This window comes from Pinus tabuliformis, chromosome 3_2 (assembly GCF_031772625.1).
Source record: "Pinus tabuliformis cultivar Carrire ecotype Pingquan chromosome 3_2, CPIR1, whole genome shotgun sequence".
Lineage (NCBI taxonomy): Eukaryota > Viridiplantae > Streptophyta > Pinopsida > Pinales > Pinaceae > Pinus > Pinus tabuliformis.
The window spans coordinates 752,747,503-752,819,591 of NC_142302.1; positions in this window are offsets into that span (position 1 = coordinate 752,747,503).

Consider the following 72,089-nt stretch of genomic DNA (forward strand, 5'->3'; position numbering starts at 1 on the left):
TGGGACAAAATATGCTTCAGTCAGCCTAACAAGACAAAACATTATGACTTTGAGGTTTGAGGAAAGACCAACTCAGCAACATCCACTTGATACTTCTCGATCATGTACTAATGACAAGCTTGGTACTGTGCTATGATGTCCCCAAATTGCTTAATGTTGCCTTGCTGAAAGTGAACTCTTGCCTCCATGGCTCTAGGCATGTGGTCTTGGAACCTGCGTTTGTCTCATCCTGAAAACTGCACAACATTCTCCTGAGTGTGGATGGACCACCAACGTACTACTGCATGTTGTATGCGCTCAGTTGTAAGTCATCATTAGTGGCCTCATGAATCACTTGCTCCATGTACCTGTCGACTTCCAACCAGACTTGGTTCTTATGATTAGCTTTGGTGAGGGAACCTGCATCTATTCACTCTCTTCTTTAGCTATTGGTTGTTCTGACTCATCGAACTGTATTAGCATTGTTTCTCTATCATTGTGCCTTGTCTTTGTTCTTATTCCTATTTATTCTTCTTAGCTCCTGTTCTTCCTTTGACTGTCATTCTTCTTCCTATAATCTCAGTTCTGCTACCTTCAAGCTCTACTCTTTTTTCTTCCTCTACTATTTTGTCTGTGTCTTGTGCTTCCTTTTTCTTTTGATGTCAAAGTTGCATGCATGAAGAATAAATTCCCTTTATCTCTAAAACTCCCCCCCCCCCCCCCCCCCCCCCCATTATGTCAATGATTTCCTTTTTCCCTGATTTTGTATTGGCTTTCTCCTTCTGCCAATGTTGTTGGTTTTAATGCCATGTTAGTGTTGATTCCTTTTCTATAAATAGTTGGGAATCTGCATGTATTGGAACATAAACTTTCGCTTTCTCAAATTCTTCCCCGGTACTACTTTCAGTGGTCACTCTTGAAGCATCTCTCTTTGGTGCCATGGTACAATGAATACTAGAGAGAAGCACTTCATGGGTGTGGTACCTATGGGACAGAATGGAAACTCATGGCAAGAAAACATTAGCTCTTACAAATATAAATTTACATCATGATCAAGTTGTAGCCAGGCGTATGATGAGAGGAAATGTGCATTTTTACTTAAAAGAGGTGACTGACTAACTATGGGAACTACACACTACGTAGTCATGGCAGTTAGTGTGGAAGCATGTTGACTGGAACTGTGCAATGCCTAATTTAGTCTGGGACATGGCCTGGGAGATACTACAGTGACCAAGCTGGGAGTATGGCTCCCGGAACTGCTTAGTGTATAATTGGAGCCAGCCCAGGACAACCTTTGCGCAATTCTAGAAGCTAAGGCAGAGGCCTTGAGCTGCAAAATTGCGCAGTGAATGCAAGTGAATGTGAGACCCTGGCAGGGGGATCCCAGATATGTCTATGGGTAGCATGCAAACAAGAAGATATGAAGGATGGTATGATTTTGAGTGTAGATGTGACTAAGTGTATATATGTACATCTGAAACAAGTGCAAAAATGGATGAAATTGAAGGAACACGAAGCATGCGAAGGGAGTCGTCGTAGCAGTGACCGTTGGTGCAAAAATAGGAAAAATCATGTGACGCTTGGGGAAGGAAATGTATACATTGGAAAAAAACTTCTACAAGCTAAATAAGTTAAAATTCCAGCAGTCATTCAACAAAATGAGCAAAACAACACTCTCACAAGCTAAACAAACAAAAGCCACAAAAAAGCAGCAAAATGCAATAAAAGAAAAACTCACCTTGAAAAGTGATGACAATGCTCTGAAGGATCCTTGATATCTTAGGGAAGCTATAGCTTGATGATCGAATGCATAAGTGAGATCTAGAGGCATTCATTACAGAGGTTTGAGGAAATGGAGTTCATGACACGTATGCTTGAGATCAAGGAAAACAACGACACTTAGCAGAAACTTCTAAAGATGGAAATGTGTCACCTTCGAGAACATAATAATATATTTCCTACTTCCCAGCAATGATTTTCCTCTTAGATTCTTGCTTTTCGAGAACAATACCATGCAATTCAAGGAAATATTGTGTATCTTTGGGAAGGATCGAGCAACTCTCTGGTTCATGCACTGACAGTCTCTAAGGACAGTATGGTTTTGCACAATTTGTGGGCTGAGTGACTCTAGGATGCCTCTCAAGCTCTACATAATTTCTTATCTGAAGGGAGGTTTACAGCTGGCTCTGCACGATTCTGGACTTGAGTGCTCACTATGGGTTTGGATAGTGTAATTCCTAGGCTGAAGGCTAGCTATCAGCTGGCTCGGCGCAATTCTGGAGCTGAAGGATCACTTGCTGGCTTTGATTGCTCTAGGTAGTTTCCCAACTGAAGGCAAGATTCTAGTTGGGTCTTCCCAATTCTGGAGCCTAAGCTCACTACTGGGTTTCACTGCGCATTTCCTGAGATAAAACATTGTTTCCCTTAAGGATTGCACTGATCATCATGGCAGTGAAAGAACAGGATGGAAACCAAGTCACGAGGTCATCTTGTGGTTATATGGAAAATAAAGTAATAAAAAAAAAGTTGTAAAGTGAAAGATAAATTCAAATGAAAACATAAGTACCTGAGAAGTGCAAGACAAGATGCTAATGTTTTAGTAGCAAGGCTCCACAATGAAGCTTAGCAAAAAATTTGGAGGGTGGTTGTAGCCGCTTGTTTCAAAGAAAACTAGTGTCGAATCGAATTGCTAGTCCCACTAAGATGGGTAGCTATCTTAGAAACAAACAATGAAAGCTTTTCAAGATTTCCTTTAAGTGTGACAGATGGAAGAGAAGAGAAGAGGACCAACCTGGATCTTCCACTTTGATCCTAACTTGAATTCCCCTTTCCTTGATAGAATTTTCCACTCCTCTCCTACTTGTCCCGCTTCAGAGTACTTGTAGAGTCAAAGTAACAATAAAATATCAAAGAATCTCTATCTAAAACATCATAAACAATGCAGAATCATAAACACATTGACCATACAAGTGCATTCAAACAATAAGATTCACAAATACAAGATCATATGGAGGAAAACTCAAAGAACTTTATTAGTAGTAATGTAAGAGAGGATTAACACCCAGCTGTCTGATCCAGCATCATCCTCCCAGTTGTAGAAGCCCTCTTCACCTCATGAACAAGCAAATCACCCAACAATGAAATGTATCTTCTCAGCAAACCAACAACACTTCCTTACAAAATACAAAATTCTAGCCTCCAGATATCTCAGATGAGGGATCCATTTATACATGTCTTGGAAGGGTGTGAGTCAGCTATGGGTTTTTGATTAGTGTCATTCCACTGATAATTCTTGGTTCCACTTGGAGATTTCATGATCTCTTACTCATCCCTGGGAAAATTCAGAGAGGAACGTGTCACAAGAGAAGTTTCTGGAACATTCCATGATCATCCACCTTGCAAACTGTCTCTACCATTTGTCTATTCTCACTCATCGCACCCCACAAAAGGCCATTTGAGTATGCATCACACCTGGCCAGTTAGGCAGTCTGTATGTATCACACCTTGTCCATGGAGCAGTCTGTATGGTCCAGTTTTGGCTAGTTTTGAGTAGTTTTTCAGGTGGAACTTCTAGGAAATGATGTAATCAGTTGACCATGATCCTTTATGGTATGAAACAACACTTTTAGGGACTTAAGGAGCCCTTTGTTTATGGACATATGAGTTTGGGGTTGTAGTGCCCAAATATGTCTATAACAGCTTCCCCCTAAAGAATGAGGTTGTAAATCTTCTGATGTCAGGTGAAATTCTTCATTCATGAGGATCCGAAGTATTCGAACTGGAAGGTGACCTATATAATATACAATACAATACATCATCATCATATTATTTTCATGATCTAGCTAAGGTGGGCATTCCCATTCTCAACTTTATAAATTCATTTTCATGTACATAGGATAGAAAATCGTCTGCTGTTGCAGACTGGTGATTCTTCGCATGAAGAGTCATCTTCCCTGGCTTAGATGACTATCTGTGTAGCTTTTGTGTACAATTGATGTCTTTATTTTCCTGAATATATTGCAGCTCGGATGGATGAAACTAGATCCAGGGTCTTCAAAACTTTTCCAATCTTCGCCCGATGTACAAGTCGATCCATGTGAAACGATGTTCTGAAGTCGAACATGGAAAGACATTGTTTGATTACCAGCCAATGATAAAATTTGTTAACAGATGCGAGAGGAATCACCGATAATGATGATGACCCTAAAGGTACTACAGTACAATTCACGTGGTGTGAATATATGAGCCGATGTTGAACACCATGCAAAGTCTTTTGGTCGAAGGTCATTGATGTAAACCCGTCGTCGGAAGTGAGAAACTTTCCATTGAGGCATGCAAGCTTCAAAGTACTGAAAGGGTTGTTTCTAAGTCAACTTCTTGGATAATGAGTTGATGTCGACAAGAAGTGACTTGTCATAGGAGGGCCTTGATGTATCCCACATCTACGACGTGAAACGGAGCAAATGATTTTTGTGGAGGTGAAAACGATCTGATGATATAAGGTTCAGAATGGCGGTCATGAGAAATGAAGCGTGGATGAAATTTAGTGGATGAGGCGTTTGTTGGATGGTGAATTCTCTGAATGAATTCTCTTGAACATATTGGCGACACTGATATGGATTAGTAGTGTTAAACCCATGGATGGCACAGTGGACCAATGGTGACGGTGAACGAGAAAACCCAACCCAACTCAATCACAGTGATGGAGTGAAAGTGTCATGTTCAAGAGAAACTTGCTACCAATAAAGTTCTTCAAGTTTTCTTCCCATTTTTCCCCAGTCATTGATTACCAGTACCTATTTATTTTTGACAAGCTTGAGGAGGATAACATATGCTTGGTCTATAATTTTCCCTTCGGGAAAACCTATCTCTTTGTGTTTAGCGAGCCTAGCGTCAGGGAGACTCGTTCTTGTCTAGGTGGACAAGTTTGTCGCTATTGTTTTAACGAGTTTAACGAAAAAGATAACTTAGTCCTTTTCATGTTTAGAGAGTTTGAAAAGGGATGAAAAGGAGACTCCAATAGTCATTTTTCGTGGCATAATCCCTTAAGTCCAAAAAAGTGTAAAATAATACAAAAGGGATGACTTTTCGATAGTTTTAATGAGCCGAAAAAGATAAGCACTCGATATTTTTGTTAATAATCCCTCAGGTCCAAAAAGATTAAAAAATATGAGAGGGATGGCGTTCCCCTTACTTTAACGAGCTAGGAAGGCCAATAGCTCGACAATCATTATATATTTAACGAGTCTAAACAGAGTTTAAAAGAGGTTCATTTTTTAGGAACGAGTGGTATTTCTAGGTAGCAGTTGGTTCCAAGTAAGTTTGGAATTTCTCAAAACATGGCAGTGTGAAGAGGGTTGCAATCAGAATCACTCATCGCAAATGTTCCTCAAAAGGGTAAAAAATCAAGTGGAAGCGTGTGGTCAGCCAAATGAAATGGAGGTGACAGAAGGAACACAACCAAAGTTCAAAAGGGCAGATAGCAAAGCGATCACCAAGGCTATTTACCAAAGGCGGGTTTATTTTTTAATGAGCTTGAACCTTGTGCCAACATGTGCTCAGTGTAGGTTGATTTTTTAATGAGATTGAACCTTGAACATTGCTCTTACCAGTCTTTTGATAATGTCTCTTGGTAGATTTATTTTTTAATGAGCTTTAACACTACTATAACATGTGCTCATTACCTTTTTATGCAAGCTAGAAACGACCGAGCTACGAGGTTAAAGGGTTGAGAACCTACAAACTAAGAAAATCAAAGGTCGATTTTCACTTGCATGAAAAGGTTTGCATGCCCCCAGGTCTTTCAGTAAAAGGAGAGTTTTCAGGTTATCAAATGGAAGTCCTTGCGATTAGGTAGGATCGTTTTTGTTGGGAGACAAAAACTCTTCCTTTGCGATGACCATCGAAATAGACAAAGGTGATTGTTGTGAGCTTCCAATCACATAACGTACGAATGTGAATGTTGTGAGCTTCCACTCACAATCATACAAAGCAAATAATCAGGACAGACTGATCACATAACCTATACAGGAATGTTATTCGCTCCAAGTATTATAACCTTTCAGGAAAATCTCTCTTTTCCTCTGGGTTCGCCTACCGAAGCAGACTAGGGTGCATGCCCCCTAACCTTCATCACACTCACCGAACTACTCACGGTAATTAGGTGGATGGGATGAAGGTTGAAGAGAAATTGTTGATGCAAAGAGACCATTTAGGGATGATGGTTGATTCATAGCTGTGTTTGAACCAGGAAATGAAAGCTGGTCGACAAGCTGCACCAGTCTGCCTTCATGTGGAAAACACATCACTCGGAAGAATGTGGAAACAATGGCTTCCATGCTATATATATAATCATGTCCAAGGAGTAGATTGTAATCTAGTGGACCTTGGACTACCATCATGTTCAAATGAATGGTTTTCTTTCTCAAAGTTATCGGAAACTTTGTAAGGATCCCTAATGGTTGACTGGTTCCTTTGTTGAAACTCGAAAAATTTTGTTTTTCAGGCAAAAGCGAAGGTGAACCAAGCACTTTCCAAGAAGTTGAGGAAATGATACTCACCGAAGCCCCTTCATCTATGATTGTGCCAGACACGATCATTTTGTAAACTTGTACTATGATTCAGAATGTTACATTAGATGGAAGGCAAGTTTCGCTAGTTGATTCCAATCAAAGAAAATGACTAGACTGCTCGGAGGAGGTACTGGATAAATGTCTGGATAAGTTTCATGAAATGGGGGGCTATCTTCCTCTTGTGAAGGAATGGTCGGATTGCCCCCAAATTCATTAGACTCGATATTGACAAAAATAATTTGAATGGTGTCTTTATCATTCTCTTTGGAAACTATATCATCTGAAGGTGGATTTTCTGAAGGCAAGACTGGGTCAACTGCCATCTCGACCAGTTGAATTTGATCCGGTATGGACTCAGAAGGTTCACTTTCAACGATAGGCGATTCGATCTACAATTGAGTTATGTTAATCGGGTTTTCAACTAGCGAAGGACTTGGCAAGAGTTTCTTGTATCCAGGTGGAACCTGCTGTGGTGAAGCAAGACGGTTATCCAAAATTCTTTTGGCTTCGTCCAGAAAAGGACAACGGTGAAGAGTATGATCACCTTCACATAACCTACATGGAACTATAACTTTTCCTTTCTGTCGATTGACTTCGTTTTCACTAGTTGATGGTGCGCTCTCAACCTGACTGTCAGGGGTTGATGACACCGAATGGTGCAAACAGGGAGACCATTCTCTCAAGATCCGCGGGATGCAAGGGCAATCTCGATGGTAATGTCTCTCCTTGCAAATTACGCATGGAGTTTTTGGTTTGGAATTTTTAGTGTGCAGATTTTCGCCAGATGATGTCTAGTTGTTCCCTTGTTTAGTTGGCTTCTTCTTCTTCTCCTTCCCTTTCTTTTTCTTCTCAGTTACTTGGTTTTTAGTGTCACTAGTTTCACCAAGTGAAGAGGAAGAAGGGGAAGGAGAAACAAATGAAGTAGAAGGCGAAGGGGTAACTTCAGTATCATCTGGTTGCTGATTAGATTGTTGAGGAATTACAGTGTTTTGAATGACAGAGGTCGAGAAAAGCCATACTGGCAGGCCAATTATGATTCTTGGAAGGGACAATGTAGCCATATATGGAGAACCAATATCTCCCCAAGAGGAGAAAGGACTAGGATTCCCTCCAAGGGGGATTCCTTGATTGGTAGACTCCATTATCTCAACCTCAGATCAACGAAGGAATAGGGATGTTATTCCGCTTAAAATAATTTTAAGACACTTTGACGCAACTTGCTTTTTCAATTTTTAAGAGTCGAGAAAAAGATAAAGGTGACTCTAGTCGCCTTCAATTTTTAATGAGCTTGAAGTGACAAGCACTCAGATGGGCCTTTTCTTTTAAGGAGTCGAAAAGGAATGAAAGTGATTGCTCTGGAAGTCTAGACAGAGGTGTTGGTCACTTTAATTGTTTATTAATAAAACAGTCGAGTGCCACATAAATTATCAACCCGGGAAAGTATGATTATTCCAAAGGTGACTACTTACTGTATGTACTCAATCTTAATGGTATTAAAAGTTGTAGTATAAACAGTCTACTATCTATTAAATCCCTACTCTATTACAGCAGTTACAGTAGTTACAGCCTATTGCAGAAATGAAGTAAGAACAAATGACTTAAAGGAAACAAATCTACAAAAGGAAGTGATGGCTGTCCTGCAACAAAGGATCAGGACCCTATCCTCAGAGTAAGGACTTTTAGCACCTGCCTCTGTTGTCCAGTTCACCAATACACTCTGTAAATCCTAATCACTGGTGAGGCACTCATATACAACATCAATCAGTTAAAAAGGAAAACAGAGTTTCAACAAAAGTAAATATCATTAGAAGCAGTAGTCGTGATATAAACAAAAATCACGCACACACCACACAACAGAAAGAAGATGGGTGAATCTTGTGATGAAGGTGGGCCCTTTCCTTCTCACAAGATTCCCCAGAACACAGGAAATAAGATAAAATAATCAGAACAGAATTGTATTCATCTGCCAATAAACCATATTACAAAAAGAGATCCAGTCTCATCCCTTCACTACAGTTTTTGTGTTACGGCTTGTTCCCTCCTTTTCTGTCTATCCCTCTAATGTAGATGTCTCGTCTTTATAGAGGAGACATCTATTACAAAAGATTTTCATACATTCTGATTCAACCCTTTTGTACCAAAAATAGGAAAGTCAGTTCTTGATAACAAAATATTGTTACAGTCATGTGGATCATGATCATTACGACCAATATAGTAATCAGTCAGACTCCTTTGCCGATGCAGATTTGTTACGCAAATCTCAACTGTTCCTCAAAGTGCGCATGTTGTTCGTGTTGTTTCAGCTTCGAGGTTCATGCTGTTCTTGTTGTTTCAGCTTCACGGTTTTCACTGTTTCAGCAACTGCAAAATGTGATCCTGCCAGTTAGGCAGTTTCAACAATTGGTCAGCACTTAATCAACTTCAGGGAACAATTATAAAGATAGCATGATTCATGTTGAATAATTAAACATATAGCAATGAGGAGAGTTACTCTATACCTTTGGAGTGATTAAGCCAAAACACTAGCAAAGGCTTTCAACTAAGGGTTGAAGAGGGTAATATAATGGAAAAATATTCGGTCAAAAAATAGACAATATGGGAACCTAACATCCCCCCCAAATGAAAATGTTGCATGTCCGCGTGCAACATCTACTCTGAATCGGAATCAGAATACTGGGCTGAACAGTGTAAATTGCTTATGTAGTAAGTGTAGAAGGTGCTGTCAACCATGTCTCTGAACCCTTGGACATTCTGAAGTCTCTTCCATGCTGCCAACTCTTTCTTTTTAGTCAATGTAAATTGAGCCTTGTATTGTTCTCCAGGAAGCCATAAGAGAGGGAAATGAAAATGGTAACCAATCCACCGTTCAGCACATTGTCTCATGCATTTTACATAATCAGGTATCTGTGAGATTGCCACCTGAAGATTGAGGGGATTGTAGGGATGATATTCCCGTCTTTATTTGGGATGGTGTTCCCAGAATAATTTATTTGCTTTTATGGCCAGAGGTCCTTTAGTTTTGACATAATGTTGGCAGTCTTCCAAGGATGCTGCTTGCAGATTCCTAATATGATCGGTCATCCCTAGTTCTCGTAGATTCCGTTGATGTTCCATAAGGAAGATGGCTGCATTCTACGGTTCCGGACAAATCCAGAGAAGACAGTTCTCCTCATTGTGTTTTGCAAACATAAAAGTGTTCTGCCAAGTAAGCTGGTTGGCCAAAATGGAAATAAAAGCTCTTATTTGAATATCACCACAAATAGGAAGTAAATTAATCTTTCTATCTTCAGACATAGCCTCATTGTGAAGATAGAGTTCACACAACAAGTTCTGGTCATTGTTTGGTGCTTCTGCAAAAGTCTCAATGAATTGCTGTGGTGTAGAGACTTGGTGTGGTCTTCCATCCTTAATTGCTTTTAATTGGAGGAACGCTAAGCGTTCTCTCAAGAATACAGAATAATTAAAATAAGGCTTTCTTGTAGCAAGTAAGCGCTAGACCAAATCGAAGATAAGGGACAGTCTGGCTTTTAATTGCTTATTTTCCTTGTTTTGTGCATGAGACTGTTCCATTGCTTCCCAATTTCTATAGGCATAGTTAAGCCATAATGACTTATGTTGTTGAAATTCCTTTCCTTGGGAGAGCTCGTATTCTGCCTTCCATGTGTTGCTTAGTTCTTGAAAACTGGAAGTCTGTGCATGAGAATTGCTGACACAAGGAGGTTCAGTTTGTATATGCACAATTGTAAAAGATTTTGATTCTGGTTTCTGCTCATCAATAACTTGGGTAGGCTGGGGTGGTTCTGTTTCTTCTTCTGAAATTCTTGAAGATCATGCTGGTTCTTGTGTAACAGCAGGGTGTTCCTTTTTGAATATAATAGAGCTGGCTCCAGTCAATGGGACTGCAATTATCTTATATCCTGCTTGAGTATAGATATCCCCACATTCACTGCACATGTATTCACTGTATTGCTCTTTCTCTACACTCTTTTCAGCTTGAGATGCTACCTGAGCTAACATGTACAAATTGAGTTCCTTTTTATAGGCTTCCCTAGCCATTGCTAACTCTTTCTGATAGGCCTTAATTTCTGATTTGTAGATTCCAAAGGAGAAGAGAATTGTTGTTCAACATTAACTTCATCATTTGCGTCCCCAACAGGTGGTTCTTGTGTATCACCTATTGGGTCAGTTTGTGTATCAGTCTCACCTAGGGCATCTTCTTCTTGCTCCCCAACAGGTGGTTCTTGTGTGGCATCTATTGGGTCAGTGGCTGGTTCTTGTGTAACAACCACATGCAGGTCGTCTTCTTTTTGCTCCCCAACAGGTGGTTCTTGTGTGGCACCTGTTGGGTCAGTGGCTGGTTCTTGTGTAACAACCACATGTCCTATATTGTCTTGGATGTCTAGTTTGAATGTGTCGGCAGCTGGTTCTTGTGGAGCAGCTGCCTTTGTTGAGAAAAATGATGTCACAAAATCGTGAACACTCTGTATTTCGGCATCTGAGGGTGAAGGAGGTGAAGGTTCAGGGCTATGCGGAATACGGGGATTTAAAATGATAGGAGGGACATTTGGGATAACGGCCTCAGTTGCTGCAGACAACCTTGTTTGTTGCTGAGGTAGGGAACCAGGAGAGACAGTAGTTTTCCTCTTGCAAGGACTTTTACTCAGGGTAAGGGAATCATCAGAAATAGTAGCTCCCTTAACTGAGGCCCTGGTTCTTCTTTTTAGTGGGGTTGCAGCTTTCTATTGCTTTTTCTTCTTAAGGAAAGTGATGAGGGTATCCTCGTCTGAATCATCGGTAGGGATATGAACTATGGGGGTGGATGGTTCGACTTCTTCAGGGGGTGAGGACTGCTGCAGATTTTCAATGCTCAATTGGGGTGTTCCTGCTGCTGGTTGCCGAGTTTCAGCATTTTGCCAGGAATTTTCTTCATTTTGCTGAGGATTTTCCTCAGCTTGCTGGGGAGGGTTATTGAGGGGAGGTGGATTGTGCAGGGCGAAGCCTCTATTTATCAGGATTTGGACCAAACGATGGTGCGTGAGGCAGAGGAGTTGGTGCCTTGCGTTCACAGTATAGTGTGCCATATTTTTTAGACATCCAAGGAGATAATATGGCATATTTACTAGACGACCATGCCGCAAATGATTTAATAAAACAAAGTAGTGTTGGTAGACTACCTGATAATGGCCCTCGCAAGTGAAGTAATGCTTGACGAATTCTGCAACCTTTGGCCAAGGTGGTGGTAGTGATCGAAGCGCAACACCCTTGCCTTTGGCTTCCACCTGCTCCCCAGGTAACAGGAAATCTTGCTGTGCATTGAGGATAAGATGCTTCCTGCTGAACCAGTGAATACCGTTGGTTGGAAGCCCCGAAACTTGCACTATGTCTTCTTCTGTTACTGGGATTCTCACCCCTTGGATAGTAGAGTACCCCTCCCTCAAATTGCATGCAAATTCCAGAACCTGCTGCAAATCAAAATCCGAAAGCCTTCTAAAATAGTCCACCCATCCTACTTGTAGGAAGATTTGGTATGCGTTTGGGTAAAGTTCCAGTAATGCCGTTGAGCCCAGTTCATGTCTAACAGCATCTCCCCCCATAGTTACTGTTTTGAAGAATACAAAGTGCAGAGCCGAGTTTCCGAGGTTGAAACAGAGCAGAACGTTGCAAAATGAAATTATGACGTGATAAGGTATAAACGAGGTGGATTAGACACAACCACGAGGAATAGGGATGGTGGTGATCAGTGTGTTATGTAATGATTACAATATTTCGGTAATCCTCCCCAACTGCGGCTGAATGATATGGTTGGTAGTACGATGCTTTTAGCGGTCATGTCAACTATCTCCTCATTAACTACAATTTAATATTCACACTTAACATGCATACCTTTACAATTACCTTTGGTTTTTGCGCCGAAAAGTGTTATCTTGTCCTTAATAGGTCAATGATCATTATAGAAAGGGTTTGTAAGGTGTGAGGGTTTTTATACACGAGGTTTTTATTATTCACGAGAGGCAGTAGTGAAGGGATATTATTAACATGATAAATGGTTGATTCCTTTGAATAAAGAATGATATGTTTCTATTGAAGTAATAGTTCATTCTCGGGAGTAAAAATGGGGACATTTAGGAAAATGGAAAATATTGGTGTTTAAGCAGTGGGATTTGGTGTTTCGACACTGGAAAGTGGTGTTTGAGCAATGGGAAATGGTGTTTCAGCAACGAGGAATGATGTTTCAGCAACGGGAAATGGTGTATCGGCAACGGGAAATGGTGTTTCAGTAACGGGAAATGGTAGAGAGAATGAATTATGATCTGGAATGACATGGCAATGCTTTCCAATCTGCAGATTAATTCTTCCTATATTGGAATTTTTCTTTTCAGCCACCATCCAAAGCTAATATATGCAAAATAATTAATTGTAACATGGCAACCCTTGACAGGGATTATTAGTTAAGAAATCTAATCTAAAAATAAATACATAAACAGGAAATTAAGTGCATTGAGGGATAGTCGGTTCCCCCAAAAAGGCATAGTGTATGTCTTTCATTCAAGTAGCTTTGAAATCCTCTTTAGAAATAGGTTGTTTATACAAACGAAGTCGATACCCATTTACTAATAATGGTGTTATAGAATCATCAATCTTTAGAAGTCTGACTGTTCCATTTGGGAAAACAGTATCTACTTCATAAGGTCCTAGCCACCTTGTTCTTAGTTTACCCTGAAAATTTTCAAAACGGGAGTCATACAGTAAGGCCCAATTACCTTTTTGGAACTGCTTGTGCTTAATAGTTTTGTCATGCCACCTAGTTCTTTGTTGTTGTATCATGGTTGTTTGATGGATGGCATCCAACCTCTTTTCATCCAATTCCTGAAGCTGCTGCAACCTAGCTGTCTGTGCATCAGTCAAGTCAAGGTTAACAACTAAAGCAGTCCTTAAGGTTTTGATTTCAAATTCCACAGGAAAAACATCACTTTCACCATAAACTAATTCATAAGGTGAAAAACCCGTAGTGTTCCTCCAAGTAGTTCTATAAGCCCATAATGCTTCAGGCAACCTTTGAAACCAGTCCCTTCTATTCTCCTTGACTGTCTTTGTTAAAATGGCTTCTATGACTTTATTTGTACTTTCCACTTGCCCATTTGCCTGGGGGTGATAAGGTGTAGTCATTTTATGCTTAATGTGATATTTCTGGAGTGTATCTTTGAAGCCATGAGAATTAAAAGGAGGTCCTCCATCTGTAACTAGATCTCTAGGCAAAACAAACCTAACAAAGATTTCTTCAAATAGAAAAGTTAACAATGATTCTTCATTAGCTTTGATGAGTGCCTTAGCTTCTACCCACTTAGTTATATAATCTGTGCAAACCAGTATATAAACTCTTTGATTGGATGGAGGATTGATGGGACCTATAAAATCTAGTGCCCATCTTTCAAAAGGTTCAAGTATTACCTGGGGGTTAAGTGGCATTTCATCCCTGTGATTAGGCTAGCCCATTCTCTGACAGCTATCGTAGGCCCTAACATATTTATTTGCGTCCTTGAAAAGTGAGGGCCAATAGTAACCCATTCTAAGAACTTTGTGTGCTATTCTTTTGTCCGAAAAATTCCCTCCACAAGGGCCATCGTGGCAAGCCTTCAATATATCATAAACTTCATCTTCTCTGATGCATCTTCGAATTTCGTGATCGAGTCCTGTGTGAAAGAGACACCCACTTATCCAGTTGTACCTAGCACTTTGCTGAACGATCTTTCTTTTCTCTTTGTGCGATAGGTGTGATGGTAGTTTCCCTGCAACTAAGTAATTGGCAATGTCTGCATACCAAGGTGAGTGAGCAGATACTGCAAATAAATATTCATCAGGAAAAGAATCATTCACTAGAATATTTTCATCAGTTTTAAACCGAGAAAGAAAATCAGCAACTACATTTCTTTACCTGGTCGATCTACAATTTTGATATCAAATTATTGTAATAATAATAACCATCTGGTAACTCGGGCATTTGTAACTGATTTGTTCATTAAATATTTAATGGCCGAGTGATCAGTATGCACAAAAGTAGTGTAACCAGTAATATAATGTCGAAACTTATTAATAGCATAAATAACTGCTAAGAATTCTTTCTCGGTGACTGCATAATTAAGTTCAGTAGGAGTCATATTTTTACTAATAAAATAGATAGCATAGGAAAGATTGTTTTCTTCTTGACCCAAGACAGCTCCAATTGCAGTATCTGAAGCATCAGAAGATATATGAAAGGGGAGTGCCCAGTCAGGTCCTCTTAAAATGGGAGCTGTAGACAATCGATGTTTAAGTTCTTAAATGATTTTTGACAACCATCAGTCCACTTAAATTCAACATTTTTCATAAGTAACGCAAACAAAGGAGAAGCTGTTTTAGAAAAATCCTTGATAAATCTTCTATAATATCCAGCATGTCCTAAAAAACTTCTTACATCAGTTTGTGTTTTAGGGATAGGCAGAGTCTGAATTACTTGTACTTTAGCTGGATAAACTTGAATCCCTAGGAATGAGATGAAGTATCCCAAAACAATACCTTGATTCATCATCATATGGCATTTTTCAGTACTTAAGGCAATATGTGCTTCTATACATCGTTTAAGTACTTTTTCAAGGTTTTGTAAAGCATCTTCAAAAGTCACACCATAAGGAGTAAAGTAATCCATAAATATTTCTAAGGAATCATTAAGCATATCAGGAAAAATTCCTATCATCGCTCTTTGAAATGTTGCTGGGGCATTACATAGTCCAAATGGAAGAACTCTATAGGCAAAAGTCCCCCATGGACTAGTAAAAGTGGTCTTGTCCTGATCTTGGGGTGCAACCTTGATCTGATTATATCCACTAAATCCATCCAAAAAGGAAAAGAATCTCTTACCTGCCAAATTATCTAGTACCTGATCAATAAATGGTAAGGGAAAATGATCTTTCTGAGTAGCCTTATTTAGAGCTCTGTAATCCACACACACTCTCCATTTCCCATTTTTCTTAGGTACTATTACTAATGGTGAAACCCATTCACTATCAGATATAGGATATATAAATCCTGCATTCAACAGTTTTTGAAGTTCTTCCTGTTAACACTCAGGTTGTCCCCTTTGACTCCTAAGGGAATACGGTCGAGGTAACCACTAACCAATCTTTGGGTCACAGGTCCTAGCCTACCTGTAACTAGAGAGGGCTCTCTCTTTATGATTTAACTTTGTTTGTATGATGTTTTAGGCTAGTTATGATGCACAAGGTTTTGTTTTGAATTTGCTGGATGATGATTTCAGTCAGAACAGGTATATTTTGCAGGGTGATCTAGGCCATTGGGCATGGAGTCAGTGATGTTTAATTGCTTGATATGTCTGTGTTGAAACAACAGTGATGCTACAGAGCCAGATAAGTGTCTAGGGAACAATTCTTTAAATCTGCAATTGGATGGGATGGAATCAGGGCGTGAAAGGCAACTAAGGATCTTTCAGTAAGCTGATAAGGGGAACAGTGGGAACATTACTTAGGAGCATCGAAGAATTCCTGAATAACATTCATATTTATAGAACCAATACAAACATGAGCAATTAAGAATTCATTTCCATGATTAATTCTGAGGAAAACATTTTCAACGACAGAGATTGAGCACAGGGTGTAATCAAACATTTCCTGTACTATTCTTTTTCTCTATTGTTAGACTGGTGAAACATGCATATGATTCAAACAAACATAAGAAGACAAAACATAGTTTAGGAAAACTTATTATTCCATTAGACAGCACAGGAATTCTGTAACAGCACGCAGAGCATCATTGATACATCAAGCATTCAGGAGATAATGAGCTTTTCCAGCCTTTTGTATTACATCATCTGAAAATATACAATATATTGTCTTAGAGAGAAAATCACCAACCCCAAATACGTTGCCAGGGGAGGTATATATACAAAATTTAGATCAGAAAAATCTAGCTGATGAATTAATGGCTCATAAATACTGTTCCAACTCCTGGAGAATTGTAGCTGAGAGAATAAATGCTGTAATAACTTCTTAGTGTATTAGCTGTCCAAAATTGTCAGAGAATTTTGACTTTGTGACCCATTGAGTCGGCTGGAGCCATATTGCCCAAAATCTGCGCGTTTCCTTTATCTTGGCTTGTTGTCGTGGTGTTTATGCTGAGTCATCTTTTTTGGCCGCTTTGCATGCTGTCCTGATTCTGCTTTTGACTTTGTTTGAGCTGAAGCGGACTAGGGCTGACTAAACTGAGATTACTGAGGCAAAATTTGTAGCATTGCCTACCACCAATCTTCCTTGGGCAGTTGGTGTCTTCGTATTTTTATCAAGGTTTCATCTGCCTCTGTATACCTATAAAAATTTGGTGGGACCTCAAATAAGTGATTAATTTCATGCTCAATGTAGAATAGATTTTCAAGCTTATCATAGAGGCTCTGCCCTGATGGAGGTCATGTTTCTTCAGAAGTACTGGCGGATGCTGTGATCTGATTTTCAATAAAATTTGTCATCCTGGTAGCATATTGCTCATGGGGGAGCAGTCTTCCCGTGCTGGTCAGTGGGCTGGGCAATCCCTTGTCTTGCAGTGCTCCCATTTTGAGCTTGTATTCATCCACCTCAGCCTGCATTTCATGACATTTTCTCTCCACAGTTTGTACAAAATTTCTGAGGGTCAGCACCTTTTTAGCTGTAAGGACAGCATCTGTTCTGTTGATGATGTTCAGGGCTGCTAGCTCCTCCTTGGTCTGATTGTTAAGGAAATGTATCATCCTGTTGGCCTGCTCAGGCCTATTCCCTAGTGTTGTTCTGGCTTTCTGGCTCTCAATTTGTGCTTGGCCTATTAATTCCATCTGTTCGTGCACTGTTTTGATTGACTTCCATTGTCTGGTAAGGGAGTGGTCAATCTGGGCCCATAAAATCCTTTTTATTTCTGCCAGAGTATTTTCTAGTTTCAGTTCTTTCTCTAAGGCCTTTATTTTGTCTTTGAGGGCCTTAATCTCTCTAGTCTGGTCTGCTACAGTCATCTTGGATTTGTCATACTTAGCTTCCAGCTCTGCCAATTTCTCCTTGGCTTGTTTGATCTCTATCGCCTGAAGCTCCAGCTCTTTGATAACTTTTTTCAATTCATCCAGGTTTAATCTGGACTCAAGGGTTGTTGTTGTTGCTGCTGCCGCATCTGTCATTGCTGTAGCCATTGCAGGGGTCGTTGCTGCCTCTGTAGTTGTGGCAGTCGTTGAGGCAGTCTGAGGAGGTTGGGAGGTAGATTCTCCCTGTTTTTCTAGAAGTGCCCTTTCTAGCTCCTTCTCCAGATCAATCACTCTTTGATTCAGCTGCATTATTAGGTCCAATTGGTCTTTAGACTCCTTTTCTTTTTGCAATTCTGTTGTTTGAGGGTGCTCAGTAGGAAGCAATTTCAGTCTTTTCTTCAATGCAACAATAATATCCTCTTTCTTTTTCATAAGGGCCCTCACACCCTTAAGATCCTTAGGATCATGTCCTAAGTCCACAATGATGTCGTCCAGTGTTTTGATCTTGTTGTCTTTGGCCGTGGAGGACATTCTCTCCAAATCTAGCTGAGTGTTGGTGTTCTTCAGCGATTCGTTCAATTCATGGGCCATTGTGGCCCTGTCTACCAGTGTGGCATAGACCATTTCCCCCGTTTGCTTATGCAGCTCTATCTGATCCATGGGGTGAATGTCTTTTGCCATGACTTCTAGCTTTGTTTTTACAAAATCTGCAGCTGAGTGAGGCTGCGGTACCTTGGGTTTAAAATGGCTGAGGATTATCTTTTCCTCTTGGATATCATATACTGACAACAACCTCTCTTGTTTAGTTGGTGTTGCCTTGAGAAATTGTTTGTATACCTCCACTCTCAACAACTCATTTTGTGCCTTTATCTCTTTGAAGGAAGCCTTGGTGCTGGAAGGCTTCTTGCTCTGCTGAGTGGAGGAGGACACCTCCATGCCAAGCTGTACTCCTTGCTCTTGTTGAAAAGAGCTTGTGGCTGTCTGCTAGCTGTCTCCTATTTCTTTCCTTGGGATCTCAAGGATTTCCTCGCTGATTTTTTCTATGACCGGAGAATCAACCCTTTGTCTTTTGGCTTCGGGTTGCTGAGAGGATCCACTAGCACGTGTGGACTCTTCTCGGTCCCGTTTCTTGCCCCTTTCCTCATGTGCAGGGGTCTGCAGGGCAGGCACTGCTAGTGCCTTTGTTTGTGGCGGAGGGGTTTGCTCTTGCTGCTGGCCAATTGAGGAGGCAGGCTTTTCTTTTACTTACTTCTTTTTCTGCACCCATTATTCCCTTGCCTTTTTCTGTAACTGATGCTAAGGTAGATGGCGCTTGGTTGACTGGTGTGGTTGCAGCAGTGGAGGTACCTTCTCCAATTGGATGCGGCTGCTTGAAAGTTACCTGCTGCACAGAATCTAAGTCAAGAGTTTTTTCTAAATCCTTGACATTTCTTTCCATTATTTCTTCTTGAGTTAGTTCCTCAATTAATGTGCCTTGCAACCATTCTTGCTGGTTGGCATACTGCTCAATTTGTGGATATTTACAGTGCTTATACCCTAGTAGCCTGTACTTGAATCTTCTAGCATTGATGAAGCCTTCGGGGTCATAAGGGACCCACCAGAAGCTTCTTGATAGCTTGTATTTATCTTTGAGAATTTGATCAGCCTCTTGCCAACCCTCTTTCTTATTCATGATAAAGGGGCCCAGGTGGTCTTTGAACTTGAGATGGGCTTTCTTCTTGGCACTATGAAAGTGGGTAAGGTCAGAGTTAATAAGCTGCCTATAGTATTCCAAGGCAAACATTCTCATTGGTACATATCTTGGGAGCCTATATGGACAGAGCTCACAGCCATAGATTCTGATGACTGTATGATTTTGGTATAGGTAACAATCACCTATTTTATAGTTCTTGGACAGCTGCAGAGTTTTCTGGATTTCAAATGACAGTCTAGGAGGAGGGGATCTCATCAATAGGCAAGAGACCGGGTAGACAAATTGGTCAATAAATTCACAGTATGAATATGGTGAATCTTGGAGTTGGTGGAAAACTGATGACCAGAAGATGACAGACCTCCTTTCTCCCCTAGAATCCAGCTTCTTGATAGGGCATTGAAAGGCCTCAGACTGATAATACATGAAAAAGTGGTAGATATATGATGAATATTTGAACACACCCTCCCTATCCACTTTCAAGAGTTGGTCATGTATTTTGTTAGCTATAAACTTGGCAAAGTTATATTTGTAGGCGGGAGGCTGGCCTAGGCTGTAAGCAGCTAATAACACCAGCACTGTCTCATCAACGTGCTCACTGGTTTTGTAGCCCAACACATAGGAGATCATGTCAACCAGGAGTTTGCCTACATCAGTGAAATGGACATGCAAGAAAGGAGGTGGCCCTGTAGGCTGGCGGTCAGCTCTCATAAATGTCTTGGTGACCTTCTCAATGTCAGCAGTGGAAAGTTTGGCGCCTGCATCCAGTAAATAGTTCATGGAGAAGGGAAACAACAGCTGAGTTTGCTTGAAGTTGAGCATTTGGTTGATGGAGTCAGGATTGATGTGGAAGAGTATGCTCCCAGATGGAGACTTGACAGTTCTCTGAGTTGGATCATAATTCTCAGCACATAAGCGGATGATTTCTGGAAAAATATTGACAGATGGGAGGAAATAGTAAGGCAGATTGGACTCCCATATCCCATACATGTCATTATTGCTCAAATAGCTGTCCCTCAATTGGCGAAAGGTCTGTAAATGGTTCCTGTCAGCCACAAGGTCCTGGATGAGGCAATCTCTGCCAGCAAGAGGCAGGGCCTCAAGCTCCTTGTTTGGTGGATTCATAGGAGCAACACTAAGAGCTGATGGTGTAGCCATTGTATAACTTTCAGGTGTTATCTTTAGAATGCAGCTTCTGAGTGTAGCAGTTTGAATATGATAGCTTGTAAGGCTTTTTAGAAGTAAGGTGGCAGACTGAATGCAGATGGGGCCAGATTTATCTTTTAGAAGGAGAAACTTGGATGAGTAGACTTGACTGTGATTTCTTCTGGTGAATTCACAGGAATTCTGGACAGTGAGGGCAAATTGCAGAGGGGAGCAGGATTATAACCTGGTGTAATGAAGTTTTTGAATTATACGCTCGGCAAAAGGGAACAATGCCGGGCAGTTGGGGGGGTAAATCGAAAATTAGGCCCGAGAATGACTGTACAACAGTGAATTTTGAACAGGGAGGTGCTTTGGATTATTTTGGGCCAACATTTAACCGAACAACACCATTTAATTTAGGAGTTATCAGGTAATTTAGTGGAGAAATTTGCAGAGAAATGGTAAGAACACGGGCAAACGGGTAGGTTTCGGCAAATACCTCGTTTGGCCAATGCCGAGGGTCGTTGAATTGATGAATAGATGAAGAATGTTGTTGAATTGGTGAGTGGCAGTGTCCGCAACATTTGAATTCGAAATCTGGAGGCAATTTGGCGTAAATGAACAGAACAGTGCACTCGGACTTTCCAATGAAAATGACCCAAAACGGTCTATTTCCGTGTTTTTAACAATAAATTTGGCGCATATGGCTTTTTGGCGCTTTCCCGAGCGGGCCCCGGGTACGGACGATGACGTGGATGCTGACTTGGATGCAAGCGTGGTGGGACACGGTGGAGGCATGCGGAGGTGGCAAGACAGCGTGGAGGGTGATGTGGCGCAGTGGCGGGGGCCTTGGGCATGACGTCACCGTGACATGGGGCTGATGCGACAGGGGTGGCAGTTTGCGAGAGGGTGGTTTCCGGTTTCCCCGCACCGCCTTTGGGGAAAGGTGGTATTGGGGAGGAGGTCTCCGAACAACCCTAGCGACCGACGCGTGTCCTGCGTACGGGAGCAAAACCACCCGCTCCCCGGACGCTAAACAACGACACATCCACTGCCCAGATCACCCGCCCACCGTTGGATTGGGGGCGGCGGAAGATCAACGGTTGGCGGGCGCCCCGACGTGGCGTGCAGGTTTGGGTTGGGACCCGCCTATTAATTAAATAATGTTTAAATGCTGCGGGTTTTAGACTTTAGTCATGGTGGGTTTTGGGGGGTTTAAAAATGGATGCGGGTTAATGTAAAGGGTTTAACAAGAATATTTAAACCTTGGGTTTGACTGCGGGGGTGAAATTTTCAAAGGTTTTTGGGTGAATGGTGGGTAAGGGTTTAGTTATGGGCTATTAATCTTAACCAGGGGTTAGATTAATTCCAAGGTAAGGGTTGACTAGAGTCCCAGATGGACTAATGTCTCCCATGACAATGCTACTTAGCTATAATGCTAAGGGGGGGGAATATTTACATATTTTTTGGGTTTTTTGCATAAAATGCTATAATAGTAGGGGGAGGGGGAGCACTTAGGGAGCTATATAATAAGTTTAGAAATTAATATGGATTTGGGATGTGAAAGAGGAACAGAGAACTAAGTTTAATGAGTAAACTTAGATTTAGAAGCAAATGAGAGTGATGAATGATTTTACATAAGAAATGTGGCTTCTTTTCGGAGAAGAAGGTCACAACTTGATATGAATTTCACAAATGAGAAATGTGAGGAGGACTGTTTAGGCAGATCCTACAGTCCTCAAGGGGATGTTAGTGAGAAAACTTTTGAAGGGAATGAGGGAAGTTAGAGATGGTTAGGTAGTTTGCCATATAGGTCATTGCTCTTGCCTTTCTCTTATTGGTGAGATCAGATATGATTTTCCATATATCATGTGCTTAGATCTTGTTTTCTGCAACCCCCAACTGCCTACCCTGCCTAATATGCCTAACATTCTTTCTTCTTTTGGATGGGTGCACTTAGCCTTGCAAACCCTGATAATCCTCTTTTCTTTTTGCTACCCTCCTATCTAAGTCTACCCTTATGTCTTCCAAGGGCCCAGATTAAGCAGTTGGGCTCCTTCCTTTCTCTATCCAACTAGTCATCTGCCAAGCTTGAACTGTTTGAGCAGGCACTTTCTCTCTAGTCTAGAACAGGAAATTTAAAACATGGTATGGCCCAGCTTGAACTGTTGGACCATCCATCAAGATAGCAGTGGCATTTTAGCTTAGCCACTTTCATGGTCTTTATTTGGGGTTCATTTCATTTATTTTTCCTTTTGACCAGTTCATTTTCTTGCCTTTTGATTATTCTTTTAAGGCATACCCTCTTTACATTTTTTAACTGTCTATTTCTTTCACAAAAATGGAACCTTAGTACCATGGAAGATGAACATTTTTGGCACTTCCACTGTCAATCACGAAAAATGAAAACCTATTGGTATAGGAGGCTAACACTTCCTTCACAATTTCCCTTAAATTGGGATTCATTCGTCGTTAGGGTTGACAGACTGGGTGGGATCCTTCTTTAATATAAATATGATGAGTACATAATTCAGAAGAAATTCCCTTCATATCTGTGTAATCCCATGCGAATGCTTGTTTATTCTCGTGGAGTAACTTCATTAACTGTTGTGTTTCAGCATCTGTTAGGTTAGGGTTTATATTTAATGTTTTGCCAGGCTCGATTTCAACTGTTATACTTTTGGAGGAGGTGTCAGCTGATGTCTGAGATAAGTCTTCAGTTCTAAGATTTTGCTGTGATTGAGATTCCAAGATTGTAGTCAAGTGATCATGTATTTCAGAGTTAACCGAAGAAGGTTCAGAAATAAAGCTACTAATTAATTCATCTTCGGTTGAATCCTTAAAATTTAGGGCTTGTCCGACAGTCAAGATGGGTTGAGTCACATCGCCCTCATAATCTAACCACACAGAGTTATCATTATTAATCATAGGTGTAGCATGAGGGTACAGAGTAAGCTGTTTGGTTTCACATCCATTAGAAATTGTCATTGAACCTGACCTACAGCTGATGAAGGCATCTGTTGTAGCTAGCCAAGGTCTCCCTAAAATCAATGGATGATCCCCCAACTTTGTTTTGGTCTGTAACACCACAAAATCAGCTAGGTAGTTCCAAGATTCGACTGAAATTATCAGGTCTTCAATGACTCCTTCAGGTTTGATTGTGGAGCGGTCATCTAGCTCTAGAATGGTTGGGGTTTCCCTAATTACATCCTTTAACTGTAATAACTGTGCAGTTTCAAGTGTCATGATGTTTATTGCAGCACCCAGATCTACTAGAACTCTAGAAACAAAAGTTTTTCCCACCTGTACTGTGACCATAGGATGACCAGGGTCACCATATTTCACAGGAGAGTTTTTTTCTGACATTAGAGTAGCTAGATCACCCATCACATGAACTGTGAGGGGGTCCTTAGATTTTCTTCCAGGTTTCTTAATACAAATATCTCTAACAGTTCTAGCATAAATCGGTACATCTCTCAGTGCTTATAAGAGTGGAATTTTAACATATAAATTCTGCAGCTCTCCTAACAGATTAAAAGCAGGTGGCTCAAGTGTTTTGGTAAGAGCCAAACGTTCAGGGAATGGTGGCTTTGCTGCTTCAGCAGTCTTTTTAGAGGATGTTTCAACTGTTTCAACATTGTTATTAGAGGATGATCCAATTGTTTCAGCATTGTTATTAGAGGATGATCCAACTGTTTCAGCATTAGATGACTTTTCTTTTCCGATTTCTTCTTTATAAGAATCGGAAGTAATGTCATCAATAATGGGTTCAACTATTCTTCCAGAGTGTAAATGAATGTCATTACATTGATAGGGGAAACCAGTTGGTTTTGAACATCAATTACCTGCAAAGATTTATTATTATTCGGGTTGGGGTTAGGTTGTACAGGCAGCTGGGGTCTCATTGTCTGATTATTTGGTGGAGAATTTGATGGTAAGGAGAGAGATTGCTGATACTGAGGTAATTGGTTTGGAAATGGGATCTGTGGAGCTATCCAATTTGGGTTCCATTGATTAAAATAGGTTTGTTGTAGAGCCCAGGGATTCCACATCGTAGGATCAACAAAAGGAGGGTTCGGTTGCTTCATGGGTGGGAAATTCATTTGATTAAAGTGTGGGTACTGCATTTGATTGAAGGGTGGGTAATTCGTTTGAAAAGGAGGATGATTATTCCAACGATTAAACTACATGTTAGAATTCGTACCTTGTCCTCATGGTTGCCATTGCCTTCTCTGTGTGAGGAGGTACACTGCTTCAACTTCTTCTCCAGTTGGCTGCAGTGCTGCTTTTATTCATGGCAAAGAAGGTCATTGTTGAGTCTCATGGTCCTTTTCACAGATAGTGCAGATTGGTACCTTGTCTAGGGGGCATTCCCTTTGTGGGTGTTTTTCCCTGCATTTAGAGCAGAAAATAGCCAGAGCAGCTTTTGCTTCTTCCTGCTTCTTTTTAACCTGCAAGGTATCAATTTGTGAAGCAAAAGAGCTTAACATTTCAATTTTAAATTCTTCAAGTAAGTTACCTATTTCGGCCCGTGTTGCTCCTCCACTTGCTGATTTCTGGACTCTTGAGTATGTACTATCTTTGCTTTTTGGTATGCTTGCTACTCCTCTCAAACATCTTTTACAGAGATTGATAATCTCATCATAGGATTCCCTAGATATGTCTCCTTTTCCAAGCATATTCAACATATCTAAACAATCATCTTGTACCCCTTTTAGCAATATTGACTTGAGAATATCCTTACTCATATCAGGATGATCAGATCGCTGTAAGTTATACTGTAGCCTTTCCACGAAGTCCTCCAGACTTTCATCCTCCTTCTGAGTCATCTTGAATAATTCCTCCTTCCTTCTCTTGTTCGACAATAATCTTGGTATTTAGCCAAAAATTTCTCCTTCATCTGGTCCCATGTTGTAATCACATGAGCTCCCAGGCTCATGAACCATCTTAATGCGTTCCCTTTTAATGTAGCTGGAAACAACTTCAATTTATGAGCAGCATTAACATAGTCATAGCTTCTACACAATATATCAAATTCAAAAAGAAATTCATCAGGATCTTCCGTGGATAACCCATGGAAATTGGGTAATGCTGAAAGTGGGATATTCTTCATAGGAGTTTCTCCTCTGGGGAGATCTCCAATAGGGAATTCTAGGGTGGAGAGAGAATTTTCTCCCCTTCCTTCTATTCTGTGACCTCCACCAAAAATTCCTTCATTGTTATCCTCCATTGGTTGTTTTCCTTATGCGCTTGCCCGGTCTTCGTAGTTTTCTGTTGGAATTTCAATGTCCTGCACTGGTTCCTCCACCTTAATTTCCTCTATTGGTTCTTCTACTGGTCGTTTGTCTTCTTCCACCGGTTCCTCAGTATATTCTGATGGTTCTATAACCCTCTCTGGTCCCACTACTTCCTCTGTCTGATAGTCTGTCTGGGAAGAGTGTTGGGCCTGTGGCCTTCGAGAGCTTAACCTCTCGGATGTCTCAGCTTTTGAAATAATATCATCAATAAAAGTTTTTCTTCCTCCTCCTTTGCCTTTGCCTCCTGAATGGTTAACCTTCTTGCGTCCTCTCATGCATCCTACATTTCTAAAGGAAAATTGTTAATACCCTTAAAATCTTCAGTCGCCTTCCCCGGCAACGACGCCAAAATGTTGGTCACTTTAATTGTTTATTAATAAAACAGTCGAGTGCCACATAAATTATCAACCTGAGAAAGTCTGATTATTCCAAAGGTGACTACGTACTGTATGTACTCAATCTTAATGGTATTAAAAGCTGTAGTATAAAAATTATACTATCTATTAAAGCCCTACTCTGTGTTACAGCAGTTACAGTAGTTACAGCCTATTACAGAAATGAAGTAATAACAAATGACTTAAAGGAAACAAATCTACAAAAGGAAGTGATGGCTGTCATGCAACAAAGGATCAGGACCCTATCCTCAGAGTAAGGACTTTCAGCACCTGCCTCTATTGTCCAGTTCACCAATACACTCTGTAAATCCTAATCATCGGTGAGGCACTCATATACAACATCAATCAGTTAAAAAGGAAAACAGAGTTTCAGCAAAAGTAAATATTATTAGAAGCAGTAGTCGTGATATAAACAAAAATCACACACACACCACACAACAGAAAGAAGATGGGTGAATCTTGTGATGAAGGTGGGCCCTGTCCTTCTCACAAGATTCCCCAGAACACAGGAACTAAGATAAAATACTCAGAACAAAATTGTATTCATCTGCCAATAAACCATATTACAAAAAGAGATTCAGCCTCATCCCTTCACTACAGTTTTTGTGTTACGGCTTGTTCCCTCCTTTTCTGTCTATCCCTCTAATGTAGATGTCTCATCTTTATAGAGGAGACATCTATTACAAAAGATTTTCATACATTCTGATTCAACCCTTTTGTACCAAAAATAGGAAAGTCAGTTCTTGATAACAAAATATTGTTACAGTCATGTGGATCATGATCATTACGACCAATATAGTAATCAGTCAGACTCCTTTGCCGATGCAGATTTGTTACGCAAATCTCAACTGTTCCTCAAAGTGTGTGTGCTGTTCGTGCTGTTTCAGCTTCGAGGTTCATGCTGTTCTTGCTGTTTCAGCTTCACGGTTTGTGCTGTTTCCGCTGTTTCAGCAACTGCAAAATGTGATCCTACTAGTTAGGCAGTTTCAACAATTGGTCAGCACTTAATCAACTTCAGGGAACAATTATAAAGATAGCATGATTCGTGTTGAATAATTAAACATATAGCAATGAGGAGAGTTACTCTATACCTTTTGGAGTGATTAAGCCAAAACACTAGCAAAGGCTTTCAACTAAGGGTTGAAGAGGGTAATATAATGGCAAAATATTCGGTCAAAAAATAGACAATATGGGAACCTAACAAGAGGGTTTACCAAATTGATCATAAAACTACAAAATACACCTTGGTGATAAATGATAGAGGAATTACCAAGGACTTATGTACGGCAGTCAATCTTCCCAAATACTGTGTTTAGTGCATTACAATCAATAGGGTGGCAGACACAACTTCCTAAGGATAAAGGATATCAGCCTATTGTGGTCTCCCAATATATACTCGACGGTAAGGGGAGCACAAGTCCATACTGGCACTTGTCGTATCAAAGAGGAGGAATCACCCAACATTCGATGAAAATGATAATTACTAGGTTTTACGACACCAGAACACGTCTCTAGCCTAGACTTCTAGACATGTTGCGTTAGGTTCCAAAGCGTTTTTATGTTCATTGAGGTTTATTTTAGAGTTGATCTTGCTTAGAAGTTTGTCTTTCGAGGTTCACCGCGTGATGTAGATGTGAAATTCCTAAATATGCAATCTAAAATGATAAACAGTCGTTTATGTTCTTTTAGAAATGAAAATCCTAGCTACAAAGGAAAGAAGATTATGATTTTATTTCAGCAGAGAGCATAGAGCACACACTAAATGCACTTTCCTCAATCAAATTTTTCATGCAGTCAAAACGCAGATGCACATGCATGTATTTGTTTTTCGACTTTCTTAATGTGTGAACGCCAAAAAGAAAGCTAAGTACAGATCTGAACTATTTTCTTCCAAAGCAACAGTACTAACAATTTTCTTTTCAAAATGAAAGGAAAACTAAGACGACACTTTTCGATTTCAAATTGAAAATTGTTTTCAACACTTCAAATACTAATAATTTCAAATCAAGTACAATGACAAAAGTAAAATCAACTATCTAGAAGAGGAAGACTTTACGACACTCTTCTTTTGATTCAGAATGACAATTATGACACTTGCATCAAAAACGACAGTTCGATTAGGCTACTTTCGACAAAGGAAGATTGTAAATGATTAAAAAATACACAAAAAATTTATAATTCTTGACTGATGGAGGCTGAAATAATGTGAAGGAAGATGGTTACAGCAGGAAGGTACTGATCATGAATAGTAAAACTACTGAATAAAGCTGAAAACAAGGAGGAAAAACCAAATTTCAAAGAAGAAAAACAGTTCACTCAATCATCGCACCTGCAACACAGGGAAATAGGGATGCATCTCACCTGCAACACAGGGGAGGTGCGATGCATGTAGGTTGCATAGTTACGGATAGTGCGATGGGCCAGGGAGTGAAACTGAGCTTGGTTTTTGCTCAAAATTTGCAGCTAAGTTTAGTGATTTAGGCTAAGTAATGATGGACAGTAAACACAAAGCATAAGGGTAGGATCTGAAGAGGTTCTGAGCTACCACAAGGGCACTTAGAATGCTTTGTAAGTTAGATGTTTAGTTCATAAACCAACCCGAAGATTGACTGAAGCAGCGTTTATCTACTTCGCCATTGCATAGCAAATGCATTTCGAAGGCTAGCTGGCTAACTTCAGGCTCCATCTATAGTTTATAAAGCAAACAATAAAAAAACAAAACAAACTATTTGTTCCCCAACAGAGTCGCCATTTTGTTTCAGGGAAAACTAGTGTCGATTCGAACTGCTAGTCCCACTAAGATGGGTAGCTATCTTAGAAACAAACAATGAAAGCTTTTCATGATTTCCTTTAAGTGTGATAGATGGAAGAGAAGAGAAGAGGACCAACCTGGATCTTCTGCTTTGATCCTAGCTTGATTTCCCCTTTCCTTGATAGAGTCTGACACTCCTCTCCTACTTGTCCCACTTCGAAGAGTACCTATAGAGTCAAAGTAACAACAAACTATCAAAGCATCTCTATCTAAAACATCATAAACAATGCGGAATCAGAAACACATTGACCATACAATTGCATTCATAAGCAATAAGATTCACAAATACAAGATCATATGGAGGAAAACTCAAAGAACTTTATTAATAGTAATGTAAGAGAGGATTACAACCTAGCTATCTGATCCAGCATCATCCTCCCAGTTTTAGAAGCCCTCTTCACCTCATGAACAAGCAAATCACCCAACAATGCAATGCCTCTTCTCAAAAAACCAATAGCACTTCCTTACAAAATACAAAATTCCAGCCTCCAGATCTCTCAGATGAGGGATCCATTTATATATGTCTTGAAAGGGTGTGATTTAGCTCTGAATTTTTGATTAGTGTCATTCCACTGATAATTCTTGGTTCCACTTGGAGATTTCATGATCTCTTACTCATCCCTGGGTGAATTCAGAGAGGCAAGTGTCACAGGAGAAGTTTCTGGAAGATTCCATGATCATCCACCTTGCAAACTGTCTCTGCCATTTGTCTATTCTTGCTCATCGTACCCCAGAGAAGGCCATTTGAGTATGCATCACACCTGGCCAGTTAGGTAGTCAGTATGCATCGCATCTTGCCCATGGAGCAGTCTGTATGGTCCAGTTTTGGCTAGTTCTGAGTAGTTTTTGAGGTGGAATTTCTGCGAAATGATGTAATCAGTTGACCATGATCCTTTAGGCTATGAAACAACAGTTTTAGGGACTTATGGAGCCCTTCGTTTATGGACATATGAGTTTGGGGTTGCAGTGCCCAAATATGCCTATAACACTGCTACAATAGGATACAATAAGCTTGTACATATAGAGGAAGAGAGAGCTAAGGAGCAATATCTTGTAGTGACATTCTAGCTCCCTTCAACATAAATGGAGCTTCTATATCAAATAACATAGAATGAAAAGGAGCAATGAAGTTCTCAACAATTTTTTGATACATTCCTTTGTAACTTATGTCCTACAGGTTCTTAAAATAAAGATGAAATAGTAGTATATCTAAAGTAGGGATCCATTGCCACATTAACCCTAGAAACCAACACTTGGAACATATAACATCCAATACATCAGAAACCATAAAATTTTGGTTATTCTCCTTAACTTTGCTCTCTTTATATTATCCTTAATGGAAAATGCTAAAATTTATTACCAATTAAATATCTTTCCTTCCTGGGTGCAAGTATACATCATCAGGACCCAATCATCCTCAAAGAACTCTACATCTGATCTTCCATATAGATGGAAACACATTGCCGCTATCATCTAATATGCTTTTCTCAACAACTTGTTTTTATAAATGTGATATAATTTATACCTTAACTTACTTAGTTCCTGCGACTGAGTTTTGAGTATGACTTTGGTAGCCAAATGAAAACTATTAAACCATTTGGTAGACATGACCACCTGGAACTTTGGAAGCTTATAATATTTAATACTATTTAATGATAAAATGCCATTATCTTTACACCATCATTGTCCCTGATAGTCATATCCTTCATATCTATGCACTAGATGATCCATTTAATGGTTTTATCACAAGGAATAAGGGGAGGATGTGTTGCTACCTTATGGAACTGTGAGATTTAACATTGTGATATACTTCAACATCCTCTTCATCTTTTACGAATTCACTTATATAAATTTCTTGGTAGATGCCCAACCAAGTCATGGGCATCGCCTTATCCACATAATAGGTTGTATATGAAAAAATAGGTATCAAAATTAAGGGGTTATCCACCACACCTACTATGCTAGTTTTTGTGATTTCCTTTCTTGATCTATTCTTGGTGTGTGGCACCATGTCTCCCATGGTTGATGATATGATATAGCACTTGAGATCACAGTACCTAACATCTCGAAAATGTTCATGATGACAAAAATGATGTTAGGAAAAACAATAAGAGAGTGTGATGTTGTGTCGTAAGTTGCTAAGATAATCTGCGATAAGGGATTAAATAGTGAGACCATGTATTTATTTTTACAAAAAGGAAATTCAGGATGTGATAAAATATCTTCTTATCACAAGGGACAAAGTGAGGGTGTGACGGGAAAGACATAATAACAAATCACACTATCACAGAAAAAGGAAGGAGGTTGTGATTTTGTGATATATAGAAGTCAATGGTAGTGGGAGGAATAAGTCATGAGAAAACAATGTAGGGTGCACCATGGTCTTGAAGTGGGGAAACTATACTACTTGCTTAAATTCCACCACTTCAACAAGGAGAATGTTGATAATGTACTTGAAGGGTTTGCTAGAAATTCAAGTTATGGCAAGATTGAGATTAGCAAGGTCGACAACAATGGATAAGTATGGAATAGTAGGGAATATGAAATAAACAGGAGAAGATGAAGGAAAGGGGTAGAAAGGAAAATAGAAGAAAAATTGAAGAGAAAAGGACATATAAAGCTTAAGGAAGACAGAAAGATGAATATTGCAAGACGAAAATACAAAATACAAAGTTCCATAATCACAAACAAATGAGGAAGGTTGTGATGACTTACTAGACTCAATAGAATTAGGGAATTCAGTAATAGATCATGAAAAGCTTAGTCCTCTTGCAATAAACTCCATAGCTAAAAATATGTTGTGAAAATGATAAGGTGGATCTCTCTATTTATAATTTTGCCAACATGTGCAAGATAGTTGATCCATTAAATGCTCATTTTCTAGTTAATATGCAATGGCTTGTAGCTTCACAAGTCAATCCATGGTAGCAGGGTTTCATTCACCAAGGACCACAATAAGGAATGGGCTATCATAATTCTTATGATTGGTATTTTGATCCTATAATGTAGATTGCAACATGATGAAGCTGTGAGGAATGACATTGCACATAATTCATAAACAATCATGTGATGCACTAATTTGGGTTGCAATGTGACAAGATATAAAAACCTATGAAAATCTTTATTTTCAAAATTTAAATAGTGCAATCAGACTTAGAGAAAACTTTGAGACTTGCCATTTGATTACCAAAAGTAGGGGACTCATAATTTTAGAGGGTGTTGAAATTTTGGGGTTGTTGTAGCAGTTACAACAAATGAATTGAGTGCCAATGAAGAGAAGGATGTTTTGTAGTTAACCCACAATTATGGGTTTGTTGATGACCCATTATGAGTGTCAAGTGTTAATGAAGAGAAGGGTTTTATGTGGTTAAACCATAACCATGGATTTATCAATAACCCATAATCGAGCCAGCAATGGAAATCTTGAAGAAGAGTTTTGTGTGGTTTACTCATAATCATGGAGGGAAAGAATTGAATGTATTTTACCCACTTCCCATGGGAAATAATGTATTGGATTTTGTATTTTTATTATTTAAGGGTACTCCAAAGCTTAATCGAATGGTCATGGGAGTTTGACATAATATATCGATTTTTGACAAGAAGAGTGATGTTAAACATGTCCTCGGAGTCCCTCATAAAGTGTTGTGTGGTGATTACAACATTGATATCCTAGAGGTATAGTTTTAAATCCTGGGAGCCTAAAAAAGAAAACTAGTCATTAGAAGAGATGATGACATCATGGATATATTTTATGTTTAGATATCTACACAAGGTTAACAATGGGGTAATTGAACTCATGTGCTCATTGATAGAAACATTGACTAGACATTGGAGCTTTGTTATGATCTCACTAGTTAAATGGTTTGTTGACATGTTGAGGGACTATAAATTGGTGAATGGAGGGTGATATTTTCTAACTGAGGTTAAATCCTATGAATATGAGCTTGAAAAAATTCTTTTTATTGTAGTCATATCTTCAAGCTCTAATATGGTGACATTGTAAGGGGTTTTGAGCTTGTCTCCAATCCACTCTATGAACTTGTTTCCAAGATATTGGATTGAAATCTTAATTCGCAAGAGACAAGCCACATCCTCCATATTGGTGTAAAAAAAATCCTCTAGAAACACCTGAGAGAGAAGAAAGAAAGTTCTTATAACCCCCTTTTTGTTTTCCGTCATAGGATTTAAAATAAAAAGTCATGATGATGATGAGTTTTTTAAGCATCAAACATATTTCTTTCATTCTAACAATGGAATATAGTAATTATGATAAGGAGAGTGAAGGTGTGATAAATATATAATATTAACAATGATATCATGGTGAAAACTATAATAGTATTTGCAAATCCACCACTGAAACTCGTAAGATACAAAAATATTGAATACAAACACATGAAAAATTCCCTACCACTAGTAGAGCTTTATGCTCTCGAACCTTTGGATTTAATTTTTTTTTTAACCCCACTCATTGATCTTAAAACCTTGAAGTGGTGGTGGTGGAATAGTAACCTCACTTCCCATAGAGATTGTGTACATTTTGGACTCCAACAATTGCCAAAAGGAGGTTGGATATTTCTGCAAATATTTGAACCCAACATATGCTTCAAACCCTAAATCCAATGGAGTGGTAACTTGCTCCGATACGAGTTATCCAAATATTGGGGGCTAAGATATAGAAGGCTTGAATGTTAAGAGAGGAGGGGAGAAAACATTCAATTATACTATGGAATTACTCACAAGTTCATTGATGAAAATATATGAATTGAATACAACACAAAGCTATGACAAACATAAGTACTTCTAGAAGAATAATTCCATTCATCAGAACCATTATATGCAATGAGGCCAATTCTGGGAATTCTCCTTCCTAACCTTCATTATTATCCTATTTCCTTCTTATAAAGCCTCTTGTTGAAAAATTCAATTAGGTTTGACTCCATCAATTACATATCTATCAATTTTATGTTTATATAAAAATAATGACTTTATGACTTATGCATATGAACTTAAACTAAAATCCCCACTAATATTTAGATCAACAGTCTTGCACACTTTCTATATGAGCATAAAGTCAGCTAAGCAACAAGTAGACAAACACTAAGGTCAATAAACATATAAATTCCTCTTACATAACCTCTCTTTCTTATGCATACATGACCCCCAATGGTGTTACAACTCAGTTCCCCTAGAAATATTGTATACCACACAAAATTATTCTTTTACACCAATTAGACTCTTTCCTAGTAGTTATATGACAATTCCTATTTTAGTATCCATCTACAACATCATGGGTGAAGATTGTCTTAACCTTTAAGGGAAACCATCCTAAGGGCTATGGGTAATACTTTCAAGTACATGCCTTAAAACAACATATAGAGTACAAGGGCGGGCCTCATTCCCAACATGGACAAGTCTCTTTCTTGGTAAGGTCCTTATCTTTCTAGGTGTCTAGTTTATCTAACAAAAACCACCTAGTTCAACAATTCATGAAGCACCACATTTAACATGTTAGAATTTTTGAAAGGTGTACATCATACGTGAATTATTTCACATTAACTCACAATACCAAGGCAAGGTTCATTATGAACATAGCGTTGTATCATGAAAATAGTCCTTTGTTTTTCATGAGAGTTTCTTAATCAATTTCTAAAACATAGGGAACTATTCATATTGGCTCTAGCCTTTACATAAGAAGCAATCATAATTGCAATGGACTAAAAAAAAAACATACTCTTAGGAGATACACGGAATTATTATGAAAAAAAGTCCATCCATCACTTGAATTTATACATAACTTAGTTAGATATCCAATACTCTATCTTTAACTTATGTGTACCTAGAAGCTCTAATGATTTTAACTTTATGGTTTATCTTCGACCATTTAGGCCTTGTGTTTGAACAACAAATATGATACCATTCTATAACATACCTAACCCCCTAAAATCTAATATTAAGAAGGTGGGGTAGTAAAATTTTTCTCTTAATATTCTTTCCTATCATGACTCAAAATCCACCTATGAGTTCACGAATGCATTATATTCATTAGGATATCCCTAATAAACATATACTTTCTCAAATTCGAGCTTTGTATGAGAAGTCATAGAATTTTAAATATCTTTTCCTTATCCTCTTGATAATATCACCATGCACTCTATCCTACATGGCACCACAAATGTCAAAAAATGTTGCATGGAAACCGATGCATATAACATCCATTTTGGACTCCATCATATCTAAATATTTTCGTGAAAAGCATATAATCCCATCTTTGAAAATCTCATCAACATGACATAATGCTCTCAAAATTGTTTTTCCTATAATGCACCTTGCCTCACTCCACAAATGTTTTACTTCTGTCACATGTCATACCATAGATTTTTATGTTGTGGCATGTATCACACCTAAAAAAGGTTTCCTTCACATTATAAATAGAAATTTTCTTCCTTTATTGCATCACAAGAAAGGTTCTCTTCTTCCTCATCTTTTTTGCATTGCCAAAAAACTTATTTATTTGTAGTCTATTGCACCATAAATTCTTGTGGTGAGATACATCCTTTCAAAAAAAATAAAATTCTAATGATAAATGGGGATCCATCTTCCTTTATTGCATCATGAGAAGTATTCCTTTCTTGCTATGTATCCAACCATAAAATTTGATGGTGTGATACATTGCATCAAGGTAGATTTTCATTTGTGTGACATGTGAACTTTCCAAAAAAATTCTAACTCGTCTCCTAGTGTCATTCTATGTATTACATGAAGATTTTCTTCATGTGATATGCATTTTATAACATAGATATTTTTTTGATGTGATATGAATTGTATTTCACGAAAATTTATTTCATGTGATAATAAAACTTTTATTGAGGTTTCCTTAAAAAAATTCTTGAAATCTTTGGTTGTAAAAGATAATGAAAAACACCTTACCAAAGGCTTCTTTAACTTATATAGGGGCAAGGAAAATTTCATAAGCCTTATACTTCATCATTTAACCTTGTTAGTGAGCAAACTTCTATCGAAACCATACCAAGAATTACTAGGGTCCCTTCCAAACTTAGTCAAATTCCATGCAACCATGTTATAATTTCACTACAAAAGCTTCTCTAACTTCCAATGCAAAAAATAGAGTGAGAGTTCTTAGAATTTGTGACAATTTCCCAAAATACACAAATTTCATCTATTAGTCTGCAAGGAAATTCTTTGCAACATAATGGCTCTCATACCCAATTTATTATTACATAAGAAACATTTAATTTCTATGGGGAAACTAAGTCCAAGGCCTACTTTGAATCTTTTACTTAAACATAAAAAAAAAAATTAAGTACATTATATTTGTTTCATAATAAGGAACCCTCTTAAGCTAATATTTATTAAGAGATTATAACCCTAAATTTCCAATGGCATACCATTAACATCATGCCTATTTCTAATAGGAATTCATCATACACAACAACTCTTAATGGAACATTGACTTAAGTATAAGAGAATTCAGATTCTCAAGGTAAACCATTAGTTATATATATGCTACGCAAGACTCAGATCAAAATTTCATTGTAGTAGGAATTATTTACTACCTGAGACGTAGGAAACACCAATGCATAATTATCATATTCATCAAAACTATAATCATTCAAGATTTATAGCATGACATGGTTGTAGCATAAAATTAAGAAATTTTAGAACTTGAGGAGTTAACCATTGCCTACATTGAGAGAAACTTAGTACACAATTATACAGTACCTTCATATTGATTATCCTTAATAGCAACTATAATAGATCATTCATGCATTCATACATTCATTTATCAAATGCGGAAGCATAAATTGTTAACATAGAATTGAGTATTATCTATATGCAAGTTGTCCAACAAAGTGACTGTTAGGCTGAGTGCTTTTCCACCCTAACCACATGCATAGTTTCATTTTGTCTTTCTACAATTGGTCCTCCCCTAGCTAGGCCATGTACCATGAGGGTGAATTTTTGGCACTCTCAACAATTTACTAATTTGGTTTATCACATGGGATTTTTCCAATAAAGGAAGTCATGTCACCAAGTGTAAGGCTCCTACAACCTATAGGCACTCCTTTTGTAGCTTGTATAGCACGTGGGTTATCTCTCTTCACTACTACATAGTCCCTTGAGAAATTCCTCTTCCTTGTGCACACCATGGATGTGAAACAAGGATATAATCATCACCACATTTGGGATTATTTGAGAGGTATCTCATGTGGTTCAGAGTGGGAAACCAGGTATTTACAACTGCTTTCCTCACTAAATATCCTAGCCATGGATTCACTATTGCTTTTAACTCATTCTACATGAAATTTATTCTTTCCTCCACTCAATCATGCGCCATATAATCATGATTTTCCTTATTTTAACCAATTTGGGTCTTCCTAGTTTCCCCATGAATGTAAACCCATTTCCTCATTTGGTTGACAAGGAGGTTGTTCTCACCAACATTTTACATGGAGTAAATACTATCACTCTCACTAGATGGGTAAATTTTTCACATAAAATTGACTCTTATATGTTCAAAAAATTCATTGAGGGTGAGATATTTTCAACCTAACTGCAAGCAAAGTTTAATTTTTTCCTTTTGATATTTGAGAAGGAAAATCATATGGTAATTCACAAAATTTCTCTAGCAGGACGACTTTGGATTAATAGGCATGTAAAACCCCCTTCCCAACCCCCTAACTATTCTCCATTGATGGTATAATGGCCATAAAGTTGTTGTCATTTTTCTATTAATTGAAATACATAATATTTATAAAATGTTTTCAAATTATCATGGTATAATACTTAAATATCCATACCAAAAATAATACAATAATTAGTGTAATTAATTACAGATTTAATCAAAGGATCAAAAATGGGGGTTGTTACAACATTGTTGTGTGTATATGTTTGGTATTAATTATGTGGACACGTGTTTGTTATAGAATCAAACAAACACACACACAAGAGAATTAATCTGTTTATTATAAAGTCACACCAATGTACCTTAAAGTTTTGAGGTGTACCATGGAGAATACTTCCCCTCAAATATCTAGTCACTTGAGTCCTCTAGAATTCTCTTTTAAATGATAGAGAATGTATATTTTCTTCTATAGAAATCTCCACCAAAGTATGTTTCTCTTGTAGTGGCATCCTATATGATCTCTTACTTCAACACCCACAGACATTCACAAGAATGACAATGAGGAGCCACTTTAGGTCTATGTCTAAGTGAGAGGTTAATGATGTGGAAACCATCATGGTATAGTTCCACATCAAAATATATTTAGATTCAGTTCATTACTAATTAGTTATACATCAGTACCTAAATATCAATCCCAAAATAATTAATTTCCATAAATTTTAGTTGGAAATAGTGATGATTAAACAATTTCTTGGTTAATGGTTAAAGGAAAGCTTAAAGATATAGGTTGGAGAATATTGAGGTGGTATAATCTATTGGTTTAATAGGGAGATTCAATAGATACAATAGAGAGAGTGGAAATGTTAAGGGTAACCATTTCCTGCTTGAAAATATAGAGCAAGTAATCGTTGTTGTATGCAATTTCTTGTATTTTTTGAGCATAACAATTATGGAGTGTTATTTTATTCATTTTCTCCCCTTAACTAAGGTTCTTCTATTTTAAAAAAATGTATAATTATTTATGGTGGACATTATATTGTAGCTTATGTGTTAATTCTTCGTTAGTTAATATTGAAGCATAGTTTGGTGCAATACACAACTATAATAAAAAATAAGCGATGGAGATAAGATATAACTGAACTACTATGAGTGATTTGAGAAATTCATTCACTTGGATAGTCGGGTATCATGGATCCATTCTCTAACAATATATCCTAACTTAGGATTATGTAATATCTTCTAATGACATGTTACCTTAGAATTCTTCATTTTCCACGTTACTATTTGGAAAGAAGTATATGGGATGACATTCTTTCTACCATGAGAATTGATATAATAATGCAAAATTTCAAACCTTAGAGACATGGTATGCATTGGAAAATTAAGGAATAATTTGGCTTCCAAAGCCAATAACCAACATATGCTTATGAAAATTAAATGCTTCCTTACCATCAAATCTCACTACAACCATTCAAATTTGTATCATGTTTTCAACAACATGCGTGGAGTTAGCACTAATGGTAGCAGAATTGGTTAAATTTAACCAATATATTTAAATATTAAAAATGACAAGGAACATACAAGAATGGATGTAAAAATGGAAGAAATTCCAAATGGAAATGGGGAGAGATATAACAGTGACACATGGTGTACGATTTTAAACACAAGTGTAACACTACCTACCACCCCTGGTGATAATTTGGGTTGTGGAAGGTGTTACTAACATCTTGAATCCGATTTTTAATATCTAACAAGAATATGTATTTATTGAAAATTATATTTTCTAAAAACTTTCGAAATTAGATAATGATATCATCATTGTGTCTATCTCGCTAAGAGATTTTTGATGACATAATTATTTCATCAATCTGAGACCCAGATCAAAAGTTATGTTAATGAGAAGATCTATCTTGGTAATATGGGTCATGTTGACTCTAGCATGCCATGTAGCACCTGAGGTTTTGGATTTGGTCCACATGGAAATGCCCCATAGACTAGTGGTCCCGCTCACTAGTTCACGACATAATAATTATGTGTGTGGTATGTGTGTGTATCCACATTCATAACAACATGGAGAATATATCACAATCCCACACTACATGAAATACATATTTATGTAACCATGTTTTAAATATCAAGGTCCTAGATATATGTATGTATATTATACTTTAAAATGTAAGTAGAGCAGACCCACCCCATCATCCCACCGGAGGTCAGGGTCAAAACCTTGAGGTCAAGATTTACCACTACCAATTACTGACAGACAAATTACATTTTTGTGGGGCCTACCTCCAATATATGTTATGCATATGCAGCAAACTACTCATACATAAAGTTACAACACATAAATATAATTAACAACTGTGAGGGTAAGGCAGACCCACCCATTGCCCTATCAGGGGTCAGGGTTCCAAGCCTGGATGCAAAGTGTTACATAGCATATATGTCAATATCCGAATTTCCTATAACCATATTTTAAATTTTAAGCATAGGGTAGACCCACCCCATTTCCTCATAGAAGGTCGGGGTCTTGAGCCCTAACGCAACGAGTTAACCTTGAATATACGCCTATGACTAGATTGTTCAAATAACATAGTTTTCAATGGTAAGCACTAGGAGGACACACCCCATAACCCCATTATGGGTTGGGGGTCTAAACCCATTTCTAAGTATTATACCTTATGCAAGTACCAATTGTTCAATGTAAAGAGTTGGAGGTTTCCTCCTTGGCTCATCAAGGGTTGGAGGTCCAAAATACACACTTACTTGCATTGACCATTCCATTGGTAAGTTATTTGAATTATGTATGGCCTAGGTCAATTTTTATTTTTCTAATTTATTTCAAAAATAATTTAGATCACATCGTTGACGGTCCGAATGAATTATTGGTTGAAGGTTATAAGTGGCTTGGGCTAAACTGTTCATATTGAATTACACTTGGGCCAAATTAATAAGTTGAACTTATGCTTGGGGCGAATTATTGATAGATTTTGCACTTATTAATTGGCATTGTATATTCAAATGAGTGCCTTCATTAACCATGTTAAAGGTGAACAATAAAACAAAAGCTCTGGTTCAAATCCCATTTTTCCACTCCCATCTTATACATGTAAGAGTATTAAAACATAATTATGTTACTACTATATTAGAAAATTTATTATTGTTGTGGATGAATATTTATTCATTCATCCAAAAATAGCAATGAGGATACAAAAGAATGAAGGGCACAAACTCCAAATTTTTAATACTTATTTTCCAAGATTTCAGAAATATTGTCCCAGTAGGTAACAATTAAATGAAATAAGTGTGATTGCTTATGAAAACGAAATCACTGTGAATCATGGAGGTGAGCCCTAGTGATACAAAAATAAGAGTTTAAATATAAATATAAATATAAATAAATTTAAATTTAAATTTAAATATAAATATATATATATATATATATATAATTCCAAACCTATGAAATATACTGAAACGACTTGCCATTCATTCATTTAGAAAGGTTCGACATCATGCATAAATCTAGAAGATTAATTCCATTCAACATTTAGGAATAGAATTTATATGTTCCATTAAATTCACACTAAATGTATATTGTTGAAATTAGAAATCACAAATAATACTCAAAACAAAAATTACTTATTTGTATATGTTGAATCTTGTTGGAAATTGGAGAAGGGATTCATGTTGTCCTCCTAACTGTAGGAAATTATGTTATCATGTACCGTAACTCATGATCCATGTACTAGGTCCTAAGTTTAAGAGTTAAAAACTTCTACGATATATGCCAATTGAGATAAGGGAGTGATCTCACTTGCAGGTGGTTTATCACTAGAGACAAACACATATGGTTATTGAGTCATAGCAAGCATCGATTGTTTATCAGTCCCAACAAGCACTATTGACTCATTATACAAGTGGTTTCTTTGATAGCACCAATGGTTTAACATACGTCCCAGTAAGCACCTAGTATGTTCAATCAATCTCACTTCACAATCAGGCTTGAAAACTTTAAGTAAAATAAAATGAAGGGTGAGCAACAAACATTTCAGTGTAGGTGATTGCTCTCTTCAAGTTATCCCAGTAATGGATTTTCCACAATAACTCTCTAGAAAACCAAAACCCAACCCCCTTCCTAAGTTTTACCACCTATTAATGGCTGTGAGTGGCATCTTGGGTATGGCTGAGAGGGAACTTCTTCTCCCTCTCACTTGCTGCCTTTGCCTGCATGTAAGATTTTCAAGGTGGCAAAGGAACTCAACATAGGCACTACCCATCTAACTTTCACTTTCATGAACCCAAAAACTGGGAGTTTTATCCCCTTAGTAGAAATTGTAAAGTCACATTTAATGATCAGGGATAGAATTAATTAGGTGGGATGGGTAAAGTATTTCATGTCAGACCCCATCTCCTTATAACTCTAGTCTGTCATCCCTTCACCTTAGATTTTAATAATAATTAAGACTGTAATTACTAATTAATTATTATTAAGCATTATTCCATAATTAATTTATTTTAATCATTAATATATGCTTATTCTATATTTGGTATTAATTAGGGTGTTAATGAATAATTAATGTTAGTGTGAAATTCCTTGGAAGGTGTACCAAAAACACTTCACTTAAGTCGCTAGGTGAAACGTGACCCTAATAACAGTTTGTAGATTCTTGCACTTCAGATCTATGATAAAACTTGGAAAACCTGTAATAAACCAACTTATGTGATCCAAAATAGAAAACAACAATATATGTATCCAATGCAATAACCTAAATGGAAAGACTTTAAAATTAATAAATCTTTATTTATAACATCTGGTGAAGGAGATATACAAAAAGGGTCTGAAAATCCCCCTCCATGGGATGGGTCCTTTGATTTCCTTGATGCTTCAGAATCGATTCTCTCTCTCAATGTGTGAAAAACCCAAAACAATGTTGAGAACTCAAATGGGAGCTCGAATGAAAAGAAACGCTAATGGTGACAATGATAATGATCATGGGGAAGAATAAATGGAAAACCCTCCTATTTATAACAAAGTATTGATTTAATCTCGAAAATGGAGAATAATAAAATAATATTGACCAAATCAAGATCTAACCATTAGGAATACTTTATTATATTTTTTGGAGAGGGAAAAGATATTCAAAATGGTCAAATGTCTTTATTTAGAAATAATTAACAAATAAAATGATTTATTAATTATTTCACGAGGATTAAGAATGGTGTGAGATTGAAATAATTATTAAATGGTGATTTAACAATTATTCCAATAATGGAAATAAGGAACAATAAATAAATAGTCATTTATTTAATTATTCCTAAGAGATTTAGTCAAATGTGGCAAAGAATAATTATCAAACAATGATTTAACAATTATTCGTAGAAAAAATTAAATAAATAATGATTTATTCAATTATTATCATGGGATTTTTTTTTTAATAAGAAAATAATTTATAAAGATGGTTTACTAAATTATTTCCCATGGTGAAAGTGATTTTACTATGGTAAAATTAAGCATACATGGTGTATTTTGATCCACCTAGTTAGAAATGGCTAGGTGATAATTTTTTGGTGATAACAGATTGCCCCCAACATATGAGTGTTAGGATAAAATTGTATGACCGAAATACATTGTATGTTACACTTCCACAAGACACCAAAGGGGAGTTAGAGAGAGAGAGAGAGAGAGAGAGAGAGAGAGAGAGAGAGAGAGAGATAGTTGAAGCAATGTAAGGGCGGACAAAAATGGAGGGGGCGAGACCTACTAAAGTATCCTTTTATGTGGGAGTAAATGATCTCAAACGAGGCGGGGGAGGCATACCCATACCTGCTGAGGTAACTACGTACAAAGAATAATGGTGAACTCGAAAATGTGGGACTAAGCTATAAAGTATATGATGCATGATATGATGGCATCAATGGGCTAGAAAATAATACGATGGATCCCATATACATAATGTGCCTGAAAAAACATAGGTTAGGACTGAATACAATAACATCTGATTACATGAGACATAATGCCCCTAAATCTAACATGGTGAGGGGGGATCAACACCAAAGAAGCTCGTTTGAACAAGAAAGGGCTCTGAAGATCTGAATGGGTCATTTGAAGGAGGCATGCATGTTGTGGGCACTACTTGCCATGGAAATCGAACCCATCACATCTCCATAACTGCATCAGAGGATGGATCAACATCGGAGGACATCTGGGCATGTCAGGGGATACCGAAGGGCCAACCCGTCATGATGTCTGGAACACTCACACACACCTGAGAATCACTGGGAAAATCATGTGGGTCACCAAACCATGAAGTGTATGATTCTCAATCATGCGATAAGGAGTTGGCATCGAGCACGTGAGAAACAACCAAGTCAAAGGGAAATTTTGATTACCTTTAATTGATTTGAGGCACCAAACGAAGATGAAAGATGGGACCAAGGTACACCGCCTTCTAGACAAAACTTCTAGAATAAATGTGTTGAATTAGACAGAAGATGATCCGCCATAGTTAAGCCAATGAGGAATCCTTAACAAAGGCGTGAGGTATCATAGTAGAGTGACTGATGGACTAAAACTAGGGATGATGATGGAAGGAAATGATATGAGTAGTAGACTGACAATTTCCCTTGTCAGAGCATGAAATGTATGATTGACCTAGCAATGACTAACTAGATTTCACAGGGTATGATCAATTACTGATATATGGGCTTTTCAAACATGGAGAAATATAGATGAAGGCCAAAGATGAATACAATGGGATGGATGTGATACAAAGATGTATGGAATATTATAACTAGATGCAATGGGGCTCGGAATAGACTCCATAGATAAAAGGGTGACTCATCTCGGATGCTCTGAATAAGAGTCACTCGATGATGCTACAACATGGGTGAGGCCTGGAGGGGACCATAAAAACATGAGTAAATGACGATTACTCATGACGAAAATTGACACGTGAGTCAACCATTGCAAAGGTAAAGTGGTACCAAAGTACGAGTGGCTCAAATTAAGAAATTTCATTTTAATAGGTGACAAAGTGAGACCTCATGGAAAAAATGGCTTCATGTTGAGGTGTCAAATTACCAAAAAAGAAGGTTACCCATTATAGAACTCAATGATAGCTTTCCTGTTAGAGAATTATATATTACATAGCAATGAAACAAATAAAATATATTTTAGAAACATAAACACAGAAAACACATAAAACAATATAGACACAAATATACATGGCTCACCCAATTTGGGCTACGTCCATGGAGAAACAACCAGTCCTTCGTTTTATGTTATCCAGTAAATTGAAGAGATACAAACTACAGCAGATCCACTGTAATTCCCTCTTCGCTCTCACACAATCTCCTCTCTCTTTCTCACTCGGAATATAGAGATGCAATACAATTCCCTCATATATAGCGAGGGGTTGATTTCTAGGGAAAAAAAACCCTATAACTTCTACTGTCATATCTCCACCTAATGAATGACCCAGATTGATTACAAAATTACAACATTTTACAAGGCAATTTTACATCTATTTTTAGCTTTGGGGGTGCTTCCCCCAATCCCCCGCTAGGGGGGGGGCCTCCCAAAGATCGCAGTCCCCCCCCCGAGACCCCCCTTGCAGCATACATTTTACGAGTAGCGTTGTTGCCACATTACGAACTGGGGTCCAATGTGGTGATACCTCTAAATAAAGAATATAATCAAGCTTCACACCCAACATTTCCAATGGTGTTGATGGTTCTTCAAACAAAGCTACGGTTTCATCGCAATGGGTGATGGAAAAACTAGGGTTTTTCCTATAAAAGGGACTTTTTCCCCAAATCCAATTCATTTTCATAGTGAGTTATGGATAAATTAGAGAGAAGGAGAAGGCCCTAAATATTATGGAGATCATAGCGAACAAATCGTCCATCAGAATTAGGATCTGCAAGTTGGAGGTAGGTGGCCTAACCTTAGTCATAATGTTTGGTGGAATATACTTTCATATTAGGGCTTCTATTCACAGTGAGGGACGCCTATTGATCCTCACGATCATAACACACTTTTGGGGCCTGTTCTACATTCTAGAACGTAGGAACTGTTTTGATAAGTGTGTCCAGTGTCATTTTGAGGGAAAATATTGTGTTTCGGGCTAAGAGGAAAGTAGGATTGGTGGTTTGTGGTGAGTTAAAGCTAAGAACTAAACATGCATGCCTTTGACTCTGAACTAAAAAAACATAATGATATTTTGCAAGTATAGAAGAGCTAAAGGTTATATGGCGAGAATGAGATTTGGAGACCCTTTGTGCTGAGATTCGGAGGAATCAAGTTGTGAGAGGGATGTTGGCATGATATGTCATGCTAAAGTTCTTGGAGAACCCTTTGATGAGGTCTGGTGAGCCCTTGCTGTTGAGGATAGTGAGTTATTCAAAACCAAGATTAGAAGGCCTTTGTAGTACAAGGGCACAAGATTGAGGTCACGATCTAGGACATATATTTTCTGACGGGATTTCCCCCCCTAGGGGTAGTTGGGTAGATACAACTAGTGCTACCTCATGGGATCAGGAATATAGGTGAGTTTGTTGATCACCACTGTGTACCAGGGGGTCGTGCAAAAGGCACGACCATTCATATCAATGACTTAGAGAGGCCTAAGACACGGGCTACAGCCGCAACAGTATTGTAGAGCTTGGGTAGTCATTCCTTCCACCATATCACTAGGGGAAAATGATGCTGGTGGAGGGTCTGTTGGCACAGACCTACTATGGGTGGGCCCAGATGATGTTTTTATCGTTGAAATGAAAATTGACACTATGCAGGTGGGGGATCGATGATAACTATTCTTTTAGGATAATGTTATGCTCATTATTCTTTCAGAGGACCCCCACTTTTTTTCCTCATGTACAGATCCGTGATGGGGGCCCATAGGGGCCTAGGATCCACTACTAGGAGAAACTACTATGACGAGGTGGAGGAGGGGGAGTCAAACGAGTGTTTTGACTTGAGTTATTCGCTCATTGGGACCATATGCCACTGCACATAGATTATTATTCATACAATGGAATGAACTATCAAGGGGATCCTAACTTACCACTTCCACTGGGATGAGCATAGGGTCCAGGTGGTAAGTGAAATTTGCTATATATTTGATGCATTTATAATTTAAGAAATATGTGTATGTTGTACTAATTTTTGAACTTTGTGGTATGCAAATATAACATCGGTGAGGTCGGGAGGGTACATGAGATGAGTCATAGCTCTTGGGGTTATAGATAAGGGAGGGGCCACATCACAACAGAGGTCATGTAGTGATTCTCTACTGGAGGTTCTCTGATGTAGATTTGATGTGCTACTGACCAGAATGACAGAGCATGGGTGGCATGAGTTAGAAGATCGATATACAGATGAGTGCACTGGTCTTCCCTCAGAGTGGTGAGGAATTACGGGGCACATTGCTATGGTCAGTCAGGCTATACGAGACCTACATGTTGGTGGGATGGAACCGTTGGCTCGGGAGCCTCCATATGATATTGAAAAAACTTGGAAAACCTGCAATAAAACAAGTTATGCAATCCAAAATAGTAAAAAGTATATGTATCAAATGAAATAACCAAATGGAAAGACTTTAAAATGAATAAACCTTTTATTGATAACACATGATGAAGGAGGTCTACAAAAAGGGTTTGCAAATCCCCCTTTGTGGGATGGGTTCTTTTATTTCCTTGATGCTTCAGTACTCGATTCTCTCTCTCAATGTGTGAAAAACCCAAAACAATGTTGAGAACTCAAATGGGAGCTCAAATGAAAAGAGACGATAATGGTGATGATAATAATGATCATGATGAAGAATGAGTTGAAAACCCTCCTATTCATAATAAAGTGTTGATTTAATCTCAAAAATGGAGAATAATAAAATAATATTAACCAAATCAAGATCTAGCTGTTAGGAATAATTTATTATATTTTTTTGGAGAGGGAAAAGATATTTAAAATAGTCAAATATCTTTATTTAGAAATAATTAACAAATAAAATGATTTATTAATTATTTTACGAGCATTAAGAATGGTGTGAAATTGAAATAATTATTAAATAGTGATTTAACAATTATTCCAATAATGGAAATAAGGAATAATAAATAAATAGTGATTTATTTACTTATTCCTAGGAGACTTAGTCAAATGTGACAAGGAATAATTATCAAACAATGATTTAACAATTATTCCTAGAAAAAATTAAATAAATAATGATTTATTCAATTATTCTCATGAGTTTTTTTTTTTTTTTTTTTTTAATCAGAAATTAATTTAATAAAAAATTAAAAATGGTTTACTAAATTATTTCCTATGGTGAAAGTGATTTTACTATGGTAAAATTAATCTTACATGGTGTATTTAAATCCACCTAGTTATAAACAGCTAGGTGATCATTTTTTGGTGACAACAGTTAACATTAAAGAGCATTCATACTCTTTGGCAGCATGATCGAAATATGAATAAATTCCATCATTGATAATTTCATTATATTAAAATAGAGTTTCCATGAGCAATCATATATCACACTGAGATGCTTAGTTATACAAAAATGTTTATAAAAGTCATAATCAACATATGGGTGTTACAACAAACTCAAGATGTGTGTGTGAAAAATACTAGACTAACTAATGGAAAAAATAGAAAGGAAATTTGTTTAGAAAATTGACTAAGAAACCAAAGAGGCAATTCAAATTACACAAGAGAAGTGATATGAAAACATGATATATTATTATTGTTGAACATGAGTACAATATATAAACTATCTAGGAGGAGGAATCAATTCAAATTAGGTTGAGGTTCCCACTGTATGCACTATGCTAACTAGAAACTTAAATTTCATACTTAGCTAGTGAGTCAAAAATAGATTGGAAGACCCTAAATTAGAAGAATATATAATAATAGAGTTAATTTTAAGTAAGTGGATTTGTAAATCTATTATAACTAATATAATAACTCACACATGCAATAAATACCCAAAAAAACTTTAGAAATAGAAATGAAAGTCAACTAATAGGTGGTAGGTCAGTGGAATTAGGTGGCAATTGCTAAATTTAAGAAATTAAGTGCATAATTATTTTAGAAATTCCTATGCATGACATATGATGATTAATGGAGTGCAATCAACCATGTCATCATGTCGGGCGGATAAGTCGTTCTTGCGGACAAGACCGACCTCCCTAGTATCTATGGATATCTAGCGACAAGCAAACCAAACAAATTCTATCTTTCTCTAAATATGCGATTTATCAATAAAGGCTAATAGATGTTTTAGGCCTACCTCCGGTCCAGTGCTAGTTTGTAGAAGCCATGCTCCGTTGATCCAAATGAGCTCCCTTTTAAAGAATCTGCAAACACAAATAGGCACACACATCAAATAGCATCTAAAAAGCCAATATAATAAACCATATTTATCATGATGATCAGGGAATTCATGAAATAAATAATAGAAGACAATTTATTGAGAAAAATGAATCTGATTGCATTAACTTTAATCAAAGAAGAACTTTACAACCTTGGTGCCTTGATGCTGTACAAGCTCCTCCCAGGGTCCAACAAGAATCTCCTCTACGTTGACAAGTTTCACTCTCTTCCCAATGAAGCCAAAAGGTATTTAATCTCTCCTCTCAAGCTTAACTAGGAAGTATCAATTCCAACAGCATTTACCCTAAAAAATGTTCAGCTTTCAACCTCTCTAGCAACCAACCCAATGCCTTAATTTATAGTGCAAAGGAAGGAAGTTACTAGGTCCACCTTCAAAGGGATGAAGTCCTCCTTCAAAGGGATAAGATCCTCTCATCAAGGGGTTAGCTCCTTTAGTTATGGGATGCATGAACCACCTAGGAGCGAACCAACCACGTCAATATTCCTTCTAGAAGCATCCAGAATTAACCCAAAGTGAGTTTTTAAGAATAAACTTGTGCCTTTTTGACTTTTACAGGGGTCTGCACCCACTCCTTTAGAGACAGAGCGGGCAGGTCCACATGTAACATGACCAATGGGTGCAGGACCGTAGGTAACAGTAAGAGAAAGTGCGGAACCAGAGTTTTATAGCTTTTCAAAGACTTTCTCTCATTTTTAAAGCTTGACATGAAGAGCTGAGGTTTGAGACTTGCATAGGAGGTCAGTATGAGTGATGATAGATCCACACTGATTACATAAAGTCATGATGACAATATTTTGTGTAACAGATTGCCCCCTAAAGTGCGAAGTCTGTAGTAGATAAGGATTTCATTTATCATCCAAGAAGTGTGAAGTACTTTATCATTTCGAGTATCGTCTTGTGGAGAGACTGGTTGGAACCTGTAAAAACATTCAATGCAAAATATATATATGAGATCATATCATCGCTGAGGTAGGCATTCCCATACTCAGATCAAAACTGACTAGAAAACTAACTAAACTGCTCTGATATAGAAATGATCTTGCAATACATCACAAGTACAGACACATGTAGACACAATATGGGAGCAACCATCTGTTTATGAATAGTCCGCTATATAATGAATACAAAATTCCTCGCAGCTTGGATGGTGGAAACTAGATCCAGGGTCTTGATTTCTACTTCTCGAAATAGTACGATTCTATCCATGTGAATGAATGTGTCGAAGTCGAACATGGTAGAAACCACTTGATTACCAGTCAATGATGTAAACTGTTAACAAGTGTGAGAGAAACCACCATTAATGTCGATGGCTCTCAAAGTACTTAGTACAATCCATGAAATGTGAATAGATGTGTTGATGTCGAACATGTCACAGAATCCTTCGATCGAAGGTCAATGATGCAACCTATCGTCGAAGGCGAGAAACCTGCCATTGAGGCATGTAGATCCCAAGGTACTGATGATTTCTAGATCATCTTTCTAGATAATGAGCTGAAGTCGATAGAAAGTGATCCGTCGTAGGCAAGCCCACAACATGAAATCATAGATCAAGTTTGAAGAAATATAGTTGCAAGGACTGACTCAGGGATGGTCAAGATGGATGACATATATTTTGCAGATAAATGGTTTATTTGCACTGACCTTTTGAACACTAACGACACTGTAGATGGTTTGGTGACAATTGACCCAAAGCTAATACCCAAAAACCAGCTGAAGAATTTCAATATGATTTGATTAACTGTTAGGCAAAGGATTTCCCAACCCAGGTGAACAAAAAGTGTTGTGTTCAAGAGTGGTTAAATGTTTTTCGGAGACACAAAGTATGAAAAACAGGTTCATTTTTCTCTCTTTCCCCCACCATTTTTGGCAAGTACCTCTTTATTTTTGACAAGCTTGAGGAGGATAACATTTGCTTGATTTTAAGCTCATCCTTCGGATGAGTCCAACTTAGTTTAAATTCGAACCCTAAGAAGGATTGGTCTGTTCCTATTTGTAATTGAACAGGTCCTTTACTGTTAAATTTTAACGAGTCCAGTATAGGAGAAACTCTACGTTTTTCAATTTTAGGGAGTCTTAAAAAACTTAAGAAAACTCCATGGTTGTCCTTTTTCGTAAATTTGTGTCTCCCAAGCCCGAAAAAGTATAAAATAATACTTGAGAGAACCGCTTGACCATTATGATCAAGGAGTACTTTTCATCATTAGTGTCTCTGATCCGAGAAAGTAAAAAAGCAACCAAAGACACGTCATTTTATTACCAGTATCAAACTTGAAACAACAAAAGTCTGGAAATCTTTTCATGTTTATATGGTCAGAAAAGAGCTGTAAGTGGACCATCCTTTTAATTCCGTTTTAGCAAGTTTGAAAAGGAAAAACTCGGTAATCTTTTCATATTTTATGAGTCAGAAAAGAGCTTAAAGAGGACTCGTCCTAGAGGAACGGGTGGTATAAAGGGTAGCAACTTGTTCCGGCAATGGAGGAACTGATCAAAACATGTAATGGTTAAGAGGTTGGCTAATAAAACCACTCACAGATGCGGTCCCTCAGGAAGGGTAAACAACCAAGTGAAAGCATATGATCAGCCAAAGAGAAGGGGGCGATGGAATGAAAACAACCAAGGCTTATCTAACAGAATTTAGCGGATGAAAAAGGCAATCATGAGATGTAAAATGGGTATGAGTTCATTTTTACACAAGCTTGAACCATAGAGAACTTTTCTTGGATTCGGTTTCATGTTTACACAAGCTTGAAACAAAAACTATGCTTGTTATAAGTTCACACGCCCCGAGCATAACGATGCAAAATGAGGTACCTGCCCCCCAAAGAGCCGACACTAATGATGAAAAGTACTCCTTGATCGTAATGGTCAAGCGGTTCTCTCAAGTATTATTTTATACTTTTTCGGGCTTGGGAGACACAAATTTACGAAAAAGGACAACCATGGAGTTTTCTTAAGTTTTTTCAGACTCCCTAAAATTGAAAAACACCGAGTTTCTCCTATACTGGACTCGTTAAAATTTAACGTTAAAGGACCTATTCAATTACAAATAGGAACGGACCACTCCTTCTTAGGGTTCGAATTTAAACTAAGTTGGACTCATCTGAAGGATGAGCTTATAATCAAGCAAATGTTATCCTCCTCAAGATTGTCAAAAATAAAGAGGTACTTCCTAGAAATGTTGGGGGAAAAGAGAGAAAAATGAACCTGTTTGTCATACTTTGTGTCTCAAAAAAACATTTAACCACTCTTGAACACGACACTTTTTGTTCACCTGGGTTGGGAAATCCTTTGCCTAACAGTTAATCAAACCATATTGAAAGTTTTCAACCGGTTTCTGGGTATTATCTTTGGGTTAATTGTCACCAAAACCATCTGCAGTGCCGTTATGTGTTCAAGAGGTTAGTGCAAATAAACCATTCATCTGAAAAATATCTGTCATCCATCTTGACCATCCCTGAGTCAGTCCTTGCAACTATATTTCTTCAAACTTGATCTATGATTTCGTGTTGTGGGCTTGCCTACGACAGATCGCTTTCTATCGACTTCAACTCATTATCTAGAAAGATGATCTAGAAATCATCAGTACCTTGGAATCTGCATGCCTCAATGGTAGGTTTCTCACCTTCGATGACAGGTTGCATCATTGACCTTCGATCAAAGGATTCCATGACATGTTTGACATCAACACGTCTATTCACATTTCATGGATTGTATTGGGTACTTTGAGAGCCATTGACATTTCTAGTGGTTTCTCTCACACTTGTTAACAGTTTACATCATTGACTGGGAATAAAGTGGTTTCTACCATGTTCGACTTCGACACATTCATTCACATGGATAGAATCGTACTATTTCAGGAAGTAGAAATCAAGACCCTGGATCTAGTTTCCACCATCCAGGCTGTGAGGAATTTTGTATTCATTATACAGTGGAATATTCATAAACAAATGGCTACGCCCATACTATGTCTACATGAGTCTATACCTGTGATGTATTACAAGATCATTCCTACATCAGAGCAGTTTAGTTAGTCTTCTAGTCAGTTTTGATCTGAGTATGGGAATGCCTACCTCAGCGATGATATGATCTCATATATATATTTTGCATTGAATGTTTTTACAGGTTCCAGCCAGGCTCTCCACAAGATGATCCTCAAAATGATAAAGTACTTCACTCTTCTTAGATGATAAATGAAATCTTCATCTACTACAGACTTCGCACTTTAGGGGGCAATCTTTTACACAAAATATTTTCACCATGACTTTCCGCAATCAGTGTGCATCTATCACCACTCATACTGTCCTCCTTTACAAGTCTCAAACCTCATCTCTTCATGTCAAGCTTTAAAAATGAGAGAAAGTCTTTGAAAATTTATAAAACGCTGGTACCGCACCTTCTCTTACCATTACTTGCAGTCTCGCACCCCTTGGTCATGTTACTTGCGGACTTGCCCGCTCTCTCTCTAAAGGAGTGGGTGCAGACCCCTGTGAAAGTAAAAAAGGCGCAAGTTTATTCTTAAAAACTCACTTTGGGTTAATTCTGGATGCTTATAGAAGGAATCTTGACGTGGTTGGTTCACTCCTAGGTGGTTCATGCATCCCATAACTAAAGGAGCTAACCCCTTGATAGGAGGAGCTTATCCCTTTGAAGGAGGACTTTATGAGTGGTGATAGACGCACACTGACTGCGGAAAGTCATGGTGAAAATAACTTGTGTAACAGATTGCCCCCTAAGGTGCAAAGTCTATAGTAGATGAGGATTTCATTTATCATCTAAGAAGAGTGAAGTACTTTATCATTTCGAGGATCATCTTGTGGAGAGCCTAGTTGGAACCTGTAAAAACATTCAATGCAAAATATATATATGAGATCATATCATCCCTGAGGTAGGAATTCCCATACTCAGATCAAAACTGACTAGAAGACTAACTAAACTACTCTAATGTAGGAATGATCTTGTAATATATCACAAGTATAGACTCATGTAGACACAGTATGGGCGCAGCCATCTATTTATGAATAGTCCACTTTATAATGAATACAAAATTCCTCGCAGCCTAGATGGTGGAAACTAGATCCAAGGTCTTGATTTCTACTTCCTGAAATAGTACGATTCTATCCATGTGAATGAATGTGTCGAAGTCGAACATGTTAGAAACCACTTGATTACCAGTCAACGATGTAAACTATTAACAAGTGTGAGAGAAACCACCAGTAATGTAAATGGCTCTCAAAGTACCCAGTACACTCCATGAAATGTGAATAGATGTGTTGATGTCAAACATGTCACAGAATCCTTTGATCGAAGGTCAATGATGCAACCTATCATCGAAGGCGAGAAACCTACCATTGAGGCATGCAGATTCCAAGGTACTGACGATTTATAGATCATCTTTCTAGATAATGAGCTGAAGTCGATAGAAAGCGATCCGTCGTAGGCAAGCCCACAACACGAAATCATAGATCAAGTCTGAAGAAATATAGTTGCAAGGATTGACTCAGGGATGGTCAATATGGATGACAGATATTTTGTGGATGAATGGTTTATTTGCACTGACCTCTTGAACACATAACGGCATTGCAGATGGTTTTGGTGAAAATTGGCCCAAAGCTAATACCCAGAAACCAGCTGAAGACTTTCAATATAGTTTGATTAACTGTTAGGAAAAGGATTTACCAACCCAGGTGAACAAAAAGTGTCGTGTTCAAGAGTGGTTAATGTTTTTCTGAGACACAAAGTATGAAAAACAGGTTTATTTTTCCCTCTTTTCCCCCACCATTTCTGGCAAGTACCTCTTTATTTTTGACAATCTTGAGGAGGATAACATTTTCTTGATTATAATCTCATCCTTCGGATGAGTCCAACTTAGTTTAAATTCGATCCCTAAGAAGGAGTGGTCCGTTCCTGTTTGTAATTGAACGAGTCCTTTACTGTTAAATTTTAACGAGTCCAGTATAGGAGAAACTCGGCGTTTTTCAATTTTAGGGAGTTTGAAAAAACTTAAGAAAACTCCATGGCTGTCCTTTTTCGTAAATTTGTGTCTCCCAAGCCTAGAAAAGTATAAAATAATACTTGAGAGAACCGCTTTACGATTACGATCAAGGAGTACTTTTCATCATTAGTGTCTCTGATCCGAAAAATTAAAAAAGCGACAAAAGACATGTCGTTTTATTACCAGTATCAAACTTGAAATGACAAAAGTCCGGCAATATTTTCGTTTTTATACGGTCAGAAAAGAGCTGTAAGTGGATCGTCCTTTTAATTCCGTTTTAGCAAGTTTAAAAAGGAAAAACTAAGCAATCTTTTCATATTTTATGAGTCAGAAAAGAGCTTAAAGAGGACTCGTCCTAGAGGAACGAGTGGTATAAAGGGTAGCAATTGGTTCCGGCAATGGAGGAACTACTCAAAACATGTAATGGTTAAGAGGCTGGCTAATAAAACCACTCACAGATGCGGTCCCTCAGGAAGGGTAAACAACCAAGTGAAAGCATATGATCAGCCAAAGAGATGGGGGCGATGGAATGAAAACAACCAAGGCTCATCTAACAGAATTTAGCGGATGAAAAAGGCAATCACGAGATGTAAAATTGGTATGGGTTCATTTCTACACAAGCTTGAACCATAGAGAACTTTTCTTGGATTCGGTTTCATGTTTATGCAAGCTTGAAACGAAAAACTATGCTTGTTATAAGTTCGCATGCCCCCACCATAACGATGCAAAATGAGGTACATTCCCCGCAAGCTTCATTGCATTCAACCAGGTGGATGTAATGAATGTTTACTTTCAAAATCTTGGAAAGACTCTAGGGAGTTGTTTCATTTTTTAGTGAGGTTGACGCAAGAAAAGAAGTATCCTCAAAACCCTTGTTTCATTTTTTAAACGAGCTTGACACAAGATAAGGAACTATGCTCATGACTCCTTGTTTCATTTTTTAATGAGCTTGACACAAGACAAGGAACTATGCTCATAACTACTCTCTGCAATCTACCTAACAAGGAACTATGCTCTAAAATCCTTGATTCATTTTTTAACGAGCTTGACACAAGATAAGGAACTATGCTCTAAAATCCTTGATTCATTTTTTAACGAGCTTGACACAAGACAAGGAACTATGCGCAAGTCTACTCTCTACAATCTACCTAACAAGGAACTATGCTCTAAAATCCTTGATTCATTTTTAATGAGCTTGACACAAGACAAGGAACTATGCTCTAAAATCCTTGACATTTTTTAATGAGCTTGACACAAGACAAGGAACTATGCTAAAAAATCCTTGATTCATTTTTTAATGAGGTTGACACAGGAAAAGAATTGTCCTCATACCTGATTCATTTTTTAGTGAGGTTGACTCAGTAACAGGAACTATCCTCTGACCAACTGATTCATTTTTTAACGAGGTTGACATAGGAAAAGAACTGTCCTCATACCCACCGATTCATTTTTTAATGAGGTTGACATAGGAAAAGAACTATCCTCATACTCACTAATTCATTTTTTAACGAGGTCGACACAGTAAAAGGAACTTTCCTCGAACCAACTGATTCATTTTTTAACAAGGTTGACACAGGAAAAGAATTGTCCTCATACCTGATTCATTTTTAAACGAGGTTGACTCAGTAATAGGAACTATCCTTTGACCAATTGATTCATGGTTTCCAACTGGAAGAAAGACATGTCAATGGACACACCTTGATCATGGCTTCCAAGAGGTCTTCATCAGAAGGAAGAATAGTTCTCTGGAAGGAACACATGTCAAGGGACTCAAAAAGGATAAGAACATCACGTTCAAGTAATCCCATAGAGTTTTCCATGTCAATTACCGGATCTAAATCAAAGGAAGATGAGAAAACAGTGAGAGGCTCACTTACATCGGTAACTGAAAACATGGGACCAGTTGCCACATAATTAACCTGTGGCGGGGTAGATACCACTTTAGAATCAAGAACATTTAGGGGTGTCATATTATTGGTAGTTGAAACAAGACTAGGGAACGAAAGCTGGTCTATAGTCACAATATTTCCATTGTGAGGGAAAGACATCACGCAAAAGAGTGCCGTACGACAGCTTTCATTATATAAACATAGTCTCGCCCAAGGAGTAAATTGAAATCCAAGGGACCTCGAACTACCATAAGATCAATACAGATAGTTTTACCTTCCAAGGTAATAGAAAACTTAGGAAGGATCCCTAAAGGTTCACTAATGGTTCTGTTAAAAGCTTTCAGATTCTGCGTAATAGGCGTAAGCTGAGGGGAACCCAAAGCTTTCCAAGCAGTTGAGGATAAAATACTAACAGAAGCACCTTCATCTACCTGTGTGCAATGTATGTCCCTACCACCAACCTTGACAATAATTTGGAAAGGGATGGAGGAAGGAAGACGAGGTTCTATCAATCTATTCCAATCAACTGAAAAGACCTCAGTACTTGGAGGGGGTTCTGTAGAAACAGGTGAAATGCCCTCCGGCGTAGAAGAATATGATGTAACAAGAAGAACTTGAGCGGTATGAAGTTCAGTCTCTAAAGGGAGAGTGGGATCGACCGAATGTGAAATTGAATCAACCACTTGATCAACTAATGGATCATCAACTTGAGTGATATGAGTTTCACTCTCCAATGGAAGAGTGGGATCAACTGTACTTGAAATTAGATCAATCACTCCGTCAGTTGACGGTAGGTTGGGAGAAAGTTTACGGTAACCAGTTGGAAATTCTTGCTGTGGAATAGTAAGGTTTTCCAACAATTTTGAGGCTTCATCCATGTGAGGGAAAATGTGAGTTTGATGACTCCCTTGCCATAACTTACAAGGGAACCTAACTTTACCTTTTTCCCAGGAACCTGACTATCACTGGTTGATGGATCAATGGAAAGTTGATGAGATTTTTCTGACCATACTTCCAAGACCTTTGGAATACTAGGACAATTGATAAGGAAGTGGTCACCCTTACAAAGCCTGCAAGGGTATTTGGGTTTATGATGCATGTTGGAGGTTTCCTCAACACAACTAACACTTACAACCAAGGTTGGTTGGTTGACTTCTTTCTTATCTTTCTTCTTCTTCTTCTTCTTCTTCCCTTTCTTCTTCTTCTTAGCCACCTGGTTACTAGCATCAAGGCTTTTACCAAGTGAAGAGGAAGAAATATTAGGAAAAGAAGGTAAAGGGTCAACAGAAGGTTGGTGATGTTTAGATGGTGAACTCTGTTGAGGTGAAGCATTCGGTTGAGGTGGAACAATTGGAGTATTTGGGGCCAACGAAGTTGAAAATAACCATATCGGTAAACCTATTGTAAATCCAGGTAATGACAAAGTAGCCATATAAGGAGGACCAACATTTCCAAAGTAAGGAAAAGTACTAGGATTCTCGTTAAGAGGGGTTCCTTGGTTGGTAAATTCCGGAACAGTTGCCATTATATTCAACTTCAGTGAATTTTATTAACAATTTAAAACTAAAATTAACAATTCACAATTCACACCTAACAATTAAAATTCACAATTCACACCTATGGTCTCTAAAAGTAAAAACAAACAAATTAACATGCGCTATCAAATCTAGGAGTCAAACCACACACAAACAGTAACCTTCCGTACCGAAAACACTAGTTGATGATGAAATCAAACATTGCAGAATTCAATACAGAAATGGCGGTTGGAACAGTTACCCTGACAACCTGCTTAATGAATAGACTGGCACAAGTTTCTCCACTAAACCGTCTCGAGTGAAGAGAACCCCCCATAAAATCCAAGTGAGTCTAGTCGACGTCTGCTCCAGGGACAGTGGGATCTTCCCTCCACCGTCACCTTAGGAAAGAATCCTATAGATTATGGCCACTAAGGTTACCAACAGAAACAAATATACCTGGGGGAACAGTCTATGATCCAGTACACACGCAAGGGCAGAGTAACAAAGCTTAATCCGCTTGAAGGCTCCTTGACATAATCCAAGGTTTACCAACAAGTGACCCCTGGCTCCTCGACAATGGTCAATCCGAGGTTTACCATTTTTAATACGTGTATATCTGCTATCGTTCCCAATGAGGAAGGATTGATTACCCCACTGGTTCGGATATGACCTCGTGCTTGACTCCTTTAAGAGGAGCTTCCCAGAGCATAGATGTAACAATTGGAATTTATTTCCTACCGCAAGATCGACTACTTGTTTGTTTTACTGTCTTGGAGAGTTAACTAAAACCTATTCCAAGACACTAGCCTAAGCTAGATTGGTGGAAAGAGCCCTAAAAATGTAAAAACTACTAGATGAATTCTAAATAAGCACTGTGTTATTTAGGTCTTTATTACTGAAAAGGGTAAACGGATATGAAACCAATGGTGTTATGACCCGACCCAAAACTGAATTCAATCGAATATGATAATGTAATCTTTTCAATTCGATGAATCCTAACTAAAGTAAGGAGAGAGTTTCCATTCACTTTCAATAATGCAAAAAATTGATCACTAAGAGAAAATATAACAAATTCTCTAATGCACTAATTTCATCAAGAAAAACTAATGCAAATCAATTCCAAAAGTTAAAAACAAGCATAAAAATATGTAAATTCAAATCAAAGAAAGCTGATCTAAATCTACGATTGATTTTTCAGAATGTAAACCATGCAATTGTAATCTATGCACAATTCACTTGAAAAGTATGCAAATGTAATCTATGCACATTTTTCATTCATATTCTGAAAATGAGAATTCTAATTATGCAAATGTGATCTATGAAAGAGAATTCTCAAACACAAGATGATTCTAATGTAATCTAAGAACCAATCAAGTGCAAGTCAAGAAAATTGGGTGAGAGTTCCAAATATCAAAAAATAAAAACACTCAAAGGCGATTAACACTCATACACAATTTAGCCCCCCAGAAAAAAGATGCAAAATTGTGAAAAGACTGAGACAAACCTGCAAGTAATGACCAAAGGAAATCAAATTAGGAATTTCTCAAAAAATAGACTCAAAACACCCAATTAACTTAATGGAGATTGATGAGATCAGGAATTGGCTGAAAGAAACTCATAAACAAGGCTTTTTGACAGAACACATGCAAATCTAGGTAGACACTAAAAGGAAAAAATAAAAACTAAACTTAACTGAATGAGAAAATTTTAAGTTTTTCAAAATTTTGACAGGGTCCGCAGGCTCCCAGTACAACCAGGTGCGATACCGCTCTATGTGTAAAGCAAAAGTGTGGGGATGTCCGCATTGTGTTACAACCAGAACGTGCGGTCCTCTCCCAAAAGCGTGAAAAACAAAAACAATTCAAAATCTAAAGAAACTACCCAATCCCACACACATCAAGCAAAAACCAGAAATAGAGAAAAAGTTTCTCAAGTCAAAGTAAAAGCAAAGGCAAAAACCAAAATTCAAGTCCCCGACGGAGTCGCCATTTTGTCGGGCGGATAAGTTGTTCTTGCGGACAAGAACGACCTCCCTAGTATCTATGGATATCTAGTGACAAGAAAACCAAACAAATTATATCTTTCTCTAAATATGCGATTTATAAATAAAGGCTAATAGATGTTTTAGGCCTACCTAGGGTCCAGTTCTAGTTTGTGGAAGCCACGCTCCGTTGATCCAAATGAGCTCCCTTTTAAAGAATCTGCAAACACAAACAGGCACAAACATCAAATAGCATCTGGAAATCCTATATAATAAACCATTTTTATCATGATGATCAAGGAATTCATGAAATAAATCATAGAAGACAATTTATTGAGAAAAATGAATCTGATTGTACTAACTTTAATCAAAGATGAACTTTACAACCTTGGTGCCTTGATGCTGTACAAGCTCCTCCCAGGGTCTAGCAAGAATCTCCTCTACTTTGACAAGTTTCAATCTCTTCCCAATGAAGCCAAAAGGTATGTAATCTCTCCTCTAAAGCTTAACTAGGAAGTCTCAATTCCAACAGCATTTACCCTAAAAAATGTTCAGCTTTCAACCTCTCTAGCAACCAGCCCAACGCCTTAATTTATAGTGCAAAGGAGGGAAGTTACTAGGTCCACCTTCAAAGGGATAAGCTCCTCTCATCAAGGGGTTAGCTCCTTTAGTTATGGGATGCATGAACCACCAAGGAGCGAACCAACCACGTCAAGGTTCCTTCTAGAAGCATCCAGAATTAACCCAAAGTGAGTTTTTAAGAATAAACTTGCGCCTTTTTGACTTTCATAGGGGTCCGCACCCACTCCTTTAGAGACAGAGCGGGCAAGTCCGCAGATAACATGACCAAGGGGTGCGGGACCACAGGTAATGGTAAGAGAAAGTGCGGAACCAGAGTTTTATAAATTTTCAAAGACTTTCTCTCATTTTTAAAGCTTGACATGAAGAGCTGAGGTTTGAGACTTGCAAAGGAGGACAGTATGAGTAGTGATAGACGCACACTGACTGCAGAAAGTCATGGTGAAAATATTTTTTGTAACACATCATTCAATTGGAGTCTAGTTAGCACTACCTATATTCCTAAGCGATTCCCCTTGCTAAAAATAGATTTATTAAAAAACGAAAAATAGGAAAACTAGGAAATAATCTCAAATGGTAGGAAATGTCTAATAATAAAAGAAAATTGGTAATATTTTAGGGTCAAATGATAACTGGAGTGTAGGTCCTAATTAAGTAAAATTATAGGGCTAATGTTTGCATGTGAGCTAATTGTCCATGCTTTTTCCAAAAATATGATTCATTAGTTTCCACTTTTTCTTAAAATGCTTCACACAAATTTTATACTATAAAAATATTTTACCTCAAAATTACTAAAATTTTATAGATACTATATAATTTTTTTATTTTTTTTCTAAGTAATATTGTTCTATTGATATGGTACAAAAAAGTTACAGAGAGGCTTGACTTCAAAGTTGTTGAACATTAATCAGCATCAAAAATCTGTTTGTTTTGGACTGCCCCAACATAGGGGAAACCAGTCCATTAAACCATAAAGACTGCCCCAAAATAGGGGAAACCATCCCATTGAACTAGAAAGAAAACCACTCCTGGGTAAACATGTTTTTCCAAAGAGACTGAGAGAGAAAACAAGCATGTATAGAATCAAAAAAACAGGAGTCCTATAAACACTGCTCAGATTTAGATATATCCACCTGGCAGAAAACAACACTAACAAGTTTCCACACGTCAATTCGAAGGATCCTCCAGGGTTGGTTCCTCCTCGATTCTACACGAAAATTGATACCAGTCATCATCTGTGTCAGACACGCCACATCCCTGAGTTGTTGGAGCCTCCTTAGTGCCACCTGTGCCCATCTGCATTTCAGAAGTGTCGTTTGGTTTTCTTTCTGAGGCCTTCGTGCCACCATGCTTTCCACTCTCAGTTGGAGGACTGCCAGCTATATCCTTGCCATGCAGAGTCACTATAACTTCGTTTTGTGGCCTGTTGCTAGGAATGTTGATTCCTTGGCTGCCTGAAGCCTCCCTGCTCTGCTTTCCCTTGAGTTCAGTTGGAGGAGCTTGCGGCTTAGATTCTTCCACAAAGGAAATTGTTACAGTCGTAGTGATTATAGGGTGATTTAAGGTCCTTCTGAAACAAAACTGGGTGCTATGAGGAGTAGGGTAAGGCGAAAGAGGGAAATCCGCAGTGTGGACTGCTACGTCTCTCCCTTCAACAACTTGATTTCTATCATGACCCCTGCCACTTCTGGCATTTGGGTAGTGGTTGAGAGGATTGAGCATATCTGTGGAGGAGTCATGGGAATCTGTGGCTGAGCTGGTCGAAGCCGGCGTGCGAATGAGGCATCCTCGAGTTCTGCTGCACTGACTACGCATTTTGTGCCTAACGCGAGCCATAGCAAAATTATGGGTTATTTTGGCAGCAAAGGAATTGGGAGAATCTCAACGCAAAGGGTGAGTAGGAGAGGTCTAGACCTAGTATAAAATGCAGTGTCTGGAGTGAGAGAAATGAAAGCCATTGCCAAGATCCAGGCAAGGAAGAATCCAACATCGACTGCCAGTCACTGTGCGCATGCAAGTTTCAACAGTTTGTAGAGGGCAAACGCCTTGAAGAAACAGAGGAATTGCCTATCAATCTGCAGGAGCCATGGGTATGAGGGAGATGAATGTATCTCGGCTTACGGGATCATTTATTTCCTTCTGCAATGTGTTATGAATTCCCTTAAGGTTGGTGCGAGGGACGAAGCTGGTAGCCATATGGCATTCCTGTCCACCGATCGGCCATCTAATCACATTAATTAGAAGCATTGACACCTGCATCTGGGTGTACTATATAAACTTATTAGAAATATGAATATTTTTAATAAAATTATCACCAAACTTTTTATTTTTTGCATATTAGGAACTAGTATAATTCACCAAGATTTCTAAACTTTGAAATATTTTTTCATCCTTAAAATTTTCCCTGGTCCAAATAAGGTATTGATGAACTACTTAGTGAAATGTATCCCAACATCACCCTTGAAGCACAACCAGGGAGTATTTTTTTTAATGAGTCGTTCAACCATGTCAGGTGTCATATACAACTTTAAAAAAGAAGATAAAGTGAGGTAAAAATGGAAAACCTAGATTGGAAAGAAAACCCCCTCAAACTGATAATGAATATGTCAAAAATTTTAGCTTCCAAGAAGTTGTGTCCTATGTCTAAAAACTCATCTACTAAGTAATTATGTCCATCACTCCTATGAGTTCATGCAAAGTTATAAATATTTGAAGAGTTAAAATCTTGGTGAATATGTCAATAATATGCATAGAATAATGGCAATATTATATATCAATGGTGCCTATATGGATCTCTCTTTGATGTAATTAATGTGAAGCTCAATGTGCTTGGTTCGATGTGTCTAAACTGGGTCTCTACAAAACTTGATTGTACTCTGATTATAAGACCATATCAACATAGTAAGTTGAATCTATACACAAATCTCTACCAAAAAGTGCTACAATGAAATGGTCAGAGTGGAAATGTTTACTTCACCCCTCTACTCTACCTCTGCCAATGAAAGACAACATGTTGCTTGCTTCTTGCTCAACCAACATGTGGGACCAATATTAAGGTAGAGAAAATATCTTGATGTGGAGTTATGGTAAGTGTTATCACCAACCTAATATAAATCTATAAAACCAACAATATTCAAAGGAAGATCATGTTGCATACTATAATTCATAGCCAATATTTCCCTTGACATATTTAAGAATCCTAGCAGTGGCTTTAAAGTGAAGCTCATGTGGCTCTTGCATGTACCTAGAAACTGCTCCAACTACAAAGAAAATCTTTGGTCTAGAATTTGTATGGTATAAAATACTCTCAATCAACTATCAATATATAGTATAGTTCACTAATGTTGTAGCACCATCATCTTATACCTTTACTTTTAAAAGGAAAGGAGTAGGAGCTACCTTGGAACTAGTCACCTAAAATATGTTAAGAATATCATTGGAATATCTTGATTGATTCAATTTGATACCCTTATTACCTTGTTTAATATCAATACCACAAACATATGAAAACAATACCATATCAATGATGGAAATCCTGTTAGGAGGAAGAGATACCAATTCCAAGTGTTGTTTTCCATTAAGGAATTGTACTCCTCTCTTATAGCTACTTCTCAAGGAGAGCCCCATTCATCCTCTTGATAGGTTTGAGAGACTAGTCCAAGAAGAAAATAATGATGAATATCATATGAAGTCTCAATGATAATTGGATCTTTTTGAGGCTCCACAAACTACAACCCTGTTCTCTATGGATCAACAAGATCACCCACTAATTCACCAACTAGTAAAGTATATGTTGTACCCATTGAGTTATTTTCTTTATACTTGAAATTTCTTGCTATTTCTATAAATATTAGAATATGAAATCTAATAAAAAATCTGATCTAAAAAGGTATTGTTAATATCTAGCAAAAGTAGAGGTGGAGAAGACGAAGTAGGGTGCTCTGAAAGTGGCTATAAGAGACTTTCTTCAAATATGACACCTATTGGTATGAACAAAGTATTTTATGAAGAGACCAATAACCCTTAAATGCGTCTAAATATCACATAAATGTGCACTCCCTATTTTGAACCTAAAATAACCTTCCTCCTATTAAAGGGAATATTACCCCATGCCCGAGAACAAAAAAAATGAAATGAGAAATATATGGTTTGTTCCTTTTCAGGGCCTTAAATAAGTGATCCCATTTTTTTATTTATGTGAAAGTATATTCTAAATGTAAGAAACATAGTTAATAGCTTCATTCCATAGCTAAGGAGGTAAAGATCTAACATGAAGCATATTGTTCAACATCTCTTTTAGTGTTCTATTTTTCCTCTCTACAACTCAATTTTGTTGTGAAGTGTGAGGAATTGTATTTTGTAGCTACATTCCTAATTGAAAAAAAATATTTTATGTACAAAGGAACATAATCCTCTTTATTATCTTATTTTCTACAACCTGCTTGAAATTTTTGAGATCATCATAGACTTCTAATCCCAACATATGAAAATAAACCTATCCATAACTTGAAAAATCATCAATGATTGTTAACACATAACTTGCATTATTAATTGATGGGTAAGAAAAAATTCCAATAATATAACTATGCATTAGCTCAAGCATTGAAGAGGATCTGCTAGCCTTATCTATATCAAACTTCTCTTCAATATGCTTTCCAAGTGTGGAGCCACAACAAAATCCATTGTTGTATTGGACATGTGACATCCTTTCAAGCATTCCTTGTCTAGATAGCTCATCCAAATACTTAAATAAGGTGACCAAATCTCTCATAACCTACTCTCCTTATTAGCCTATGTTAGTAGAGAAAAATCAAATTTAGGAATAAATTGAGAGAAAGTGTATAAACTATAATGGTGGTTCACCTCTCCAATAAAAACTCTATATCCATCTGACATGTTAGAAATCACAATTGCATCTATAATGGATTCTAATCTATTTCTTAACCTTGTCTAAGTGATCTAATAAAGTGAAAGGAATTTAATTGAAAGATAAGGTACACGAACTACCTTATGGAAGCTCCAGTTCAATTCTCCATTCTCCATAAACCTCCATAGGTGTGTCATCTCCTGAAACTATTGGTGGTCTATTACAGGTCTATAGTGAGAAATAGTATCTACTAAAAAATCCATGTAGCATGTGGCTCTTGAATTAAGCACCCAAATATTACATGATGAAATGGTATCTAGCAATGCATGGCGTTATGAAACTAGCTCAAGAAAAGATAGAAAAGATAGATCAACGCCTTAGAATTCAGCCTCTTCGAGGGGACAACCTCCTTTACATTACATAAATGAACAATTCTTGGATGATTCAAATGACAAAACCTCCTTTCTATATGTAGGAGTATAAGGAGTCACAATATAACCCAGCCGACCTAACAATAATAATATAAAGCCACAAAAATAACAATAGAGGGATTCTATGGGGCACAGTAATAACAATATGGGGGCAATAGGGGCACAACAATATTAATAAGGGGTATAACTACAATAGTAATGGGGTAATCACTAGTATTATAGGACCCAACATGCGCCTCTCCTTCAAAAAAGTGTTGTCCTCAATGCTTGAGTAGTTCTGGATACTTCTGCATAAAATTCTCATCCTCCCATGTGGAATCTTCAGCGGATAAGTTCTTCCACTTGATAAGATACTCCGAAATTGATCGATTTCGTAGCTGTAGAGTTCTTGTTTCTGTGACTGCTTCTGGTTCCAATATAATTTTTCCTTCCTCGTCAAGTTCTGGCAATATTGTTTGAACTGGGAGCTTGTCGCCTATAACCTTCTTTAAACATGAAACATGGAAAACTGGGTGCAATTGAGAAGCTGCAGGAAGCTCCAATTTGTATGCCATAGTACCAATCTTTTGCAACACCTTGTACGGACCATAATACTTTGGTGATAATTTATTACCCTTCTTATCTTGCTTGAGGGACATTTGCTTATATGGTTGTAGCCATAGGAATACCCAATCACCTACATCAAAACTTCTTTCACTGTGATGTTGATTTGCCTGTTGTTTCATTCTATTATGTGCCAACACGAGGTTATCCTTTAAGAGTTGGAGGACTTGTTGTTGATGTTCGATGTGATGTTCCACTACCTGAACCTTAGAATTTTCTCTTAAATATGATGTGATAGATGGTGGTTGATACCCATAAAGTGCCATAAATGGGGTCATTTTTATTGCTATATGGAAGGAAGTGTTATACCACCATTCAGCCAGAGGCAACCATTTGACCCATTGTGTATGTTTATCAAATACAAAGCAACGAAGATATCCTTCCAAACATTTGTTTACTATCTCAGTTTTCCCATCAGATTGAGGATGATAAGATGAGCTATGAGCTAACTGAGTACCAAGACAAGAAAATAATTCTGTCCAAAAATTTCTAGTGAAAATGGGATCTCTGTCACTTACAATAATCTTTGGGTTTCCATGTAGCTTTTGAATTGTTTCCATAAATGTAGTAGAAATTGTACTGGCTTTAAATGGATGTGATAATGCACAAAAGTGTGCATACTTGGTAAGTCTGTCAACTACCACCATGATGACACTCTTTCCCTCAACTTGGGTAAACCTGTGATAAAATCCATTGAAACCTCCTCCCAACGTTGGCTTGGAATGGATAAAGGTTGTAATAGACCCGGTGTCTTAATTGTTTCAACTTTATTTTGTTGGCAAACCAAACATTCCGCCACAAACTTTTGAATATCTGATTTAAGGCCATCCCAAAAAATTCCTTCTTAACCCTGTGGTAAGTTTTTAAAAATCATGAGTGCCCTCCTAAGGGAGAAGTGTGCAATTCCATAAGAATCTTTTGTTTTAACTGGGAATTCTTACAGAGGTATAAGTGATCTTTGTACCATAACGAATCATTTTGCCAGCTAAATGTATCAGACATACTGGAATCTTGTTGTAACTTTCGAATAAGTGCCCACACTTCTTCGTCATTCTTCCATTCCTCCCTTGCTTCTTTTATCCAATCTGGTTGGATAATAGAAATGGCGCACAACAATGCTTCCAAATCCTCATCCTTTCTTGAGAGTGCATCTGCCACCACATTTTGCTTCCCTTTTTTGTAGATGATTTCAAAGTCATAACCCAACATCTTTGTGACCCACTTTTGTTGCTCTTCAGAGGATAATCTTTGTTCTAAAAAGTATTTAAGGCTATCATGATCCGTTTTTACCTTGAAGTGTCTTCCCATTAGGTAGGGTCGCCATTTCTTAAGTGCATGGAGTATTGCCAACATTTCCTTCTCATAAATAGCTTTGCTTAAAAACTTTCCCTTGATTGGACGACTTTCAAAAGCAATGGGTCTTTCATCTTGCATTAGAACAGCACCAATTCCATTTCCTGAAGCATCACATTCCACAATAAAGGTTTTTGTGAAGTCTGGTGTAGCTAAGACCAGTGCTTGGCACATTGCCTCTTTAAGATGTTCAAAGGCCTTTGTTGCTTCCGTAGTCCATGAAAATGCATCTTTCTTCAATAATGTTGTTAGAGGTGCTGCTATTCTCCCATAATTCTTAACAAACTTGCGATAATACCTTGTCAACCCAAGAAATCCTCGCAGATGCTTTATGGATGTGTGGATTTTCCATTCCTTAATGGCTTTAATTTTGCTAGGGTCTACCTTAACTCCTTCATGAGATACAATATGACCCAGATATTCCACCTCCTGGACTCCAAAGAAACATTTGGATCTTTTTGCATATAATTGTTTCTCCTCCAATAGTTGTAGCACCCTGTCAACATGTTCAACATGATCCTTCCAAGACTTGCTGTAGATTAGTATATCATCAAAAAATACTAACACAAATTTTCTAAGGAATGGTTTGAAAATTGAATTCATCAAACCTTGAAATGTTGAAGGTGCATTGGTAAGGCCAAAAGGCATGACCAAAAATTCATAATGACCCTCATGAGTTCTAAATGTTGTTTTCGGAATGTCTTCAGTCTTCATTCTGATTTGATGATATCCTGAATGAAGATCCAACTTGGTGAAGTAAATTGATCCATGCAATTCATCCAGTAATTCATCAATGACAGGAATGGGGAACTTATCTTTAATAGTGAGCTTGTTGAGCTCCCTATAATCCGGACACATGCGCCATGATCCATCCTTCTTGTGCACCAATACTACTGGAGCAGAGAAAGAACTTTGACTCGGTTGAATTATACCAGCCTCTAGCATTTCTGCAACCATACGTTCAATTTCACTCTTTTGGACATAGGGATATCTGTACGGCCTGATGTTTGGAGGAACACTTCCTGGAATCAGATGAATAGCATGATCATGATCACACATAGGTGGGAGACCTTTGCGAGTCTCAAATACCTTGGAATGATTGTCCAGGACTTTTTGGAGATCTGGAGAAATAGATGATTCCGATGTGGAAACATCTAGCGAACATAATTTTGCAATTACACCTCTTTGCTCCTTTTTAGAAGCTTTTTCATACCATTAGCACTGATTATCTTTCCTGGTTGCCCTGCAATACCCCTTAATTCAACTTCCTTTCCTTCCATAGAAAATTTGATGAAAAGTTCTTGAAAATTAAAAGCTATTGTACCCAAGGATTGTAGCCATTGGACTCCTAGTACAACATCAGCACCTCCCATTGGAATGGAAAGCATTGGGCTAGTCAATACATATTCTCCCATGGATAGCTTGATATTATGGCACTTTCCAGAGAAATTTATTGTTCCTCCATTTGCAATCATCACTTGACACTCTGGTGCTGGATATAGGAAGCAATTCAATTCTTTTGCTACCTTACAATGAATAAAATTGTGGGTGCTTCCTGAATCAATCAACACTATTACCTTTTTCTTCTTGATTTGTCCTTCTATCTTGATGGTTTGAGGAGTGGTAATTCCTGCCAATGCATTACAAGATATGGTTGGATTTATTTGTTCTTCATCTAGGCTTTGTTCCTAGAGTATATCCTCTTCTTTTGACCTTTCTTTCTCCTTTTCTTCTTCCTCTTCACAATCTATGTAGAATAATTTCTTCTCAGCACACTTATGACCTTTAGTTTATTTGCTATCACAACTGTAACAAAGCCCTTTTTCTCTTTTTTCTTCCAATTGTTGTGGTGTCAACCTTATAGGTTGTGGAAGACTAGGGGCAACAACACTTCCATCTTTATAGTTGTGAGTGGTATGCTTCCTGGTTGCCATAATTTTGCTTTCCATTTTTCTTGCTAACCTGAATGCCTTCTCTAATGAATCAGGTTCCCAAAGGCGAACATCATGTTGGATATTATCCTTTAAAGACCCTATGAACACATCAATCCTATGCTCCTCTGGAATATCTTTTACCCTTATGTTCAATTTTTGGAACCCCTCAATGTGCTCCATTATTGAACCCTTTTGTTTGAGACTTATCAATTGGCTAAAAAAAGTGTTGCTTTTTGTATCCTCATAATGTGCTATCAATTCTTCCGTAAAAATTTCCCAAGTGATAAACTGTTTATGAGAGCAAAGCCACTGATACCATAAAAACTGATTTGGTTCCAAATATAAAGTTTCCATACATACCTTTTGTGTGTTTTGCACATTATTGAGATCGAATAATTGCTCCATCTGTAATATCCATGTGGCGGGATCCTTGCCATCAAACTTCCTCATATCGATTTTTGGAATATGGTGAGTCTTCGATCCAATATTAGAGTCTATGAAATCATGATTAACATTTCCTTTGTTCTCATCATGAGTTTCCTTTAGTACCCTTTCACCATTAGTGACAATTTCTTTTAGAAACTTATTCATATTTATCTTCAATTCTTCCATCTTATCATCCATGCCATCAATTTTAGCACCCATGCCATTCACCTTAGCTTCCATGCCATCCATCTTAGATTTTACGTCTTTCTTTAAACAATCCATCTTAGCTTCTACACCTTTCTTTAAACCATCCATCTTAGCTTCTACATCTTTCCTTAAACCATCCATCATAGATTCTATTGCTTTTTGTGCAAGTGGCACTTGTTGCACTTGTTCTTGTAATTTTGATATATCATATAGCATTTCTTCTTCTTCTTCATGAGTCATGCTAGAGCTTTCAGGTTCCTTACTAGGTGGTTGCATTTTCTTTCCTCGGGGCATCAGTTACCGATAATAATGCTCTACTAGCCCTTGGAATTCCTTCAAAATAAATTTTCAAACCAAGCTTAAGCAAAAATTTAAGAAAATCTACACACCTTTTTTCACTTTATAGGTGCTCAATATTGCCTCTGATGTATCTTTGTACTTTCTGATCATCTAGTTCTGAATTTGTGACCTGTAGTAGCCCTCTATGTCCTCTTTCCAATGCCACAAGTCTAACCCAAATTGGATTCTCCGAGGAAGAGTTATGTGAAATCTTCCACAGTGACTTGATTATAGACTAGTTCTGAAGAGCGAACTTGTACGACGTGCCACAAGTCACTGTTTCGATCTTTGGATCTGAAAAATGCATACAAGAAACTACAGTCCATCCTATTTTCGTACCGTCTTACAAAATTTCAATCCAATCCCCAGAGAGAAAGTTATGACGATTTTCCCCAGGTCACCTGTTTGGAATGTAATTTAGGAGTCTGCAAAAAGACCAACTTCCTCAGATCATATCTCCGAAAATATAGCACGAAAAGCTCTGAAATTCGGAGCGGCTTAGAGCAATTTCTTCTCAAATAGGTTTTTTTTGCAACTTCTGAAACGTCACAGAAAAAAGTTATAGCGAAAATACCACGATAACCTGTTTGGAGCAGTGAAACCCTAGAATCCAAAGCTCTGATACCAAATGTTATGAAACCAGCTCAAGAAAAGATAGAAAAGATAGATCAACACCTTATAATTCAACCTCTTCGAGGGGGAAACCTCCTTTACATTACATAAATGAACAATTATTGGATGATTCAAATGACAAAACCTCCTTTCTATATATAGGAGTCTAAGGAGTCACAATATAACCCAGCCAACCTAACAATAATAATATAAAGCCACAAAAATAACAATAGAGGGATTCTATGGGGCACAGTAATAACAATATGGGGGCAATAGGGGCACAACAATATTAATAAGGGGTATAATTACAATAGTAATGGGGTAATCACTAGTATTATAGGGACCCAACACATGGCCTTTAATTTTCTCATCTAGTATTTGGTATTCCTTTTTATTCTTGGCATT